At 44.3% G+C, this 69,581-nt stretch overlaps 1 protein-coding gene and 1 non-coding gene across 2 annotated transcripts; one reads left to right on the forward strand and one right to left on the reverse strand.

Moving 5' to 3' along the window:
- The first annotated feature begins 19,574 nt into the window (after nt 1–19,574).
- On the forward strand, nt 19,575–60,730 carry TSPAN6 (tetraspanin 6). Its single transcript, XM_077484818.1, is given in 9 exon segments — nt 19,575–19,631; nt 19,633–19,677; nt 34,391–34,579; nt 42,478–42,552; nt 45,382–45,480; nt 48,639–48,794; nt 49,568–49,651; nt 51,457–51,547; nt 53,675–60,730. Coding segments are annotated over 8 exon segments (759 nt in total). The 5' UTR covers nt 19,575–19,589; the 3' UTR covers nt 51,526–51,547; nt 53,675–60,730.
- Nucleotides 60,731–62,613: 1,883 nt separating this feature from the next.
- TRNAV-UAC (transfer RNA valine (anticodon UAC)) lies at nt 62,614–62,686 on the reverse strand. The gene has a single exon. It is a non-coding gene; the product is annotated as a tRNA-Val (tRNA).
- Nucleotides 62,687–69,581: the final 6,895 nt, after the last annotated feature.

Genomic DNA, 69,581 nt, shown 5'->3' on the forward strand with positions numbered 1-69,581 from the left:
GCGCGACATGCACTCCGACTTTGAGAGCACATGTCGCATCCTGTTAAGTGCAATGGAACCTGAGTCGCACCGACTTATAAAAAGGCTCTTGGGCTAATTTTGGTGCGACTTTGCACGACTTGTGTTAAAGAATTCATGGCAAGATGTCAGCTTCAAAGTTACGTGACTTTGAGGTCTTAGCAGTGTGACCTGGGTCTTAAGAGCCTTGAACGATCTGCTCTGAAGTCAGGTATGTTATCTATTAGGCTGCATGGCCAATCGCAACCATAACTTCAAAGAAAATGTGCAATAAAAACACTAAAAAATGTACCATGTTACGTATATTTTATATAGTAAGTTGTTAACATAGAATATTAGGAAGTTTAATCTACTCCAGGGATGGTGAAGCTTGGCACCCCAGATGTTTTGGAACTACATTTCCCATGATGCTCAAGTACACTGCAGAGTGGATGAGCATCATGGGAAATGTAGTTCCAAAACATCTGGGGTGCCAAGGTTCGCCATCACTGATCTACTCTCTAATAGTGAAAACAGTGCACATTATACTGGCCCCAAAACATCTGATGCTTCGGGGCCATTATATTGCAACCCAATATGGGTCCTGACCCAACAAAGATCATGTGGTCAGGATGGCCGAGCGGTCTAAGGCGCCAGACTCAAGAGTTGGTCTCTTCCAAGCAGTTGGGTGTTCTGGTCTCCAATTGGAGGCGTGGGTTCAAATCCCACTTCTGACACAGTATTTTTCTTTTAGTGGTTCTATAGGCTCAAGTTTTTTTTACCTTCATGCATCTACACATGAAGGTACAAAACCTACTGTGTGAAGCAGACCCCCCGAATACCTACCTGAGCCCCATCGTTTACTGTACAAAATAAGGTCCATGGGCATGGACCATAGGGTGAGTACATGGATTGAAAACTGGCTACAAGGGCGAGTTCAGAGGGTGGTGATAAATGGGGAGTACTCGGAATGGTCAGGGGTGGGTAGTGGGGCCCCCCAGGATTCTGTGCTGGGACCAATCCTATATAATTTGTTCATAGACGACCTAGAGGATGGGGTAAACAGCTCAATCTCTGTATTTGTGGACAATACTAAGCTAAGCAGGGCAATAACTTCTCTGCAGGATGTGAAAAACTTGCAAAAAGATCTGAACAAATGAATGGGGTGGGCAACTACATGGCAAATGAGGATCAATGTAGAAAAATGTAAAATAATGTATTTGGGTGGCAAAAATATGAATGCAATCTATATACTTGGGGGGAGAACCTCTGGGGGAATCTAGGATGGAAAGGACCTGGGGGTCCTAGTAGATGATAGGCTCAGCAATGGCATGCAATGCTAAGCTACTAATAACAAAGAAAACAGAATATTGGCATTAAAAAGGGGATCAACTCCAGAGATAAAAACGATAATTCTCCCGCTCTACAAGACTCTGGTCCGGCCACACCTGGAGTATACTGTCCAGTTCTGGGCACCAGTCCTCAGGAAGGATGTACTGGAAATGAAACGAGTACAAAGAAGGTCAACAAAGCTAATAAAGGGTCTGGAGGATATTAGTTATGAGGAAAGGTTGTGAGCACTGAACTTATTCTCTCTGGAGAAGAGACGCTTGAGAGGGGATATGATTTCAATTTATAAATACCGTACTGGTGACCCCACAATAGGGAGAAAACTTTTTCGTGGAACAGAGTTTGATAAGACACAAGGCCACTCATTAAAATTAGAAGAAAAGAGGTTTAACCTTAAACTACGTAGAGGGTTCTTTACTGTAAGAGTAGCAAGGATGTAGAATTCCCTTCCACAGGCAGTGGTCTCAGAGGGGGGCATCGATAGTTTCAAAAAATTATTAGATAAGCACCTGAACGACCGCAACATACAGGGATATACAATGTAATACTGACATATAATCACACACATAGGATGGACTTGATGGACGTGTGTCTTTTTTCAACCTCACTTACTATGTAACTATGTAACTCAGTGATGTACATGAAGGCACGTACGCATGTTAAGAAGATTGGAAGAAAAAAATTGTTCGACAAACGATCGGCCAATTATCTGATGGTCAGTACAGTGCTTTTGACCGCCTATTCAGACTTGAAGATCTGAAGGTGCGGGATGGAAATTTTTTATCATAAGTAAACATAACGTCTGATTTTTGCTTAATTAGTACAGTTTTCATCTGGAAAAAAAACATAAAAGCAAGACTACGCATGCTCGGAAACAAAATAATACATTACAAAACAATTGAACACATGACATCACTTCCAAAGTTGTATTCTGTTGTAGAAGAATTTTTGTAAATTGAGTAACCTCTTCATTTTCGATATGAGTCTGGCATGCAAAAAAAATAAAAAATCAGATGATTATTCGTCCAATAATCTCATTGTGTGTACCAGGCTTCAGAGTCTGGGCTCTCTGGGGACTCTCCCTCCTCATTGGCCGAGACAGCCAGCGAGCCAGTGAGAAGAGAGTGGGGATGGGGCAGAGCAGCAGCTCAGGAGGGAGCCTGCTCAGGTGCCCTCACAGCAAGCCGTTTGCTCTGGGGGAACTTGGCAGGACGGTGAAGCCAGGAGTGCCAGCGGGGCACCTGAGAAGAGGAGGATTGGGGCTGCTCTGTGCAAAACCATTACACAGAGCAGGTGAGTAAAATTGTCCTTTTTTCAAACTATATCTTGCATTATATTAAAATGTGCAACAACTTTTCATGGAATTTATGCAGAAGTGCATTAAAAACGACCATGAAGGGACTTGAACCCTCAATCTTCTGATCCGAAGTCAGACGCCTTATCCATTAGGCCACACGGTCAACTGAAACCAGGCCCTGAAACAAGTTAATACAATTATAGGGGCAGATGTTAAAGACAATTTTAAACTTGCCCATCCATCCAGGTCTCCATGCTCTATTATGCTGAGAAACCACAGTGGAAAACACCCCCCTATCATTTCTAGCCCTGGCCATATAAGTAAGAGCCCTTATTCAAGATGGCCAGGGCCAGAAATGCAAGGGGGGTATTTTCCACTGTGGTTTTCAAGCAAAATAAAGCATGGAGACATGGATGGATGGACGAGCTTGCTTTGATTAGTAAAAATGAATTATATTCCTTAATCACTTCAGCCCCGGCGTATAGTCATATGACGCCCGCAGATGGGATCTCCCATCCTGGGTGGGCGTCATATGACGTCCTCTGATTCCCGGCTGTCTAGGGCGCACCCGCGGCATCGCTCGGGACCCGGTGCGCATGCCCGGCGGTCGCGATGTCCGCCGGGCACCCGCGATTGCCCAGGAACACAGCAGGACCGTGGATCTGTGTATGTAAACACACAGATCCACGTCCTGTCAGTGGAGAGGAGACCGATGGTGTGTTCCCATTACAGAGGAACGCCGATCGGTCTCCTCCCCTTCTGAGTCCCCTTCCCCCCCACAGTTAGAATCACTACCATAGGGAACATATTAACCCCTGCAGCGCCCCCTGGTGTTAACCCCTTCCATGCCAGTCACATTTACACAATAATCAGTGCAATTTTATAGCACCGATCGCTGTGTAAATGTGAATGGTCCCAAAAATTTGTCAAAAGTTTCCGATGTGTCCTCCTAATGTCGCAGTCACGAAAAAAAAAAAAAAAATCGCAGATCGCCGCCATTACTAGTAAAAAAAAAAAAAGGCCATAAATCTATCCCTTGTTTTGTAGATGCTATAACTTTTGCACAAACCAATCAATAATTGCTAATTGCTATTTTTTTTGTAACCAAAAATATGTAGAAGAATACGTATCGGCCTAAACTGAGGAAATTTTTTTTTTTATATATATATTTTTGGGGGATATTTATTATAGCAAAGAATAAAAAAATATTTAGTTTTTTTTCAAAATTGTCGCTCTTTTTTTGTTTATAGCGCAAAAAAATAAAAACCGCAGAGGTGATCAAATACCACCAAAAGAAAGCTCTATTTGTGGGAAAAAAAGGACGTCAATTTTGTTTGGGAGCCACGTCGCACGACCGCGCAATTTTCATTTAAAGCGACGCAGTGCCGAATCACAAAAAGTACTCTGGTCAGGGAGGGGGTAAAATCTTCCGGGGCTGAAGCGGTTAAGGGGTTGGGAGGCAACATGCAAAAGTGGGATTTGACAATCAAACCCTTCCCTCTGCTACTAAATAAAAGGGGTCGTTATTTCTATTCTGGCTTAGACCACAGTCTGAGCATCAACAAAGGCAATACTGACCTTTAGGGTTTGTGTATAAATGTTTTCTCCAAGGATTCCCAATTCAATCCTATTTGAAAATGTATCGTGGGTAAAAGAAGGGCTTAGCCAACAGGTAGGCAGAAGAGGATTCAGAAAGAGTAGGAGCTCCAATATATGCTGCTAAATTAGTTCATAGCACATGGGGGATGGGGCCTACTTTGTTTACCTGGATTGGGTATTTAAGGACCTTGTCCCTCCCCCACTGGGTGTAGGTGGTGTGAATCTTGGGGGAAGACATTGTAGCACCCCCCCCCCCCCCCCCCCCCCCCGACACCCCAATGGCACCTCTACAGGCAGGGGCAGGCGAGCATTTCCCCGGCCTGAGTCCATGGCTAAAATGAGGGGACTGAGAAAGAATATTGGGCGCCGGTCCCTTTTGACTTTGTAAAGTTTTAGTGCAGAACAGTTAAGGAGGTGAGGGTTACCGGTCCCAGATATCAAAGTAGATCATTTGCATACTCTCCAGATCAAAGTCCAGCTTCACAGTGTCAGAACCCTTTAACCACTTCAGTCCTGGAAAGGTTTACCCCCTTCATGACCAGGCCCTTTTTTGCAATACAGCCAGGGCCGTTTTTTGAGGCAGGGCAAAAGGGGCAGCTGCCCTGGGCCCTGTCATTGTTGTTGGGCCCAAAGCAGCTGCCTCATACTTGCCAACTATCCCAGTTTAAATTTCCTTGTCTCTTGCTGTGTCCTGATATCTCGGTGTGAAGTGCTGCTACTAATGCTGCCCAGCTCTGCCCTGTTGTTGTGTACAGATGACTCGCCTGCAGACCCTGTGTTTACATATAAATAACCAGCATTCATATGTAAATAGCAGCAGCTTTCATATGTAAATAGCTGCATAGATATGTAAATAAAGGTGGCATCCATATGTATAGCATGACCTCTGGAGTGAGGAGATGATGTGCTGTAACCTCTAGCAATGAATCAGTGAGCTGTAATGTGTGATGTAACCTCCAGCAACCAGTCAGTAAGCGGTAATGATACACTGTAACCTCTGGCAACCAATCGCAATCGCTGCCTGATCTGATTCAGTAAACTGATTTTGAGTCTAGCTGCTATTTATTGTATGTCTCAGAGCAGGTGGAGAGCAAAACTGCATGGGGGGGGGGGCGCAAGAAAAGTTTTTTGCTCAGTGTCCAATCAATATTAAAGACGGCCCTGAATACAGCACTGCGTTACTTTAACTAACAATGGCGCAGTCGTGCGACGGTGTACCCACATGAAATATATATCCTTTTTTTCCACAAATAGAGCTTTCTTTTGGTGCTACTTTATCACCTCAGTGGTTTTTATTGTTTGCACTAGAAACAAAAATGACCGAAAATGTTGAAAAAAAAAACTATATTTTTTACTTTCTGCTATAAAACACATCCAATCAAAAAAAATGTAATTTGTTTATCAATTTAGGCCAATCTGTATTCTGTTACATAATTTTGTTAAAAAAAAAAAATTCCAATAATATTGATTGCTTTGCGCAAAAAAGTTATAGCATCAACAAACTATGGGATTTTTTAAAAAATTTTTTACTAGTAATGGTGGTGATCAGCGACTTATTACTGGATTGGCTGAAGGAAATATAAATATTCATAACTCAGTCTTACTTTATACATGTACAGAAATAAATAAATGAGAGGATATGACTCCTTCTCTGTTTTTACCAAAAAAACTCATAACTAAACCACCAGGGTGTTTCCACTTAAAAAAAACACTGATCAAAGCGAATCATTGAAAGGAAAACCATTAGCAATTAACAAAGGAAACTTCCTAATCGCACGTCATTGAGATTTTGGTTAAAGAACCACAAACAATGGCTTTCTCCAACACTTACACTTCTAAAAGGTTTTTGTTTTCAACACTAAAGAAAAATAAACAGTGGTGTGAACTTAAAAACGACAATGTAGTGCTAAAAAAGTAATAAAAATGTGAAGTGTATGAGCACTAAAAAAAAGGAAGTCCAAATCTCAAATTAATAAATGAGTCTTTGAAGTTCGTGAAGTACAAATGCGATGTGATAATTCACACTGAGGTGTCCGTTTATGAAGCAGTGATCAGTGGAGATCCAGAGGATCGCCGCTGATCACAGCCCATAAACAGTTTATAAACCAGAGATAATCGGGGGAGAAGTGTTTGAACTTGTTCTCCCGCCGATTATCTCCACACACTGAGAATCCTCATAGAATGACCCAGTAACGGCCAGTTTATGAAGCTGGGATCTCAGCGCTTCACTGGTGATCTGTGTCAGAATTCACACTCCCGATTGACCAGCTCAGAGGTGGAGAACCGGGGAGTGAAGAGAGAATGTGGGGGGATCTGAGGAGGAAAGAGGAAGATAATTAACTTCCTTATGCCTCGTTCAGACCCCCCCAACACTGTAACCATGTCCCCCTGTCATATTTATGTGTATACACACATATATATATATATATATATATATATATATATATATATATATATATATATATAATGTGCGTGTATATACATGTATGTATAATGTCTGTGTATGTATACATGTATATATTATGTAGGGGGACTCTTTATTTCACTAACATTAAAGAGGAAGTAAACCCTGATGAGTTTACTTCCTCTTTTTTTCCCTGCAAAGGTAAAGCATAATGGACTACTATGCATCGCATAGTAGCCCATTATTTGTCACTTACCTGACACAGGAGCCAGCGAAGTCGCCGCTGTCCCCTGTAGTCCACCGCATCCATCTTGCTGGTGGCGTCTGACGCATGCGCACGGGAGTCGACAAATGCGGCAGCTCCATTCTTGGAACTGCCGCGCTCAGTGCGCCTGCGCGCCGCTGTCTACGGCGCATGCGCCGTAGACAGCGGTGCCCGTTTTCGGGCAAATATCTCCTAAACCATATAGGTTTAGGAGATATTGCTTGGACCTACAGGTAAGCCTTAATCTAGGCTTACCTGTAGGTCAAAGTGGTTTGTAAGGGTTTACAACCACTTTAATCACACCGTGTGTCAGTGTATTGAGCTGTGATAAATTATCACTGCTTAATAAATTGACATCTCTGTGTATCGGTGAATTTCTAGTACTGTAATCTCGTAAAGTCTCACGAGATTCCAGTATTAGGGGCCGTTCTCCAGTGTTAGAAGCGTTTGTAGATCCCTTCACTCCTCCAAGGGTGAAGCGATCTACTCCGCTTTATAAACTGGCATACAGAGGAGAAAGATCTCCTCTGTGAATGCCGGAGAATGAAGCAGTGAATAGATTTCACTGCTTCATAAAAGGACACCTGAGTGTGAACCAGAAAGTTAATATGTGATGTGTCACACAATGTGTAAACCAAGAAAGAGTCCCGGACCCGCTTCACTTCAGTGACATCAAAGTAGATAAAAAAGGTACTCTTACCGGAACAACTGGACCAGTGCGTGAACACTAGGTGATGCAAGCATATGTAGATGGAACTTCGCTGAGACCACACCGATCTATCCGCCACTGGAAGGACTGTAGATCCTCAGGCCAGCAAGGGAACGGTCCACATCACCACGGATGCTCTGATCTTCCTTGGACCCACTAGACCAGTGCATGGACACTAGGTCATACAGGCATATAAAGATGGAACCTTGATAAGACCACACCGGTAGGGATCCTCACGCCAACAAGAAAATCTGCATCACGATCTGCGGCTCCGCGAAAGCTCTGATCCTCCTCTCCAAAAATCAAAAGATGAAAAGAGGACAATTCTGGCCAATAGTTGGGCGGTGTATGGAACCAAACTCGTGATAGGGATCATCTGGTCCTTAAAATAATTAACAACCACACGCGCCTCTGATTGCTCCACCACATCACAGGTGGCGCAGATAACCACACCCAGTTCCCACTAGGACGTCAGATCCCAGACGGGCTGCCAGAGGGGAGATTGGATCGTGCCTGTCCGTCAAAATGTAAACAGCAACAGTAATCTGAGAACAAAGCGACCAGATTAATCAGAATAGCAAGATGATGGACTGGCAGTTGTGATGTGAGCTGATGGTGCGCCGCATCTCGGGCAGCAAGACACATGTGACATGGTGTGAACTTCATCGAGAATGTAACGTAACGATTTTGTAAGGCAACACAAAATGATGAAAATGTTACATTGAAATCTTTCTTCTGAACCTAACTACAAATAGCAATGACTCGATGAGCAATTTACGAGTTGTCAAATTTGTTATTTTTGAATGATTTTTACTTTATTAACAGAGTTGAGTAAAATATTGTGCAAAAAATGAAAATCTGCCAATAGCCCTTCTTCTGTCCTTTGACCTGGGAGCAAAGTTTTTTTTACAGGCATGGAGACATTACAACATTGTCTGAAAGCCTTAGTATTTAGAAACATAGAAAAGTGACGTCAGAAAAAGACAGAGTAGTCCATCTGCCCATCTTATTTTTTTATTTTTATTTCGTTAACTTTGTTGTCTGACTATAGATCTTTGTTTATCCCAAGCATGTTTGAAGTCATTTACTGTTGACTGTCTCACTACCTCTGCTGGAATTATATTCCAATCATCCACCACCCTTTCAGTAAAATAATACTTTCTAAGATTCATTTTGAACTTCCCTCCACTTAGACCCCTTTCACACTGGGGCGTTTTTCTGGCATTTTTCAGGCGCTTTAGCTTTAAAAAAAAAGCGTCTGTAAAGCGCTTGAAAGAAGCCGCAACTGCAATCCCAATGTAAAAGCCCGAGTGCTTTCACACTGAGGTGCTGCGCTGGCAGGGCGTAAAAAAAAAAGTCCTGCAAGCAGCTTCTGTGCAGCGCTTTTGGAGCGGTGAATACACGGCTCCTAAAGCGCTCCTTCCCATTGAAATCAATGGGAAGCGCCTGTAAAATGCCTGAAATGCACCTGAAAAGCGCTATTGGCAGCAGAGTTTTGTGGGCGCTTTTAACCCTTTATTTGGCCACGAGCAGCTCCCCAATAACGCTCAAAAAACGCTGGTAAAGCGCTGCTAGTTTAAGCAGCGCTTTACGAGCGTTTTTCGGGCGCTGACATTGTGAACGGGCTCTTAAAGCACTTGGGCTTTCACATTGGGATTGCAGATGAGGCTTCTTTCAAGCGCTTTTTTTAACGCTAAAGCGCCTGAAAAACGCCCCAGTGTGAAAAGGGTCTTAGTTTGAGGTCATGTCCCCGTGTTCTTGATTTTGGTTTCATATTGAAAAAACTGCCCCCTCTGAACCTTACTCACGCCCCTTGATGCATTTAAAGAGGAAGTAAACACTGATGGGTTTTAGTTCTTCTTTGTTTCCCTGCAAAGGCAAAGCATAATGGGCTACTATTCATCGCATAGTAGCCCATTATGTGTCACTTACCTGATGTCCCCGATTTCCTCGCTCGTCCATCTTCCTTCCGGGATCACGGACTACGGCTCTGTGACTGGCCGGAGTCACGTGCGAGTGGGAGCTGCCAGTCACGGCATGTCGTTTAATGAAAACGGCACGCCGTGACCCTTCTAAAGTGCGCATGCGCCGAAGCAATCCTCGTACGGGGAATCTTAAATATCTCCTAAACCATGTAGGTTTAGGAGATATTTGCAGCACTTAGGCCGCGTACACACGCGCGGACTGTTCGCCCAACTTTGTCCGCTGAACAGTGTTTGGGCGGACAGTCCGCCCGTGTGTGGGCTTTCAGCGGACAGTTTCAGCGGACAGTTGGACGGACAAGGTTTTTCAGAAATTCCGTAAAACTGTCCGCTGAAACCTTGTTTCAGCGAACAGTCCGCTCGTGTGTAGGCTTGTTCGTCAAACAAAGTTGCGCGCATGCTCAGAAAGGATTTTCACGCCGAAAGCTATAATGCAGTGTATAGGACGTCGTATTTTTCGTCCCGTCGTACGTGCCGTTCACGTCATCGCGCACGGTTTCAGCAAACTGTTCGTCCGTCGTGTGTGGCCATGTCCGTCCATGCTAAGTTTGAGCGGACTGTTTGCCGAAACTGTTGGACGGACAAAGTTGGGCGAACAGTCCGCGCGTGTGTACGCGGCCTTACAGGTAAGCCTTAATCTAGGCTTATCTGTAGGTTAAAGTGTGTTGTAAGGGTTTACAACCAATTTAAAGGTTTCAACCATGTCTCCCCTTTCCCTTCTTTCCTATAGACCAGGGGTCTCCAAACTTTCTAAACAAAGGGCCAGTTTACTGTCCTCCAAACTTCAGGCGGGCCGGACAATGTGGATGATGGGAGTAGAAAATGTCTTGGCGTCAGTGGGGATAAACAACTCCCCATGATTGGTATTAGGGGGAGTAATAGTGCCCCCTCATTGGTATCAGTGGGAGGGATAGTGCTCCATCATTAGTATCAATTGGAGAAATAGTGCCCTATCATTGGTGTCATTAGTACCCCATTGGTGGTATCAATGAGAGGAATAGTGCCCTATCATTGGTGTCATTAGTACCCCATCGGTGGTATCAATGGGAGGAATAGTGCCCTATCATTGGTGTCAGTGGTAATAATAGTGCCCCATCTTTTGTGTCAGTGGGAGGAATAGTGCCCCATCATTGGTATCAATGGGAGGAATAGTGCCCCATCGTTGGTTGCTGACAGTGGGGGGGAATAATTCCCCATGGGCCAGGTAAAAGCAAGCAAAGGGCAGCATTTTGGAGACCACTGCTATAGACTGTACATATTAAGTTCCTGAAGTCAATATGTTTTATTCCCCCAGACCTTTCACCATTTTTGTTACCTGTCTCTGGACTTGTTCTATCTCATCAAGATCTTTCTGTAAGTGAGGTCACCAGAACTGGACACGTCTAAGTGGGGTCTCACTAAAGATCTATATAGAGGAATCAGGACCTCCTTCCTCCTGCTGGTGATCTCTCTAGTGATATAAAGATCTACTGTATATAGAGGAATCAGGACCTCCTTCCACCCACTGGTGACCCCTTTTAATGATATAAAGATATATATAGAGGGATCAGGACCTCCTTCCTCCTGCTGGTGACCCCTCTAGTGATATACACAGTGGCGGTGCATCCATAAAGGGTGCAGGAGCGATCTGACACCCCCTATTCACCCCCTATTCAGGTGCCCGGCCCATTTTCGGGTGCCGGGGATCTGAATTACAGCGGTGGGGGTGGGTTTTTTGAAGCACCTGATTAGAGCCATATGCTCTAATATGCGCCCAAAAAGGTAAAAAGCGGGCGCAATGCTGTGCATTCGCTGTTCATTCAGCTGTGTGTTAGCAAAGCAAAGGACTTTGCTTTGCTAACACTGAATCTGCCTCTCAGCCAATCAGATTGCTGGGTCTGTTACCAGTCACCTGATTTGCTCAAATGTCAGGCGCTGTAATTGGACACCTAAAAGAGGATGGAAGAAGACATGGAGGACGTGCAGGAGACCGCCGCTGACCCGCTCCGAGACAGGTAAGTGCCGGGCAGCATCTGATGGGGCACGCTGGAGGCATCTGATGGGGCACACTGGCAGCATTTGATGGTGCACACTGACGGCATCTGATGGGGCACACTGGCAGCATTTGATGGTGCACACTGACGGCATCTGATGGGGCACACTGACGGCATCTGATGGGGCACACTGGCAAAATCTGATTGGGCACACTGGCAAAATCTGATGGGGTTTGGGGCACACTGGCAAAATCTGATGGGGCACATACTGGGCGGCATCTGATGGGGCACACTGGCGGCATCTGATGGGGCACACTGGCGGCATCTGATGGGGCACAGTAGTGGCAATTGATGGGCACACTGACAGAAATTGATAGGCCCAGTGTCAGAAATTGATGAGTACAGTGGCTGCGTTTGATGGCACAATGGCTGCGTTTGATGGGCACAGTGGCTGCGTTTGATGGGCACAGTGGCTGCGTTTGATGGCACAGTGGCTGCGTTTGATGGGCACAGTGGCTGCGTTTGATGGGCACAGTGGCTGCGTTTGATGGGCACAGTGGCTGCGTTTGATGGGCACAGTGGCTGCGTTTGATGGGCACAGTGACTGCAATAGATTTTTTTTTTCAGTTTGTCTGCACCCCCCCAAAAAAAAAATTTACGCACCAGCCGCCACTGGATATAAAGATCTATATAGAGGAACCAGGAACTCCTTCCTCCTACTGGTGACCCCTCTAGTGATATAAAAGATCTATATAGAGGAACACAGGTTTTTTTTTCACACAAATGGAGATTTCTTTTGGTGGCATTTGATCACCACTGGGATTTTTCTTTATTGTATAAATGAAAAAAAAGACCAAAAATTTTGGAAAAAAAAAAGTTATATAAAAATATATATTTTTTACTTTCTGCTAAAAAAAAAATCCAATTTCTGCATACATTTAGGCCAAAATGTATTCTGCTACATGTCTTTGGCGGCGGTGCGAGTAAGGGGGGTGGGAAGAGGTCTGTTTTTCCACCCCCAAGATATTGAGCACCAACTTCCACTGGTTAGGGTAGCATTCTAAATGAATGGTACCTCAATGCATGTTACATGCATTACTACGCATTGCCGTAGTAGTGCAAGGATTGGTGTTGGACTTTATAGGCACCGAGACACATAAAAATTATAAACAAAATACATTTTATTAACAATTTGATTAAAACAAGCACAACCAGACAAAGACTATTTAAAAACTTTGCAAAGTAAGACTTGCCTATGTATTTTTTTTAACGATACATAACCCAAACACCAAGAGGTAAAATCCTGAATAGTTAGGATGATGTCCTTGTTGAAGCAACAAACTGTTCTATCAGGCTTGGTGTGAGTTGATGAAAGTTGATGAGTTGATGAAAGTGTACAGTAGCTACTCATTGCAGTAATCCAAGTGTTATCATGATGTGGAAGTGTGTGAATGGGCCCTCAAGAGATAGGAGTAAAAGCTGATCATTTTGAAAAAAAATGTAGATCTGCAAGAGGACCAAACCGCATCTAATGCTCATAGATACTAGCATATCATATGAGACTATCATAGATACTAGCATATCATATGAGACTATCATAGATACTAGCATATCATATGAGACTATCATAGATACTAGCATATCATATGGTAATATCATATGGCAGGGCCCTCCTGTACCTTTTGTATTGTACTGTAATTGTGTTGTCCCCCCCTATACATTGTAAAGCGCTGCGTAAACTGTAGGCGCTATATAAACTGTGAATATTAATAATAATAATAATAATAATAATATGATACTATCATAGATACTACCACATCATATGATACCATCATAGATACTACCACATCATATGATACTATCATAGATACTACCAAACCAGAAAATGTACATTCTTCATAGGGTTCAATTAAAGTGGAGGGCCACCCTGAAAAAAAAAAAAAAAAATATTAAAAATTACAAAAAAAAAATCTAAAAAAAAAAATAAAAATTTTTTTTTTTTTTTTTTTACTCACCAGAAGTGCCTGTTGCTAGGCACATAATCCTAATCTTCCTCTTCCTCCTCCGCGGAGATCTTCTTTCTTCTCTCCTCCGCACGGCGTCTTCTGGGTAATGGGGCGCGCTGTGTTCTGGGAACTGTGTATTCCGGGAACTGTGTGTTCCAGAACACAGCGCGTCCCATTCACAAAGCGCTACGTGACTTGTGCATGCGCAGTAGGAAATGGGCAGTGAAGCCGTAAGGCTCCACTGCCTGTTTCCCTTACAAGGAATGGCGGCGCCGGGACCCGAGAGCCGAGGGACGGGTCGGCCGCGGGTGGCCGACATCGCGGGCGCCCTGGACAGGTAAGTGGGCTGATTAAGTCAGTAGCTACAGTGTTTGCAGCTGCTGACTTTTTTTTTTTTTTTTTTTAAACGGCCCTCTTTAACTACAGTGTGATGGATTAAATCTTCCCTGGAGGCTTTGCAATGTTTAAATAGTGTCTGGGATTGTCCTGACATGAGACTCTATCAGCTACATCTGATGTTTCTAAAGTCCATCAGGAGGACACATATCTCCGCCCCGAAGCATTGGATGCTTGTTCCAGAGCCAGGCAAGTCTCAAAACTTGTAATCAGAGATATAATTATCGGTGGGTGGCAAAGCAGCACCCCCCGGGGTATAGAAATAATAGAGGAACGAGGGTACAAAATGACACTAAGGAAAGACAGGTCAACAAGGGGGCAGAGTTACGAAAAGATAAGGAATAAATGCAGAAATTAAATTAAATTTGATATTGGTTGAATTATTAGGCTCCATGCACACTGAAGCTCTAAAAAGCGTTTTCTGGACGCCAGATTGCTGGCAGAAAAACTTGCTTTTAACAGCGTTTTGTACTAGCGTCTATGAGCGTTTATTAGCGTTAGCTTTTATGGGCGTTTTCAATAAAAATACACAGAGGACACTCCAAACTCCCACAATGCATTGAAAAAAAATAGAATGCCGAACACTAATTAACGCGCGTTTATAAGCGTTTATCAGCGCTTGTCGTTTTTTGGCGGTGAAAAACGGCACTTTGAACGCGAATTTCTGGCGTTCAGAAAAAAAAGTCCATAAACTCCACTGCTCATTAAAGCTGAAAAACATCTATGTGTGCATGGACACATAGGCTAACATAGAGAGGAGTTTATGGGCTTTTAAAAAAAAAAAAAAAAAAAGTCCAAACTCCAATAAACTGCAGTTTATGAGCTCCAGTGTGTATGGAGCCTTAGAGGACACCCACAGCGATTTTAGCACCACATCCCAGAATGAAAAAAATCGAGTGTAAATAAAGGAAGGGCTTGAGATTTAAACGGTGCTTACATAGACACAAAGAGTAAATATGTATCTATATTAAAATTAATTTTTATTTATTGAAATTACAGTATTGAAAAGGCAACACTTAAAATTACTGAGGTAGTTACAAGGAAGTTTTTTAGCGATTGAGGTCCGAGAAATTCATATCAGAGAAGTTCATTGCATATTATTATTATTGGGATAATGTGCAATGAACTTCTCTGATATGAATTTCGCAGACCTTAAAAACGCTAAAAAACTTCCTTGTAACTACCTCAGTAATTTTTAAGTGTTGCCTTTTCAATACTGTAATTTCAATAAATAAAAATTAATTTTATTATGGATATATATTTACTCTTTGTGTCTATGTAAGCACCGTTAAAATCCCAAGCCCTTCCTTTATTTACACTTGATTATATGCAGAAATTAAGTTTATGTCTGTGGATGACCATAGAGTTGGGTTGCACTGATAACATTTTTTTTTTATGAGTACTGTTACATTTTTTTTTTAGTACTCGCTGATATCAATTACTAATACCTACTGTAACCGTTTTGTTTTCACTTCAGCTGTCAGCAGTGGTACAAAGCATTGAAGTTATTTACAAAATATATACATCTTTTGTGCTTTTTTTTCAATGAGAAACATGTAAATATATGTTAAAGGTGTAAAAATATTAACAAACAAAGCAAACAGAAAAAAACTTTTTAATTACTAACAGTAATAAAATAAAATAGAAGTGAAAAAAAAGTCAGCAGGAAAATAATAATTAAATAGAGGAGAATAAGGAGTTAGATAAGGCTGATTAGACTAAATTAAGGGTCAATAATGGCATTAAACAGAGGAACATTAAATAAAAAAAAAAAAAGAAAATATCAAAAATGTTTTTACTTGCCAGGTTGCTTTAAACTGACTTCATCTGCAGATTGAAATTCATCCCTTTGATCTGCAGATGAATGAACAGAAAAATACAAAAATAAACAATGTTTCTTTGTATCTCTTTCTGTTTCAGTGGCTGAGCAATGTTGTTGATAATCATTGCCCAGTTTTTTGATTTTTTTTGACAGTTCCAATTGGCAGGACTTTGTTTACCTTTCAGCTGTCAGCAGTGGTACAAAGAATTGAAAAGTTATTTACAAATTAAATACTTTTTTTGTGCTTTTTTCAATGAGAAACGTGTAAAGGTGTAAAAATATTAACAAACAACGCAAACAGAAAAAAACGTTTTAATTAAAGCGGGGTTCCACCCTAAAGTGGAACCTCCGCTGATCGGAACCCTCCCCCCCCCCCCCTCTGGTGTCACAATTGGCACCTTTCAGGGGGGAGGGGGGTGGAGATACCTGTCAAAGACAGGTATTTACACCCACTTCCGGGCATAGACTCCCGTGGGAGTCTACGCCATTTCCTGCCCTGCCGCTCTGTCTGCTGGGACACACACGGGTCTCAGACAGCGCAGAGAATTCCTATTGCGCTGCGCGACTCGTGCATGCGCAGTAGGGAACCGGGAAGTGAAGCCGATTCGCTTCACTTCCTGATTCCCTCACCTAGAATGGTGGCGGCAGCAGCCGAGGGCTGAGCGATCGATTGGCCTCGGTATCGCTGGAACCCGGGACAGGTGAGTGTTCATTTATTAAAAGTCAGCAGCTGTAGTATTTATAGCTGCTGGCTTTAAATATTTTTTTTTTTTTTTGGTGGAATCCCTCTTTAATAATAGTTTATAAAATAGAAGTGAACAAAAAAAAAAAAAAAAAAAGTCAGCAGGAAAATAATAATTAAATAGAGGAAAATAAGGAGTTAGATAAGGCTGATTAGAGTAAATTAAGGGTTAATAATGGCATTAAACAGAGGAACATTAAATAATAAAAAAAAATATATATCAAAAATGTTTTTACTTGCCAGGTTGCTTTAAACTGACTTCATCTGCAGATTGAAATTCATCCCTTTGATCTGCAGATGAATGATCAGAAAAATACAAAAATAAACAACGTTTCTTTTTATCTTTCTGTTTCAGTGCTGAGCAATGTTGTTGATAAGCATTGCCCAGTAGTTTTTTTTTTTTTGACAGTTCCAATTGCCAGGACTTTGTTTACACTTCAGCTGTCAGAGGAACCCCAATTAGATGTTGCAGAAACGTGCATTAATGCTTGATTTTTTTCCTTGATTCCAAGGGGGATTTTACATTGAAATTCCATGTTGCAACTACAGTAAATGCCAAGCTTTTGGCACACAGTTGTGGCATGGTTCCATTGACCTAAATGGGCATGTTCGGCAAGCAGCACTGCCTGGTAAACACGACATGTGAAGCATCATATCCACAGCAATGGGAACGGGCCTGAGTGACCATCATGTTCATTTGTAGGTAGGTGGTTGGTTAAAACATGGATCAGCTGCATGCTTTTACTGCCTGTGTGAACATAGACTTAGGGCAAACTGTGTGGAGGAAAGTTGCGGCTTCTCTGCTCCCTAGCCACTGCAAGAACTCAACCACCACATGAGTCAAACTCACAATATGTGGAGCAAGCACTTGACTCATAACCTATTATGCTTTAAATATGGGCACTGCTACAGCTGACTGGCACTTTCCAATGCACTTTGGCTGCCTCTTATGCCGAGACATTGGCTGTAGGGTACATTCAGACTTGTCCCATCTAAGGTGTTGTTTTAAAATTGGAAAGTGTTAGACCCCTTTCACACTGAGGCACTTTCACGCTACAAAAAGTGCCTGAAAAGCACACGAAAACCTATTTTCATTTAAAATCAATGAATCTTTTCACACTGGGGCAGTGCGCTGGCAGGGGGTGAAAAAATGCCCCTCTCTGTTGAAATTAATAGGAAAACACTTCAAAAGCTCCTGAAAAGCTCTTCAAAAGTGGTCCAGTGTTTTACTGTTTGCAACGCCTCAGTGTGAAAAGGGCCTTAAGGCAGCCAATTCAAATGTATGGGCTGCCAACACAACAAAACATACAAAAAAAATTATAAATAAATGAGACATGGCCCACTTTTACCAAAGCAGCACACCACAGCATACAGTAAATAGGGAGGAATAGTTGCCCCATCATTGGTGTCAGTGGGACTCCATGCCTTACGCCCCCCCCCCCCCCCCCAACTCCATGTCTCACCTTACACCCCCCCCAGACTCCATGTCTCACCTTACACCCCCTCCAGACTCCATGCCTCACCTTACACCCCCCCCCCCAGACTCCATGCCTCACCTTACACCCCCCCCCAGACTCCATGCCTTATGCCCCCCCCGACTCCATGTCTCAATTTACACCCCCCCAGACTCCATGCCTCGCCTTACCCCCCCCAGGCTCCATGCCTCACCTTACCCCCCCCCCCAGACTCCATGCCTCACCTTACCCCCCCCCCAGACTCCATGCCTCACACCTTGTCCCCCCCCCCCCAGACTCCATGTCTCTCCTCACCCCCCCCGGACTCCATGCCTCACCTTACCCCCCCCAGACTCCATGCCTCTCCTTACCCCCCCCCCAGACTCCATGCCTCTCCTTACCCCCCCCCCAGACTCCATGTCTCACCTTACACCCCTCCAGACTCCATGCCTCACGCCCACCCCCCTCCAGACTCCATGCCTCACCTTACACCCCCCCCAGACTCCATGCCTTATGCCCCCCCTGACTCCATGTCTCAATTTACACCCCCCCAGACTCCATGCCTCGCCTTACGCCCCCCCCCCCCAGACTCCATGCCTCGCCTTAACGCCCCCCCAGACTCCATGCCTCGCCTTACGCGCCCCCCAGACTCCATGCCTCACCTTACGCGCCCCCCCGACTCCATATCTCGCCTTACCCCCCCCCAGACTCCATACTCACCTTGTCCCCCCCTCCCCCAGACTCCATGTCTATCCTCACCCCCCCCCCCCCCAGACTCCATGTCTCCCTTACCCCCCCCCCCCCAAACTCCATATCTCACCTTACCCCCCCTCCCCCAGACTCCATGTCTCTCCTTACCCCCCCTCCCCCCAGACTCCATGTCTCTCCTTACCCCCCCCTCCCAGACTCCATATCTCACCTTACCCCCCCCCTCCCCTCCCCCAGACTCCATATCTCACCTTACCCCCCCTCCCCCAGACTCCATATCTCACCTTACCCCCCTCCCCCAGACTCCATATCTCACCTTACTCCCCCCCACAGACTCCATATCTCACCTTACCCCCCCTCCCCCAGACTCCATATCTCACCTTAGCCCCCCTCCCCCAGACTCCATATCTCACCTTACCCCCCCCCCCCCCCCCCAGACTCCATATCTCACCTTACCCCCCTTCACTCAAACTTCATGCCTCACACTCTGCCCAGAACTCCCCCCTCCCCCACATCTCTCCCTGCCCCCCTTTCTGCCTCCCACAAACCAGCAGAGCGCTCGGCTATTTCCGTGAACGGACTCGGAAGGCGTGTTGGACTCGGAAGCGTCCGCCACCATTCGGCAATTTCCGCCTCCTCATCCCATCCATTGACCACTTCCCGATCCTGCAGAATAACATTCCGCACTCGGTGAAGTCGGAGGTCGGCCATGTTTCATCGTCCCGCGGGATTATCAGAATTCCCTGAAGTTGACATCAACGGCTGTATAGCGGTGAGGACGCCCGAATAACCTCCGATCCCATTCGGCACTTTCCGGAGACCGCTCGGCTCTTCCGCCCGGAGATCGCGGGACAGGCGCTCGGCTGGCAGAAGATCGGTGCGATCATGGCGTCCCCGTCCCGGAGACTGCAGACTAAACCCGTTATAAACTTGTCTGAAGAGCGTCCTCCTCATCTACACCTTCATCTTCTGGGTGAGGGGGCCTAATATACACAGATATGGGGGGAGGGGGAACTTTATATAGAGATATACGGGGGAGGGGGACTAATATAGAGATATATGGGGGAGGGGGGACTTTATATAGAGATATACGGGGGAGGGGGACTAATATACACAGATATGGGGGGAGGGGGGAACTTTATATAGAGATATATGGGGGAGGGGGACTAATATACACAGATATGGGGGGAGGGGGACTTTATATAGAGATATATGGGAGGGGGGGACTAATATACAGAGATATGGGGGAGGGGGACTTTATATAGAGATATATGGGGAGGGGGGAACTTTATCTAGAGATATATGGGGGAGGGGGACTTTATATAGAGATATATGGGGGAGGGGGGACTTTATATAGAGTATATGGGGAGGGGGGGACTTATATAGAGATATATGGGGGAGGGGGGAACTTTATATAAGATATATTGGGGTGGGGGGCTTTATAAGAGAGAGATGGTGATGGGGTAACTTTATATAGAGATGTATGGGGGAGGGGGGGGCATTATATAGAGATGTATGGGGGAGGGGGGGCATTATATAGGATGTATGGGGGAGGGGGGGACTTGTGCCAGTTCAACAGGAGCGACTTGTCAGGCGACTTACCCTCCTGACAAGTCGCGCTCCGTTCTGTACTACGGAACCCTTCTAAATAGGAGCGACTCAAGACTCTCCGACTTAGAAAAAGGTCCTGTACTATTTTTGGGGCGACTTCGGGCGACTTGCATTGACTTCTATACAGAGTTCTAGTGGGGAGAAAATCTGGAAGATTTTGTTACTTTGTCTACTGGAGAGGAGAGCCGAGATACAATGACTCATTATATAGAATATAGAGGAGTCGGCATTGTAATATGGAGGAATCCTGTATTGTTGGAGATGTGGCCCCAGCAGACAAGTCCCATTTTTTTGTCTCTGGATCATTTCTTCTATGGGGGGTTGGGTAGGGGATGGGGGGGAGATGGGGTGGTGGGATGGGGGGGGCTGTCTGTAGGAAGTTCCTATCTTTCCCTCTGCAATAATAAAAAGGAAGGATCGGCCTTTATGGTTGGTGTTTCCCCAGTGCTGTAATATGAAGGCTCTCGTTAAGAAGGGACTCTTGTTTCCTATGGACTTGTGCAGAAGACAATTTTCTAAAGGAGAAAAGAGACAGGGGAAGTGTCACATTCCAGAGGTGGCCTCCATCTCCTCCTCGCCTCCATCTCCTCCTCGCCTCCATCTTCCTCCTCGCCTCCATCTCCCTCCTCGCCCACGGGGGTGTCCGAGAGCTCAGGAGAAAATCTTTTGTTTAGTGAAATCTTCAGAGCCGCAAACACAGAGAAGCACAAAGTTTACAAATAGATTCCTGATATTTAAAACTTTTGACTTTTAGGCCTCAGACACGCGGGACGGTTTTGGACGTTTTTATAGCTGCTGTTTTTGGCTTCAAACATTTTTTTTTTTTTTCCACAGTCAGATAAACTCTCCAGCATGTGGTATGTGTCTGTGCACACGTAGGCTGTTATCATCTGTTTTTTTTTTTTGCTTGGGGCATTTTTTGGTTGTAAAAAAATTCCAAGACTAGTGGGTTCTGAGAGGAGTTTTTTTAGCAGTAAAGACATCTAACGTTAAAAAAAAAAAAATAAAAAAAAAAAAAAAAACACAGATAAGGCTCAAAAAAAATGTATTAATTTTTTTATCCCATTGGGGAAAAAAAAAAAGCTACTGGTGTTTTTTTTTTATAACGTCCTGTGTGCATGAGGCCTAAGCCCCCGTACACGCGGTCGGACATTCCGACGGAAAATGTCCGATTGGACCGTGTTGTCGGATAATCCGACAGTGTGTGGGCTCCATCGGACTGGTTTCTGGCGGAATATCTGGCCGACAACGTTTTTTAGAGATGGCTCTAAAACTTTCTGACAACATGATCCAATCGGACTTTGTCCGATCGTTTGTAGAGAATTCCAATCGGACAAAGTGCCACGCATGCTCAGATCAAATTCCTAGACCAAAGCTATTGGCTACTAGCCTGAACGTAGTCCCGTCGTAACAAAATAACGTCATCACGTTACGAACCATTGGATTTTCTGACCACTTTGTCCGACCGCGTGTGTATGCAACACCAGTTTCGGACAAAATCCGTCAGACAAAATCCGACAGATTTTGTTGTCGGAATGTCCGACCCGTGTGTACAAGGCCTAAGAGAAAGCTGTAGTAGGGATACCTAAATCCAACCATGATTGGATTGGGAGGTAACAAATTCACACGGTGACCTCTACAGACTGTTAATGGCAAAGAGATTGCCGTGTGTTTGGCAAGGATTGTAGATCCATCGAGTATTTTACCTTCCGGTGATATGGCTGGGAGTATTGTCTACTCAATGTATTATATGCACATTAGACCCGAACAATCATGGATGTTCCTTCAACCTCCCCAGCCTTCCACAACAAGGTGTCTATCTGGCTCAGAGCTTGTGGACACCTGACCATCCCCTACCTATATGGCTGTGTAGTGCTACCTCCGAAGGAGCCGCTGGTAACAGCTGGTGTTTCACCAATAGCACAAAGGCTTCCAACCACCAAAAAGCGCCGGTCCACACACACACAGCCCTCCGGTAACTCTATCTAGGTCAGTGGTTCTCAACCTCAGTCCCTCAATGGACAGGACACCTAACAGGCCATGTTTTGGGAATTTCTCTAAAACGGGGGTCTCAAACTGGTGCAACAGCTGGAGGGCCGCCAGTTTGAGACCCCTGCTCTAAAATATAAAACAATGTCCAAAATACCAAGCCATGGACTCTAATTTAAAGCACCTGTGCAAGATGAAGGAAAACCTGCAAACACGACCCGCTGGGGGGTACTTGAGGACTGAGGTTGAGAACCACTGATCTAGTCGATGTCTTTCTTTGAAATGCAACACTTCCAGCCCAGCAACACACCAGTACGTCGCTGGACTTCGGGGTGGTTATACTGGGATGAAGCCTGCGCCTGCAGTCATCATCCGTGTACCTTTTTTTTTTTTTTTTTTTCCATTTTAAATTTTTTTTTTTTTTTAAATCCAGTGGTCAGCTCTCTTGTAAAGCAATCCTAGCGATGAAATAGCCGCTGGATTGCTTTTACAAGCAGCAGGAGGGGACGTCCCCCCGGCCATCTTCCATGCCTTTCTGGGGCTATCCCGTCCCACCAGGTACACGGATGATGACTGCAGGCGCAGGCTTCATCCCAGTATAACCACCCGAAGTCCATCGACGTACCAGTGTGTTGCTGGGCTGGAAGTGTTGCATGTTGGAGAGCTGAACAAAAACTCGGATCGGCCCTTGGCTATGGTAGCCTAATGACCTAACATCGCTTCCGGTTTATCCAGATGTCAACTGCGCCATTCTTATAAAAAAAATAAATTCAATGCATTTGAAAGCACAGATCTTGGTGTTTTCAATGCTTTTAAGGGCAGAGGAGGAATATGGGGGTCGAATAGACCCCAGATCTCACCATAAAGAGTACCTGTCACATGACCATTGCTGTCACAAGGATGTTTACGTTCCTTGTGACAACAATAAAAGTGATAACTTTTTTTTTTTTTTTTTTTAAAGCAACAGTATAAACAAACAAATAAAAAAAAAAAACAGTATAAACAAACAAATAAAAAAAAAAAAAAAAAGTACCCCATACTCATTCCCATATCGGAATCTGGAAGCCCTTTTTAAGAAGGACGGCTTCCAGATTCCGATAAGTCCCCTGCCCGCGGACCCCGACAACCAATGGCCGGGGTGTCGGGAAGATTTAAAAATGATTTAAAACAAGTAAACACAGTTGATTGATAATAAATGGCTTCAGCCAAACACTAACCATGAGGGAAAGAAAAGTGTTTGTGTTCTCATTCGTATTCTCTGAAAAATGGCCAAGAAATCATAAATTCTGCCAGGGTATGAAAACTTATAAGCACAACTGTAGCTGTAGCCAAACCCTGTGCTTGGTGGAAGTTATTTTATTTTATATTTATTATTAATTGTTTTTTTTTTTTTTGTTTGTTTTTTTCCCCTGGAGGAACAAGTTGTTATATAAACAATGTATTGCACTGGTGCCAAGCACAATGTTGACATGTGTTCTTTTTTTTTCGGAGAACAAGCAGCCAGATTCAGAAGTAGAGATTAGGTGCACTGTGTGCCCCCGGGGTAATCAGTGAGGTCAGCTGCCATGGTGGGAACGATCGACCCAGGCTCTTTTCGCTTGTATAGTATATACTCCCCCCCCCCCCCCTCATACACTGTACTGCATCTGTGCATGAAAATTGCAGTTGCAAATTTCTCTATGCAAACATTCTTCGGTCTCGTTGTCATACAGTAGGCTCTGGGTGCGTCCTTTTTATTGTGCTGTTAGGTAAACAGCAACTTCTTCTTCACCGTTTTGTTGGCGGACTCTATTCTAGTCGCTGTGAGTAATGCAGACACATAGAGCTGATGATGGAAGTTGTGGCTTGTGTCACTGTGACTGTGACATTAATTGGTGTTATGTAGATCAGATGTTAGGACTTCACCGACCACATGCTGAGTCATTGGCTTAAAGAGACCGCGTCACCAAAGTGCAGTTCTGCAGCTAAAAGCTCAGAAAAAAAAGCCCCAGTTATATGAAACGCTCACTTGCCAGAGATTGTGGTTTAGGATATTTAATCTCCTCTTTTCAATAACCGGGGTTAATGTACCCAAAAAACGTTATTTAACCACTTCAGCCCCAGGAAGGATTTACCCCCCTTAAAGCGGCGTTCCACCCGCAATTTTTTTTACAAACACTAGCTGCTGACTTTTTTTTTTTTTTATTAAATAAGGACACTTACCTGTCCAGGGAGCCCACGGTGACCCCACCTCCCCCCCCCCCCCCCCGAGGCCGACCCATCCATTGGATTGGATGCAGGCCCCAGGAAGGGTTTACTCCCCTACTATTAGAGGAGAGGTATACTGTATATACTATTAGAGGAGAGATACACCGTATATACTATTAGAGGAGAGATACACCGTATATACTATTAGAGGAGAGATACACCGTATATACTATTAGTGGAGAGGTACACCGTATATACTATTAGAGGAGAGATACACCGTATATACTATTAGAGGAGAGATACACCGTATATACTATTAGAGGAGAGATACACCGTATATACTATTTAGAGGAGAGATACACCGTATGTACTATTTAGAGGAGAGGTACACCGTATGTACTATTTAGAGGAGAGGTACACCGTATGTACTATTTAGAGGAGAGGTACACCGTATGTACTATTTAGAGGAGAGGTACACCGTATGTACTATTTAGAGGAGAGGTACACCGTATGTACTATTTAGAGGAGAGGTACACCGTATGTACTATTTAGAGGAGAGGTACACCGTATGTACTATTTAGAGGAGAGGTACACCGTATGTACTATTTAGAGGAGAGGTACACCGTATGTACTATTTAGAGGAGAGGTACACCGTATGTACTATTTAGAGGAGAGGTACACCCTATATACTATTTAGAGGAGAGATACTATTAGGAGATATACTGTATTTACTATAGAGGAGATATACTATGGAGGAGAAATATACTGTATATACTATAGAGGAGATATACTATGGAGGAGAAATATACTGTATATACTATTAGAGGGTGAATCTGGTAAATACTGTATATTATGATCCAAAGATCTTTTTTTTTTTTTTCTTTTAAATTAAAAAAAAAATAATAAAAAATTTGTCTTACAAATTTTCAAACAGACCTGTAATATATTATATGCTGGCCATACAAAAACAATGTCTTCCTTCAAAAGAAAATGTAATTTTAAGAACGTTCGTTATTGCGGTCAAATCGACGTTCATTTTCAACCTCAGTGACAGGAAAATTTGGAAATAATAGAAAACTTCTCAGTCAAAGGAAATTTCAGACAGTTTATGTGGTTTTCCTTCAGAAATGACATTCATTTTTAAACAGAATGTTAAAAGCAATAGAAAATTGCAAACAACATTCTTTCCTTCAGTGAATGTACAAAGATTTTTCGTCTGAATATTCTGGTCTGAAAATTGATCGGTGTGGCCACCATAAGGCTCGGTATACACTTATGCAGTTTGCATTTGATCTGTTTCTGCAGTGCTTTTTGCTGTGCGTGTTTTTTATTTTATTTTATTTTTTTTTTTTTTGTGAATGTGATTTTACTGCAATTTGCATTTTTTTTTTTTTTTTTTTTTTTATGCCTTTTTTTTTTGGCCAATTTTGTTGTTGGGCAGATCAAAAACAAAACCCCACAAATAACTGCAAAAACGCATTACACGCTTTCCTGCAGCTTCTCCATTGCAGCATATTGAACCAAAAAAGCACAGTTTTTGCATTTGAAAAAAGTCCTTGACTCTTTCCAAATAGATGTGAACGTTGAATGAACTGTAGTGCGTTTCTGCAAAAAGCACCAAAAAAACACACAGATATGAACCAAGATGTTTAGTAACATAATGGGGTTAAAAAATAAATAAAAAATTAGCTCTTTATAGTACAAAAAGAGCAAATGATCGCTACTGTTAGGGGTTCATTTTTTTTTACTGTGAAAGTAAAATTGACAGTAGCGATTATTTGCTCTTTTTGTACTTTAACCACTAGCCGCCCGCCCACTGTCGTATGACGGCGGGACGAGGCAGCTCTTGTTCTGGGCCGCTGCCATATGATGTGATCTCCTTCCCGGGCCACTAGGGGGCCCGCGCTCGCCACGTCACTGGGGACACGATGCGGGTGCCTGGCGGCTGCGACAACCGCCGGGCGCCCACGATTGCCTAGTAACTGAGCAGGACCATGGATCTGTGTGTGAGAGGAGAGGAGACCGATGGTATTCCCCTTGTACATAAGGACACCATTTGTTCACCTCCCCCTGCCCCCCCACAGTTAGAATCACTGCAAGGACGCACATTTAACCCCTCGATCACCCCCTAGTGTTAACCGCTTCCCTGCCAGTCACATTTACACAGTAATCAATGTTTTTTCATAGCACGGATCGCTGTGTAAATGTGAATGGTCCCAAAAATGTGTTAAAAGTGTCCGATATGTCCACCGCAATGTCACAGTCATAAAAATCGCACTAGTAAAAAAAAATAATAATAATAAAAAAAAATAATGCTATAAATCTATCCCCTATTTTGTAGATGCTATAACTTTTGCGCAAACGAATCAATACATGCTTATTGCGTTTTTTTTTTTTCTATTTTTTTTTATTTTTAACCAAGAATATGCAGAAGAATACGTATCGGCCTAAACTGAGGAAAAAAATTGTTTAAAAAAAATAAAAAAATAAATTGGGATATTTACGATAGCAAAAAGTAAAAAATATTCTGTTTTTCAAACTTGTCCCTCTTCTTTTGTTTATAGCGCAAGAAATAAAAACCGCAGAGGTGATCGAATGCCACCAAAAGAAAGCTCTATTTGTGGGGAAAAAAAATTATAAAAATTTCATTTGGGTGCAGCGATGCATGACCGCGCAATTGTCATTCAAAAGTTGCGAAAGAGCTGAAAAATGGCCCGGGCAGGAAGTGGGGTGTTCGTGCCTGGTAGGGTTAATCTAAATTTTTTTGAACCCCATTATGTTACTGGCCGATTAATCGATTATGAAAATAGTAATCGATTAATTTCATAATCGATTAGTTGTCAATCGATTAGTTGTTTTAGCCCTACATTTCATACATTATTTTTCATTCATTTGAATTGTGCTTTGTACATGCACTGCTCTGTTAGATTGGGACGTCTCTGTGCTGATTTATTGATTATTGGCAGGACTTATCGTATCGATTGTTCCTGGCTGATAGATGAAGTTCAATCAGTTAACTCTTCTCTGTATTCTTTTTGTTTCTGCCATTCCTTGGCTGGGATTGTATCGGATGGGTAAGTAATGTGTGTGATTATTTTATTTTATTTATTTTACATTGCAAAGTGTAACATTGTAACATTCACCTAAACAAAACGTTTTGACTTCTTGTACATTTTTTACTCTGTTGCTGCTTTTATATTTTGGTTATAGTATTACATAGGAGTTTGATGGGTCATTTGCATATCGGGCAATGTGCTTGTCTGAAAGCGATTTGTAAGCTCCGCTTCACACCAATGCGACTTGACAGCTCAAAGCCGCACCCAATTTGCGGCAATGGAACCGTTCAGATCGTTCACCGACTGTGCTGTTGGGGGAATCTGTTCATCTATTCTTTGTCAGCGGTAAAGCGGCTCTTATTTTAGCGCCGCTTTACCGTAGTTTTAGCAGTGCTATTTGGGCACTAGCAGGGCAGGTTTAACCCCCCCCCCCCCCCCCCCGCTATCAGCCGGAAAGGGGTTAAATCCGCCTGCAAAATGCTGCCGGAGCAGGGTTTTGCCGGCGGTATTGCAGCGCTGCCACATTGATTTCAATGGGGAGCAGCGGTGAGTTCACCGCTACAAAAGCTGCTGGCAGAACTTTTTGTGACGCCCGGCCAGCGCACCGCTCCAGTGTGAAAGCGAGGGCTATCACACTGGAGTGAGAGGAGTCGCTTTTTTCAGGCGCTATTTCTGTAGCGCCTGAAAAGCGCGGGCACTGTGAAAGGGGTCTAAAGCAACCACGTGCACTGACATACCTTGTATGGTCAAAAGTATTGGGACACCTGCCTTTACACGCACATGAACTTTAATGGCACCCCCAGTCGTAAAAAAAAAAAAAAAGTGTTGTATCGCAAAAAATGGCCTGGTCATGAAGGGGGGTAAACCTTCCAGAGCTGAAGTGGTTAACGGCATCCCAGTCTTGGTCTGTAGCATTCAATATTGAGTTGGCCCACCCTTTGCAGCTATAACAGCTTCAACCCTTCTGGGAAGGCCGTCCACAAGGTTTAGGAGATGTGTCTAGGGTAGTGATGGCGAACCTTGGCACCCCAGATGTTTTGGAACTACATTTCCCATGATGCTCTGGCACTCTACAGTGTAGTGGAGTATCATGGGAAATGTAGTTCCAAAACATCTGGGGTGCCAAGGTTTGCCATCACTGGTCTATGGGAATGTTTGACCATTCTTCCAGAAGCGCATTTGTGAGATCAGGCACTGATGGTGGAGGAGAAGGTCTGGCTCGCAATTTCCGCTCTAATTCATCCCAAAGGTGTTCTATCAAGTTGAGGTCAGGACTCTGTGCAGGCCAGTCAAGTTCCTCCACCCCAAACTCACTCATTCATGTCTTGCTTTGTGCACTGGTGTGCAGTCATGTTGGAACAGGAAGGGGCCATCCCCAAACTGTTCCCACAAAGTTGGGAGCACCAAACTTTCCAAAATGTCTTGATATGCTGACGCCTTAAGAGTTCCCTTCACTGGAACTAAGGGGCCAACCCGACCCCTGAAAAACAATCCCACACCATAATCCCCCCTCCAGCAAATGATTTGCACCAGTGCACAAAGCAAGGTCCATGAGCAAGTTTGGGGTGGAGGAACTTGACTGGCCTGCACAGAGTCCTGACCTCAACCCCCATAGAACACCTTTGGGAGGCATTAGAGCGGAGACTGCGAGCCAGGCCTTCTCGTCCAACATCTATACTTGACCTCACAAATGCACTTCTGGAAGAATGGTCAAACATTCCCATAGATACACTCCTAGACCTTGTGACCAACTCAATATTGAACCCTACGGACTAAGACTGGGATGTCATTACAGTTTGTGTGCGCGTAAAAACATGTGTCCAAATACTTTTGACAATATAGTGTATGTCAGTGCACATGTGGTCGCTTTAGGCTACGGCTTTAGCTGTCCCTTCTAATGCATCTGATTGGGTGGCTCCCGGGGACGTCATAACAGGCTCTGCACACCTTTACCACCCCTGCATGGGCATAAAGTGTTAGCATTATTCAACCCAAAAGAAAACATTTTATTAAATTGCATTTATTCTTAGATGTGATGGCTGCATTCGTTTTCTTTTTTAGGCCTTCTTTCTTTCATATATAGAGGATGATATGCCAATTATTTACATGTTGATCTGGTTCACATCAGGGGCATCCCATAATATACACCCACAGGCCACTTTATTAGGTCCCCCTTGCTAGTAGCGGGTTGGACCCCCTTTTTTTCCCTTCATTCTTAGTGGAATAGATTCTACAAGGTGTTGGAAACATTCCTCAGAGATTTTGCTCCGAAGTGACACGATAACATCACACAGTTGCTGCAGATTTGTCGGCTGCACATCCATGATGCGAATCTCCCGTTCCACCACATCCCAAAGGTGCTCTATTGGATTGAAATCTGGTGACTCCTCTTTAATCTAACAAGCAGAAGCTGATTGGTTTCTTTGCAGAGCTGCACCAGATTCTGCACTCTCCAGTTGTAGACTTGGTTCACATTGCCTGCAGCTTTGAAATGTTGTGCCTCTTCATCTGAAATCGCAGAATTTCAAAGCCGAAGGTCAGTGCGACTTGGAAGACATCAGTGCGGCTTCATACACAGGTGTCTGTACAAGTCGCACCCGAAATCGCCAAAAGCAGTGCAAGATCTACTTTTGCAAATCGAACCGCAAAGTCGGCGTCGCATCGATTCGAACATGGCCATTGCCGACAATGGGGTGCGACTTTGTCATGCGATTTGACCTGTCAAGTTGCATGACAAGTCACCGGGGTGGATTTGATTTAAATCGCTAGTAAAAAGGCTTTATTTAAATCGAATCGATTGTAATCATAATTTTTAAAGCGCGTCTATCATTGCTGTTGGCTCTTTCTTTGCCCCTCTGTTGGCTCCTCCTCTGCCCCTCTGGCTCCTCCTCTGCCCCCTCTGTTGTTGGCTCCTCCTCTGCCCCCTCTGTTGTTGGCTCCTCCTCTGCCCCCTCTGTTGTTGGCTCCTCCTCTGCCCCCTCTGTTGTTGGCTCCTCCTCTGCCCCCTCTGTTGTTGGCTCCTCCTCTGCCCCCTCTGTTGTTGGCTCCTCCTCTGCCCCCTCTGTTGTTGGCTCCTCCTCTGCCCCCTCTGTTGTTGGCCCCTCCTCTGCCGCCCCTCCTCTGCCGCCCCTCCTCTGCCGCCCCTCCTCTGCCGCCCCTCCTCTGCCCGGCTGTTGGCCCCTCCTCTGCCCGGCTGTTGGCCCCTCCTCTGCCCGGCTGTTGGCCCCTCCTCTGCCCGGCTGTTGGCCCCTCCTCTGCCCGGCTGTTGGCCCCTCCTCTGCCCGGCTGTTGGCCCCTCCTCTGCCCGGCTGTTGGCCCCTCCTCTGCCCGGCTGTTGAATCACCGACAGTCCCATTCACTTTAATGTTACAGCTGGTAATGCAGTGGTGACACAACAAGGTGAGGGACGTGGCGGCAGCGGGTGAGTGGATGCCCGCTAACGGGCATTGCCATGATGGATCTGTAATGACAGGTGCTCTTTAAATGTAAGGACTCATTCTTGCTGGTAGTTGAAATCTTTAATATCTTCAAACAAAATGAAGGTTTCCTATGTAGAATAATGAGCTGTCAGGTTAGTAAATCGCCGATATGAGAACCGATTCTATCGTACAGTTTGTAGTGCACATAGTGTTGCAAAACAATGGGATAAAGGAATATTCCTGAACTTTGTTTTATCTCATGGTTACTGTGACATTGTGTGAATGTAACAATGCAGTGCATGTTATCTCAGCTTGGATTCATTGAATGGGTTTACCAAAAAATGGAAATATTGCAGAATATACAGCCTCCTGCTGAATAAACTAAATTATTAATGTATCTTAAATAGAAAACTATCATTGAATAGGTTTTTTTTTTTTTTTTTTTTTTACTCCTCCAAAAGCATTTTATTAACATTTGGTAACAATCCAAAAAATTGATTTTAAATCCAAAAAAGTCTTTTTTTTTATTTTTTTTTTATTTATTTATTTTTTAATCATTGATTTATATCCTCCCTGCAAGTTGCTCCAATGTGATCGAGGGCTAAAAACCTCTTATAGCAAACTGTTGCTACGAAGTAGCATTTCAATGCTGGCCTGCTGGGAAATGACCCATCTATGTGCTCTTTGCTTTATCAAGCGAGGAAGAAATTGATTGGCGTTTCTGTTATGCGGCGGCGTCCGATGGAAGATGGCGGAACGCACAGCAGATCTATTCCAGATAGGATATGAGAAGCGTGAGTTCCGGGTTCAGGAGTGAGGAGCAGATAAGAAAGGGGAGCGCTGGCATTCTATCACTTATATTATGGGAGCGGAGATAATGGCGGGATCGCAGTTCACATGTCACAGCTGTTGATCTGGCAGTTGGCAGGCGTCCCCGTGGCACAGATTCCAGCACTGGTGACACGCTGATAACGGGAGCCTTCTGGGATGAACCAGCCAGAGCGGGTCAGGAAAGGAGACGCAACGCTCCATGTCTGTAGGAGGCTGGAGATGGTGCGCCCAGGCAGATGCCCAGGCAGATCATCAGGGCAATGCTGAGCTGGGTGATCCCGAATCTCTCTTTATGTCCCAATCGGAGCAAGATCTACTTCCTAATTTGTTTCCTGATTTAAAGCGCCACTAAACCCAAAAGGAACCATTTATTATATTGCAGCTTACCAATTCTTAGATGTGACGGCTGCATTCGTTTTTTAATTTGTTTAGGCTTTTTTTTTTTTTTTTTTTTTGGGCAGGTTTTTTTTTTATTTATTTTTTTTTTTGTATTTTTTTTTTTTTTTTTTACTTTAGTGTCCAGTGTGTTTTTGGGTTAAATTTTTTTTTTCTCGTTCAAAATTTTTTATTTTTATGTTAAAATTTTTTATTTTTATGTTAAAATAAATTACATGTACAGAATATAAGACAAATTATGTGATACCAGAAATAAAAAGTAGACATATTAAAGTACGGATGATACAAAGCAAAGAAGAATTTCAAGATATTCTCGTGGGAATGACAATAAATGGCCTCTATATATTTTAGAATTTGAAAACATTCTTATAGCTGAGTTTTAAACGGGTTAAACATTTTATTTATTTTTTTAAAATGCGGGCTATTGATTTGGGCTGCACTACAGGTACAAACGACAACTAACATACACACATGTGGTATCGCTGCAATCGTCAGGAGCAGGAAAATTTGGGGTTTGTGTTTTTGATGTGATTCCATTGAAATCTAAGAAAAAAGAAACCAGTACATGTGCATAAAAAAACAAAAAAATACACAGTAAAAACGCATAAAAAAACAAAACAAAAAACACAGAAAAAACACAAAGTAAAAACGCATAAATCCCGCACAAATTGCATAAATCCAATCCCGCACCTGTGAAAGACGTGCGACTCAAAAAGTGCACCAAAAAAAGCATTCACATCTATGCAGTCTCCGCCGATGCATTTTTTTTGGGGAAGGGGCTTTGTGTAAAAAAAAAAAAAAAAATTAAAATTAAAAAAAATAAATCAATAAATAAAATAAAAAAAAGTTCCTGCACCTTTCCAAAAAAACGCATCGGTGGAGACTGCATAGATGTGAACACGACCCATAGGAACTAATGTTAAGTGGATTGTATTGCGTTTCTGCGAAGGCACTGGAAAGCGCATAGGTGTGAACATAGCCAAAATGAAAATGCATCAAAAAACACACCATGGTTGCTTTTTTTTCGGTGCACTTTTTGAGTCGCAGGTCTGTTTCACAGGTGCGTGATTTGAGTCGGGGAACAAGAAAACAAAAAGTGCCAAAAATGCATTTGCGTTTTTACTGTTATATTTTTCTTATTAAAAAAAAAAAAAAAAAAAAAATATATATATATATATATATATATATATATATATATATATATATATATATATAATTTTTATTATTATAAAAAAAAAATGTTTCCAATGGAGTAGAGTGAAAGGGCGCTTAAGGTGAATGTTCACTTTTAGGTTGGGAGTGTGTCTGGAAATACCTTCCAGCGGGGCTGGTGTGAATGGAGCCTTAAAGAGGAAGTAAACCCTTTCAGACCACTTTGACCTACAGGTAAGCCTAGATTAAGGCTTACCTGTAGGTCCAAGCAATATCTCCCAAACCTATATGGTTTAGGAGATATTTGCCCGAAAATGGGCACCGCTGTCTACGGCGCAGGCGCACTAAATGCGGCAAGTCCAAGAATGGATTTGCCTAAATTGTCGACTCCCGTGCGCATGCGCGGGAGTGACGTCATCGCGGCTTCGCCGCTGTCATTCGTCGGAGCTGCGAGACGCCACCAGCAAGATGGATGCGGCGGACTACAGGGGACAGCGGCGACTTCGCTGGCTCCTGTGTCAGGTAAGTGACACATAATGAGCTACTATGCGATGCATAGTAGTCCATTATGCTTTACCTTTGCAGGGAAAAAAAGAGGAAGTAAACTCATCAGGGTTTACTTCCTCTTTAAGTGCCAATGAAGCCTTAAAAGTAATCAGAAGGATGAACTGGCCCCCCTGTCAGGTTTTTGTTGCGGTCTGTGTCCCCACCAGGCAGATTTCCTATAACTTCCTGTGCCTGGTGTCCCCTCCCCCCAGCAAAGGCATAGCAATAAAACCCAACAGTGGGTCTAATCGCCCTGCACTCCACTTAAAACTGAGATAAAAAAAAAAAAAAAAAAAACCCTGTTGGGCTCTCGAATTTTAAATGCTAACCAACGGGGGATGGGTGTTTGGTGTTTAATCCCGGCAGTAGGTGGCTGGAGAGTGATTGGGGTTCTCCTCTCTCTCTTAGTAATCGGATTCCTTCTCTCTTTATTTTATTTTTATTTTTTATGGTCTCCTGAATTGCACGTGTTCTCAGTGTCGCCCTCTTGTGTCCGCAGATCACCGGCGTCATCCTGCTCACGGTGGGCGTTTGGGGGAAAGTCAGCCTGGAAGTCTACTTTTCCATCCTCAACGAAAATGCCACCAACGTGCCCTATGTCCTCATCGGCACCGGAGCCGTCATTATCCTCCTGGGCACCTTCGGCTGCTTTGCCACCTGTCGGGCCAGCACCTGGATGCTGAAACTGGTAAGATGTTGTTTTTTATTATTTTATTTTCACTTTTGCTTTCAAGAAATTTTTGAAACTCAGCGACATCATCACTGGGTCTGTCTGCTGGTCTTTGCTCCAAATTTTGGTGTGAGGGGTCCAGTAAACATCACAGAACTCTCTCTATCTCAGGTCTTCTTTGAAAAGCCTTATGTAAAAGAACACATCCATGGCATCCCTTTAGATGTGCATCTTCCTCCCTACCGGCCACTGGTGTGCTGTAGACTTCAGAGCTGTGCGATCTGCTGATCAGTTACTATATTCTACTCTAGTAAAGTAGAATCAAGCAACTGATGAGCAGAGTGCACAGATATACAAGCGCATGCTCCTTTTAAATGGGAACAGGTATGTGTTCTTTTATGCTCAGGAACGGCCCACTGCTTGCATCAGGATGGAGGGATCTTGAGAAGGAGTACTGAGGCAGGGAGCTGTTTTCAGGAAGCCATGTACAGCCGCCCCCTCCCACCTATCGTGTTCTGCCTGCATTGCATAGAGAAGCACAGAGACCCGGTGGGGATGTCACCGATTTTAGGTCCGTAAAGAAAACCGAGAGGTTTTATTTAAAAATGTCATTAGCGTTTTGATGGGGGGGGGGGGGGAAGAAGACAAATTTTAATTTCAGGTACTTATATAGCACCGTCAATTTTGCACATCGCTTTACATATACATTGATATCAGTCCCGGCCCTCATGGAGATTACAATCAGACATGTGCAATTCGTTTAAAATTTGTTAATTCAGAGATATCAGAATTAACAGAAACCTGTTTAACAAATTTTTCCTAATATTCAGAGAAAAATTAGTACTGTCCGTGATACTTTTTTTTTTTATATGCACTAACATGCAATTTTTCAGGACAAACTTTCGGGGTATATCCCCTTCCTCAAGGTCCAAGCAGTACTGATTCACAAATTTTTAAGCAGAATGTTAAAAAAAAAAAAAAAACACATCTTTAGGGAAAGGAGAGAGAAGGGGAGAAAAAAAAAAAAAAAAGAGAGGGGAAAAAAAAGGAGAGTAAAAAAACGTATACAAATCAGTGGTAATAAAGATAGCAGCAGAGTTAGTGGGATAAGACAGAGGGAGAGGAGGGGGGAGGGGATGCTGGTCGCAGAGGGGGTCGTTTATCTATAACTCCTAATATTCATAAATTCGAAAATCTGAAATAACTATTACTAACTGTTAAATGATAGGTATTGGAATTTCCTTTCAAATTTGACTGTTAGTGAACGTAACGAATGCAAAATTATCCGAAGTTATGAATTATGCGAAAATAACGAATGCCGCATCTAAACAAGTGGAGCGGAACAAATTAATAATAACAATAATAATAAACATTATTATATTTATTATTTGTTTCGTTCCACTTGTTTAGATGCGGCATTCGTTATTTTCACATAATTCATAACTTTGTTTATTTTATGAGCTGTAAACATAAAGAAAATGAGACTGACAATTGAAGAAGAAAAAAAAAATTTTTTTTTACTTTTCTACTATAAAACCTATCCAATACATAAAAAAATTATATATAACACACATTATTATAAACAATTTATATAGAGCCAACAGTTTACGAAGTGCTTTACAATGAATGGGGGGGGGGAAACACAATTACAGTACAGTTAAATACAGAAGGTACAGGAGGGCACGGCTCGTAGAGCTTACATTCTAAAGGGAGGGGGTGGTACAAAACGTAATAGCTGCAGAGAATGATTTAAGATTATACCAATCTAAAAAATATATATATATATTTTTTTTTTTAATTTATATTGAAAATTTATAATATATATATTAGGGATACACCGAATGGGTTTTTGGGTGCCGAAACCGATACCGAAAATGAAAAATACACTAGGCCGAAAACCGAAACAGCACCGATACCGAAAATGACTGTTTTTAAAAAATATTTTTATACAGGAGGTGGTCAGAGACTGGGGACATGGTACAGGAGGTGGTCAGAGACTGGGGACATGGTACAGGAGGTGGTCAGAGACTGCGGATGTGGTACAGGAGGTGGTCAGAGGCTGGGGACATGGTACAGGAGATGGTCAGAGACTGCGGATGTGGTACAGGAGATGGTCAGAGACTGCGGACGTGGTACAGGAGATGGTCAGAGACTGCGGACGTGGTACAGGAGATGGTCAGAGACTGGGGACGTGGTACAGGAGATGGTCAGAGACTGGGGACATGGTACAGGAGATGGTCAGAGACTGGGGACATGGTACAGGAGGTGGTCAGAGACTGGGGACATGGTACAGGAGGTGGTCAGAGACTGGGGACGTGGTACAGGAGGTGGTCAGAGGCTGGGGACGTGGTACAGGAGATGGTCAGAGACTGGGGACGTGGTACAGGAGATGGTCAGAGACTGGGGACGTGGTACAGGAGATGGTCAGAGACTGCGGACGTGGTACAGGAGATGGTCAGAGACTGCGGACGTGGTACAGGAGATGGTCAGAGACTGCGGACGTGGTACAGGAGATGGTCAGAGACTGCGGACGTGGTACAGGAGATGGTCAGAGACTGCGGACGTGGTACAGGAGATGGTCAGAGACTGCGGACGTGGTACAGGAGATGGTCAGAGACTGCGGACGTGGTACAGGAGATGGTCAGAGACTGCGGACATGGTACAGGAGATGGTCAGAGACTGGGGACGTGGTACAGGAGATGGTCAGAGACTGGGGACGTGGTACAGGAGATGGTCAGAGACTGGGGACGTGGTACAGGAGATGGTCAGAGACTGGGGACGTGGTACAGGAGATGGTCAGAGACTGGGGACGTGGTACAGGAGATGGTCAGAAATTGCACACATGATACATGACACATGATACAATGCAGCCAGCCAGTGTGTCCCCCGTTGCAGCCAGTGTGTCCCCCGTTGCAGCCAGTGTGTCCCCTCATAGCAGCCAGTGTGTCCCCTCATAGCAGCTAACCTGTAAAGAGAGGAGAGTCGCCTGTTTGATCACAGCAGGGGAACATCACAGCTTTCAGTTCAATAGCTGTGTGTTCCCGGCCGCGCGCCGTCACGTAAGCCCCTCCCCCTTGTCAGGGCACTTTGATAGACAGATCATGTGTCCAATCCTACGGGTGATCTGTCTATCAAAGTGCCCGGACAAGGGGGAGGGGCTGTACGTGACGGCGCACGGCCGGGAACACACAGCTATTGAAATAAAAGCTGTGATGTTCCCGCTCTGTGATCAAACAGGTGGTGGAGACGGCTCTCCTGCACTATTTGGAATGTTATAGCTTTTCATGATGGGCGCACCAGCGGTGGGGGGCGGAGCCCCGCCCCCTACCCTGGCCCCGCCCCATTTTCGGCTCCATTATCGGCCGTTTTTCTCTTTCAGCAAATTGCCGAAAAGGGCATTTTCGGCCGATATGTTTCGGCGGCCGAAATTTCGGTGCATCCCTAATAAATATATATATATATGCACATTATTATAAACTTTTAGTTGGAATTTTTATTTACTTTATACTAGTAATGGTGGTGATCAGCGACTTATAGACTGCCATATTGCGGCGAACAATCTGACACTAAATGACATTTTGTGGGGACCAGTGACACTAATACAGTGATGAGTGCTAAAAATATGCACTGTCACTGTACTAACGACACTGGCTGGGAAGGGATAAAACATCTAGGGTGATCAAAGGGTTAAATGTGTGCCTAGCTGGTGTTTTGGTGTACTGTGTGTGCTGCTTTCTATCACTAAAGGAAGATGTCGATTTTATTCCCCGCTTTGCAGGAACACAGAATCCATCCCCCCCCCCCCCCCCCCGTCAGAACGCAGCGTTTCCTTCTTTACATAGGCAGATCCCCGTTCTGTGTAGTTGAGGCTGGGTTCACACTAATGCAGTGTGGGACACTGCATGTAAATCCATGCGTCGTCTTTCCTCTCTAGTGCGATTTGAACCATTGATTTGTTTGGCTCAGATCGCACCGCATTCACACCAGACTCGTGCAGGACTCCTTTTTTTTTTGTTGCCCGCACCAAGATCGCATGGGTGTTCACAGCCATGCAATCCAATTCTACAAATCACACTCTGTTTGGTAAAACCGATTGCGGGGTGCCGTTAACTTAACATACATTCAGCAATCAGTTCTCATGAATAGGTTTCAATTTTGATGCTGTTCAAAGCTTGGGATATTTTTTTTTAATATAACCTAACCCTGCTTTAAACTTCTCCACAACTTTATCCCTGACCTGCCTGGTGTGTTCCTTGGCCTTCGTGATGCTGTTTGTTCATTAAGGTTCTCTAACAAACCTCTGAGGGCTTCACAGAACAGCTGTATTTATATTGATATTAAATTACACACAGATGGACTCTATTTAGTAATAAGGTGACTTCTGAAGGAAATTGGTTCCACTAGATTTTAGTTAGGGGTATCGGAGTAAAAGGGGCTGAACACAAATGTACCCCCCACACCTTTCACATATTTATTTATAAAAGAATTTGAAAACCATTTATCATTTTCCTTCCACTCCACAATCATGTGCCACTTTGTGTTGGTCTATCACAGTGATGGCGAACCTTGGCACCCCAGATGTTTTGGAACTACATTTCCCATGATGCTGATGCATTCTGCAGTGTAGTTGAGCATCATGGGAAATGTAGTTCCAAAACATCTGGGGTGCCGAGGTTCTCCATCACTGGTCTATCACATAAAATACATTTAAGTTTTTTGGTTGTAACGTGACGAAACGTGCAAAAAATTTGAAGGGGTATGAATACTTTTACCTCTTGTGTGTGCGCTGCCTTGCAGTACCAGTCATTGCTCGTGGCTGCCCCATGTGATGTACAATAGAGCACAATGCACATATTTTATTTTAAAATTGAAAACCATTTCAAAAGGAGCCGCACGATGAGGACGCCGCCTTGATGCCGAGAAGGAGCTGCGCGATGGAAGCCCGTCGCCCAGAGGAAAGCGCTGCCTGCGCTAAGGGTTGCGGCGGACCGACCATGGGGAGGGGCTGTGCACTGTGTGCTGCCGCCACCCCAGAAAGATATACCACTAGCCGCCACTGTTGGCAAATCCCCTTTTTCTTTATATCTAGTGTGAACCGAGCCTGACCGACGGGTGCCCGAGGACATTGAGTGCCTGGCACCCGCAGATCGGCTTCTGCTGTGAAAATTCCTGCCATTGGTACGTGCGCGCCCCCTGCAGGCGTTAGTGCAGGATCACATATATATACATGATCCTGCGCACAGCTGCCACCTTGTAGCAGTAAAACTGCTATAGGGCGGTCAGCAAGTGGTTAAAATGTAATTGGCACGTTGATTGGGGGGGGAGGGGAGAACCGGGGAAGACAAATATAAGCAGGTCAAACGTCGGCTTTAGGCGGCTGTAACTGGCTGGGACTTTAAAGCTGCACTCCAGGCAATAAATCCTGTATTTAATAAAGCTGGCCTTGTATTACCAGCGCCCTTCAGTGGAAACAGAAGTCCTTTGGAGGAAAGGGCCGTATAATATATACTGTATTATTATTATACAGGATTTATATAGTGACAACAGTTTGCACAGCGCTTTACAACATGAGGGCAGACAGTACAGTTACATTACAATTCAATACAGGAGGAATCGGAGGGCTCTGCTCCCAAGAGCTTACAATCTAGGAGATATGTAGTAGTAAATGCCGCCTCTGATGTGTGGAGACAAGAAGTGGAAACATTGATCTCTGTGACACGCCGGGCTTGAAATTCCACATTCCTGACATTTGTGCTTCATCTGATAAATGACCTGCATTGCCGCTTACTTGTTTTTTTTTCTTCTTCTATTTTTAAGACAACACCTTGTAAAAGTCGTTATTTATTAACGCTGGTCCCGTATGCCCGGCGTCTTATTGTATGATCTCTGTAACACCCGACCCTGAGCTTTACTGACACCTGTGTATTGAGATCTACAGTGTCTTGAAAAAGTATTCATACCCCTTGAAATGTTCCACATTTTTCCGTTTTTAGTTGTAACATGACAATGTATTTTATTGGGATTTTATGTGATGGACCAGAGATATGCAATTAGAGGACCTCCAGCTGTTGTAAAACTACAAGTCCCATCATGCCTCTGCCTCTGTGTGTCATGCTTGTGGCTGTCAGAGTCTTGCTATGCCTCATGGGACTTGTAGTTCTGCAACAGCTGGAGGTCCGCTAATTGCATATCCCTGTGATAGACCAACACAAAGTGGCACATAATTGTGAAGTGGAAGGAAAATGATAAACGGTTTTCAACATTTTTTACAAATATGTGAAAAGTGTGGGGGGTACATTTGTATGGCGCCCCCCCGAGTCAATACTTTGTAGAACCTCCTTTCGCTCCAATTACAGCTGCAAGTCTTTTTGGGGGTGTCTCTACCAGCTTTGCACATCTAGAGAGGACATTTCTGCCCATTCTTCTTTGCAAAATATCTCAGGCTCTGTCAGATTGGATGGAGAGCGTCTGTGATCAGCAATTTTCAAGTCTTGCCACAGATTCTCAATTGGATTTAGGTCTGGACTTTGACTGGGCCATTATAACACATGAATATGCTTTGATCTAAACCATTCCATTGTAGCTCTGGCTGGATGTTTAGGATCATTGTCCTGCTGGAAGGTGAACCTCCACCCCGGTCTCAAGTCTTTTGCAGACTCTAACAGGTTTTCTTCTAAGATTGTCCTGTATTTGTCTCCATCCATCTTCCCATCAACTCTGACCAGCTTCCCTGTCCCTGCTGAAGAAAACCATCCCCACCACACGATGCTGCCACCGCCATGTCTCACGGTGGGGATGAACACATGAGGAGAGGAGCGGCATGATTGCCATACTCTTATCCATTTTGTGAGCCGTTTTGAGGAGTCGCTATCAGGTTTTTCAGTGTGGTCATGTGGAGTCTGTAAGGGTTATCATTACTCACTTTTGGGGTGTCACTCATTTTGGATCTAATCACCGGCTGGGATTAAGGAGTCTGTTTCTCATTCATCTGAGATTGGATCGTGTTTTTTCAGCACTTTTATGTGGACTATCTGTTTCTGCACCATTCACTACCTCACTTTTTATTGGACTTCTAAATATATATATATATATATATATATATATATATATATATATATATATATTATATATATTATATATTTTCGTGATTATTTAATGTATTGTTTGCATAGATTACTAAGTATTTGTTATTAGAGCAACACATTTTTTACATTTATGAATTTTTTTACACTTATGAATTTTGGTTGGTGTCTGCCTTAGTTTTAATCCCTCAGGGATTTTTCACCATTACTTGGGTATTGTTTTTATTTAAGTTTTTTTTTTTTTTTTCATTTCTATTTATTTCACGTCACCTTGAAGGGTATTGTATATATTTTATGTGACTTTAGTGGGATTATTTTTAATTTTTTTTTTTTTTTATAATTTTATTTAATTATTCTTAAATTGACATTTTGATTCAGTTTGGTATTATTAGCACTTTAGTATTTTGAGTTATTGTATTCTGACTCCAGTGCCAGCTGCTTTTTCCATCGTATTTAATGATAATTTATCTTTAGCGCAGCGTGAATCCTTTTTTTTTTTTTTTTTGTACCATTTTCAGTGTGAAAGTAGCCCTAAAAAATTGGAACTACCACTATTTTATTCTCTAGGGTCTGCTTTCATATATAATATTTGGGGGTTTTGTGTAATCTTCAAGCCTAAAAGATTTTCTTTATTTTTTTTATTTTTTTTAAATGTGTGCAAAAAAAAAAAAAGTCTCTGGCCGCTAAAGGGTTAAAGAAGCTGACTGTAATAATCTGAGATTGGCTGCAGGGGTTATTGCATGTGGCGTAATCGAAATCGACATCTTATCTAGTTATGACATTTTATTATGTGTTTAATGTGTTTTTTTTTTTTTTTTTTTTTTTTTTTTTTAGTATGCCATGTTCTTGTCTATCATCTTCCTGATTGAGCTGATTGCTGCCATAGTAGGACTGGTGTTCAGACATGAGGTAAGAGCACATTTCCTTTTAGGAGTGGCCCCTTTATATCTGGCAACAATGGTTTCCTCTTACTGGTCCATAGAGATATACAAGGAGCATTGGGTTGATAGAGTTGTGCAGAAAATTTGTTAATATGTTAAAGTGGTGTTCCACATAAAAAAATTCCAAATATTTTTTTTTTTTTTTTTTTAAACTCTCCTCTAAATGCCTGTTGCTAGGGGGTCCCTCGTAGTCTGCCTCCTTAAATGCCTGGGCTGGTGACGTCACTTCCCCTCAGCACAGGAAGGGCTCAGCTCTGCCTCCTCCATCTTGTCAGACACGTGACAGGTCCCAGATGACTGTGCGGCCAATCGCGGCGGCGCTCGCGCATGCGCAGTGGGTGCCCGGCTATGAAGCCACAGCTGGGTGCCCACAGTTAGAATGCCGGCACCACTGAGCGGAGGGGGGAATGAGTGGGACTTCGTTCCCCCTCGCATCGCTGGACCCTGGGACAGGTAAGTGTCCGATTATTAAAAGTCAGCAGCTGCAGTATTTGTAGCTGCTGACTTTAATGTTTTTTTTTATTTTTATTTTTTTTTTAAGGGGAACTCCGCTTTAAGTTGTCCAGCTGCTCTGATAATGGCAGGACCTCCATAGAATGGCTGGGTCTTTGCCATCCACTTCTGTGTATATAACCCGTTGGGGACACTGCATGTGTTACCTACTGTAGTATTGCCTGTCCTTTTGCACCTTTCCCCCTCACAATTGCCGGCTGTTAAATTGATAGCTGGGAGTTGCTGTGTGAATACAGCAGTTTTAAGAGCAGCTACTATGAAAAAAAAAAAATGAATTGTCACACTGTGTTTATAAACCTTGTTCAGACATGAGATATACAAAGTAACAGTGTTTTTATAAACATGAGACAGGAGATGGATACAAATAACATTGTTTATAAATATTGATCAGACAAGAGATAGAGAGATGCAAAGTAACATTGTTTAGAAACATTGAACAGACATGAGACAGAGAGATATAAAGTAACATTACAATGGAACCTTGGATTACGAGCATAATCCGTTCCAGGAGAATGCTTGTAATCCAAAGCACCCGCATATCAAAGCGAGTTTCCCCATAGAAGTCAATGGAAACAAAGATAATTTGTTCTGTATTGACTTTTATTACATTCAATACCCAATGTGGGGAGGGGGGGGGGGGGGTGCCGGAGAGCCTCCTAAATACTCAGTGACAGCTTGGCTGACCTTGGAAACACTTGGGAGCAGAGTGTTTCCGAGTATTTCAAAGTGATTCTGGGTATTTCCGAACCGCTCCGAGTGTCACAGGCGCCCCCCGCACCTCTGGCCAAATGTGGTACTGCACACCCCATTGGCTTGAATTCTGCTCGTTTTGCAAGACGACACTCACAAACACATTTGGGGTTTTAAAAAAAAAAAAGAAAAAAAGTTGCTCATCTTTCAAAACACTCGTTAACTGCGTTACTTGTAAACTGAGGTTCCACTGTATTTATAAATATTGATCAGACAGGAGATGGTTGCAGAGTAATGTTGTTTATAAACCTTGTTGTGACAGGAGATACAGAGACACAAAGTAACGTTGTTTATAGACATTGATCAGACACGAAATTGGATACAAAGTAACAATGTTTATAAACCTTGCTCAGGCATGAGACAGAGAGGTACAAAGTAACATTGTTTATAAGCATTGATCAGACACGAGCTAGAGAAATGCAAAGTAACTTTTGTGTCTGTTTCATTTATCTGCAGATCATAGGGACGAGCTTCCCATCTGTATGTCAGTTATAGCAGAAATAAAAGCAAGCCTCTTTTCTTATTTTGGGTGTATTAAAGGGAGGAATACAATCCCTGACAAATCTATCCAGAGGGAGGATCACCAGAACCAGTGTCCCCATTGGAAGATTTTCCTTCTGTTCCTGTTCAGGTGACAACCCAAAATGCAGGAGTTTGCTTCGCTCTCAATGATAACTGTACACAGGACATGTAGAGAGGGAGAATCTCCCTAATGGGGGCGCAGACAGAAGGAAGACCCTCACAGGTGTTCTGATCCCTATTCCTTTAGTTATTCTTTTACAGCAACCTGACCAATTTAAAAAAGAAAATCCTGCATATATATATATATATATATATATATATATATATATATATATATATATATATATATATATAATGTGTGTGTATATATATATATATATACACACACAATCCAAAGAAATGTAATAAAGCTCAAAAGCATTTTTTTCCACTTAGAATGTTGTTTAAATAAATAAGAATGTGAACATAGATGAAATATATAATTTGTTTTCCAATTTGTCCTGTTTAAAAGGACACTAAAATTAGGATTAAAAAATTATTTACATACAAGATTTTTTTTTTCAATGCAACACAAAAAATTAAAAATTAAAAAAAAAAAAAAGTATAAATATTAAGGATTAGAAAGATAGAAATAGAAAACCCTGCCTTTTTTTTTGTCTTTCTAACCCTTAATATATACTTTTTTTTTTTTTTTTTCTTTTCATTTTACATTATTTGTTTCATTTAAAAAAAATCCTGTATGTAAATCATTTTTTAATCCTAATTTTAGAGACCTTTTAAACAGGACAAATTGGAAAACAAATGCTATATTTCATCTATGTTCACATTCTTTTTTTTTTTTATTCTTTTTTTTTTTTTTTAAACAACAATCTAAGCGAAGGAAAAAATATGCTTTTGAGTTTTATTACATTTTATTTTTTATTTTTTGGAAAAAAAAGTTTGTTTTGCGGATTTGTTTTTTCCTATAAAAATAAGTATAAAAAACAACAAAAAATCTGTTTTATCTTCTCAGATTAGGAGCAGCTTTGAAAACGGATACATGGAGGCTCTGAAGCAGTACAACTCCACGGGAGATGAGCAGAGCCGGGCTGTGGACACCATTCAGAGGACGGTGAGTAGCTTCCTCCAATCACGGGGGGGGGGGGGGGAAACCCTAACAGAAGGTGGCGGCAGCGAAATCACCGCACCATGTGCTGGAAAATCCAGTTCTAGATCTGATCTAATGAGCTGCATAGGCTAAGTGAAAATGTCCAAATTGGGCCCAATTAGCCATTTTCCCTCCCCGGTGTCATGTGACTCATTGGCGTTACAAGGTCTCAGGTGAGAATGGGGAGCAGCTGTGTTAAATTTGGTGTTATCACTCTCACTCGCTCATACTGGTCACTGGAAGTGCAACATTGCACATTATTTCCAAGAACTCTCTGGGGATCTGAAAAAAAAGAATTGTTGCTCTACATAAAGATGGCCTAGGCTATAGGAAAATTGCCAAGACCCTGAAACTGAGCTGCAGCACGGTGGCCAAGACCATACAGCGGTATAACAGGACATGTTCCACTCAGAACAGGCCCCGCCACGGGCGACCAAAGTTGAGGTCACGTGCTCAGTGTTATATCAAGAGTTTGTCTTTGGGAAATAGATGTATGAGTGCTGCCAGCATTACTGCAGAGGTTATAGGGGTGGGGGGGGGGGGGGGGTCAGCCTGTCAGTGCTCAGACCATACGCCACACACTGCATCAAATTGGTCTGCATGGCTGTCCTCCCAGAAGGAAGCCTCTTCTAAAGATGATGCACAAGAAATCCTTCAGTTTACTAAAGGCAAGCAGACTAACATGAATTACTAAGGTTATCAGACCCAATGCATGCGCAGTACGGGGCGGACGCTATATGATGGCAGGACACTATCTGCCAGAACACTGGCCCTGGCTGTGTGTTGAGTTATTTTGAGGGGACGGCAAATGTACACTGTTATACAAGCTGTACACTCACTACTTTACATTGTAGACAAGTGTCATTTCTTCAGTGTTGTCACATGAAAAGATAGACTATAATATTTACAAAAATGTGAGGGGTGTACTTACTTATGTGAGTGACTGTATAAAGAAGTATCTATTAAAATGTATTGAAACAAATAGTTACAATGTACTTCCGTCATTCGGAGTCACAGCGCCACCTTGTGGTTAGCCTCTGCTAATGTTCATTTCTATACAGCATGTTCATGACAATAGCATTTATAAATGGTTTAGTACAACTAAAGGCAATGAAACAAAAATGATTTGGCTAGAATGGAAAGGAATTATAACCCCCTGTCAGGTTTTTATTGCTGCCTGTACCCCCGTTTGGTGATTCACCCTTCCCATTTGTCCTGGTGACCGTTCTCACTGAGTGTGAAGGAAAATTCCAAATTTTGGGTTGTCACCAGAAGAGGAGCAGAGGGGGAAATCTTCCCAATGGGAACGCTGGTTCTGGTGAAAACCGAGGGATTCCCTCTTCCTTTTTGTATTTTGGCTATGGGGCTGGTAGGGAAGGGAAATCTTCTTAATTGGGAAACAAATTGGGGGGGGGGGGGGGGGGGGACTGACCAGGGGTTCAGTCCCTTTCGCTATCCAAAATAAAAAATAAAGTTTTTTTGACTTCAGATGTGCTTTAAGGTTTACCTGCTTGGTAATGACACGAGCTCACCACTTAGTTTCTTTAAATTTTTCTTTAATTTTTTATATGGGACACTTGCGACGGACAAATCTGACACTAAATGACACTTTTTGGGGACCAGTGATACTAATACAGTGATCAGTGCTAAAAAAACAAAACACTGTCACTGTATAAATAACACTGGCGGGGGAGGGGTTAACATCAGGGATGATCAAAAGGGTTAAGGTGTGCTCCTAGGGAGTGATTTCTAACTGTGTGGGGGATGGACTGACCGGAGGAAGGGAGACATTCCTGTTCTGATTAGCAGGAACACAAGATCTCTCTCTTCCTCTCTGAAAGATCGTCGTTCTGCCTCTCCTATCGATGATAGCGGTGACCATCGCACCCGACAGACCTGCTGATTGGCTCTTGCTGTGTCCATTCGCAGTGGGAGCGCGGTGGCGCATGTGCCCCAGAGCCGGTCTGAGGAATGTCGCGTGATTTTTGCGCTTAGGGGCCGCCCTGCCGCAGTATATGTACGTGGGGCGGCCCTTAAAGGGGTTGTAAAGGCTTGTGATTTTTCACCTTAATGCATCCTATTGCCACCCCCCACCCCCTTTACTTACCCGAGCCCCTAATTTCCGTTGGCGAGTCCCTGCCATCCATCTCTCCACGGGTTCCCGGCTCTTGATTGGATAGATTGATAGCAGTGCAGCTATTGGCTCCCACTGCTGTCAATCAAATCCAGTGACGGGGGGGCCGAGTCCTGCATTTGGCGTCTATGGATGCCGAATGCTGGACTCGGGAGCGTGCCTGCGCGTGTGCCCGCAAGAGAGCGCCTCTCCTAGGGGGTTATCTGATGTGGGGAGGGGTCGCAAGAGCACCTAGAAATGGATGTTCAGGGCCACTCCACGCAAAACGAGCTGCACAGTGGAGGTAAGTGTGTTTGTTTGTTTGTGTTTAAAAAATAAAAATAAAAAAACAATCCTTTTACACTTTAAGTGGTTAAATGTATAAGAAGTCGGGGATTGGCTTCGCCCGCTGTGCCCCGCTTATACCTAAAATATAGCTATTGAGTACCCAGACCCTATTAGACCTCATGCCCACTGGACGTTTTTGCCATCTCTCCTAACGCCTTTCCTCCTGGCATCGCTGCTTGGCAGAAAAAATACCCGATGCTCGTGAACGTGTGTAACACATTGAGGGGCAACAAACGCTTGGGTCTGAATTAATTTTAGATGGCCAGAATAATTATTTTCGGCCTTTGGAATGAATTAACGCTGAAGCACTGAACTCACCTAGGGCTAACGCGTTTAGGCGTGTTTACGCACATCAAACTTTTTTTTATTCTGCCAAAGCACCGCTGCTCCTGGACGCACTGGCAGTGGGTTCTTTTTTTCTGCCTCTAAATGCCTATGTGTGTATGGACACATAAGCTAACATGCAGGGGCATTTAGAGGCAGGAAAAAAAATGCCATCTGCCCCTAGGGGTGTGCATGAGATCTTCTAGACTGAATGGGGGCCATCGGTGGTCTTCCATCTTCACCCCCCCAGTCTTTGGCTCCTGCTGAGTTTCTAGGAATTGCAGATCCTTTATTACCCAATGATCCGCCAGCCTAACGTCTCACCTTTCTCACACAGCTCATGTGTTGCGGATCGAAGACTTACCTCGACTGGGGCCAGACCGCGTATTTCAAGGCTAGCGGCATCCCGCACAGCTGCTGTAAGGTGCAAGTCAACTGCACAGAGGATGTGCTGAAGAGCATAGACAAGGCGAAGGATGTTGTCTACAATGATGTAAGTTACCCACAGAGAACATCCAGAGATCTGCAGCAGTCTGTGTCTCTACTGTCTTATCTCTCTCTCTCTCTCTCTCTCTATATCTATATATCTATATATCTATATCTATATATTCTATCTCTAATACACACACCCTCTGTATTACCAAAAGTATTGGGACGCCTGCCTTTACACACATGAACTTTAATGGCTACAATTGATGTTCTTTTTTAAGTTTGTTTGGGCATCAGCCACCACTGCCCGACGTTTGACCATTCTTCCAGAAGAGCATTTGTGAGGCCAGGCCTTTTCATCCAACATCAGTGCCTGACCTCACAAATGCTCTTCTGGAAGAATGGTCAAACGTTCCCATAGACCAGTGTTTCTCAATTCCAGTCCTCATAGCCCACTAACAGGTCATGTTTTCAGGCTTTCCATTATTTTGCACTGGTGATTTGATCAGTTTCACTGCCATGGTGAGGACTCCAATAAGTGGGGACCGGTGCCTGGCAAAAACAGGTAAGGTGTCCCCCAAAAGGTGCCAAATATGACAGCGGAGGGGGGAGGAAGCAAACGAGCAGAGCTTCCCCTTTTTGGGTGGATTGCAAACACCAAGCAATTGCAATGAGGTGTGGGAAACGCGCTGGGTGGCAAATTTAAAATTTATACACTACTTTTTTTTTTTTTTCTTCGTATCACGGGTAATTATTTAAGGGATTATCACATATTTGGCCATGGACTCACTTATTCTTCTTCTTTCCCTTTTTTTTTTTTTTTTTTTTTATGTTCAGGGCTGTATGTCTTTTGTCACCACCATCATGGAGTCACGGATGGGTGTAGTAGCTGGCATTTCATTTGGCATAGCCTGCTTCCAGGTAAGCGTAACTCCTGTGTGAAATGATGGACTGAAGTCCAAGACTAGGGGTCACCTGACCAGTTCACTGTCCCTTTAGGGGGTCAGATTATAGCGGTTGTAGAAAATAACCTGGTGGGGGTAGAAATACACAATCCCCCTGGGTTGGTAGTCAGTGGGTGTAGGTGACCAGTGGGAGCAAAAAATATGTCCTAGTGCCTGTTGTCAGTGAGGGCAGGAATAATGCTCCATTGTTGGTGTCAGTGGGAGGAATAGTACCCTATTGTTGGTATCAGTGGAACGTATAGTGCCCAATTGTTGGTCTTAGTGGAAGGAATATTGCCCCATCGCTGGCCTCCGTAAAAGGGAGGATACTCCAGTGTGGATGTCGGTAGCAGGAATAGTGCCCAATTGTCAGTAGAATGAATAGTGCCCTATTTTTGGTGTCCATGAGAGGAATAGTGCCCCATCCCTGATGTCAGTGGGAGTATTAGTGCCCCGTCACTGGTGCCAGTGGAAGGAATAGAGTCCCATCATTGATATCAATGAGAGGAATAGTACCCCATTGATGGTATCAGTGGGAGGATTAGTGCCCAGTTAGTGTGGGTAGAACACTGCCCGATCTCTGGTGTCAGAGAATAGCACCTTGTCAGTGTGAATGATAATGACCCATCCTTGGTGTCAGTAAAAGGAAGACTACCCAGTTGTGGAAATCATTGAGAGGACTAGTGCCCCATCGTTGGTGTCAGTGGGAGGAATAATGCCCCATTGTTGGTGTCAGTGGGAGGAATAGTGCCCCGTTGTTGGTGTCAGTGGGAGGTATTGTGCCCCATTGGTGTCAGTGAGATGAATAGTGCCCCATTTTGGTGTCAGTGAGAGGAATAGTACCTCATCCCAGTAAGAGAAATGGTGTACTATCACTGGTGTCAGTGAGAGGAATAGGGCTCTATCCCTTACTGTCAGTGGAAGTATTAGTGCCCCATCCCTGGTGTCAGTGGGAGGAATAGTGCCCCATCATTGACTTCAATGAGGGGAATAGTACCCCATTGATGATACCAGTGGGAGGATTAGTACCCAGTTGTTTGTGTTGGTATCCATGATGCCAGCGAGGGGAATAATAGTGGCACATCGTTGTCCGTGGGAAGGATAATGCCCCTTCCTTGGTGTCAGTGGGAGGAATAGTACCACATCCATTGTGGCAGTGATTATGTTCCATCATTGATGTCAGTGGGAGGAATTGTGATTCCATTAGGAAGAGTAGTGCCTTTGGGCCAATTAAAGGTAATCATAGGGCAGCAGTTTGGGGATCGCTGCCATAAGCTAGATTTATCCCTAATGATTGTGTTCCTAATTTCTAACATAAATGTGACTACTGGAGCTAGACAGTCCGGGCATGTGTCTTGGAAGGTACTTGTGATTCTAGGGGAGCCCAAATTCCTCTTGGATCACATCCCATAGCAGCCAGAAACCCACTTTAGCTGATGTTACTAAACTCCTACAATGATTGCCCCTGGATTCCTCCCCCCCTGGATTCCTCCCCCCTGTATTATTCATTGCCTCGCCGTATTGGGTAGTGATGTCTAATGAAAGGCGCTGTGCATTATAACAGATTTCCCACCTCATCATTGGACCAGAGCTTTTTTTTGGGGGTGGGGGGGGGTTGGGGGGGTAGCATTAGGTGCACTTTTAACACCCTGGATTCTCTTAAAGCCCAATTGAAGCTTCAGTCTAAATTTAAAATAGAATTGGGGGTACAAGAGATTTTTCTTGTTTCTGAGTGTATTATTAATCTGCTTCCCTTTTTTCTTTTTCTTTTTTACTTTGTAGCTTATTGGAATGTTCCTGGCTTGCTGTCTATCTCGTTACATTACGAACAACCAGTATGAGATGGTGTAAATCTCACCTATAGGATGTTAAGGTATAGTATGAACAGTTTATTTTTTTCCCCAGAAAGCTTTGTTTATTTTGTGCATGTTATATCTGCCCGGAGTCCAGCTTTAAATATTTTTTACACAATTTTAACCCCTCCCTGCCCCTCACATCCCTTTTGATTGGCTGTGATCAGTCAGTTGGCTATTGACAGTGGTCACATGATCAGGAGTCAGTCCTGCTCACTCCCCATCATTCGTATGGACCAAGAACTGTCGTTGATAGTTTTGTTACTGTGCTGCGAGTGTGCTTTTCCACCCATGGATGCATATGTGCAGTGTGTGGGTGTTAAAGCACACCCTCTGTTCCACTGCACAGATGCATTTTTTTGGATAGCAAGGGGTTAAAGTGGTGCTAAAACCAGGGGTGTACATACAGGGGTCGCAGGGGTCACCATTGCGACCCGGCCCCATGCTGCCAGGGCTGGGACGGTGGAATGTAGAGGAACCGATCCCTCTATGCAATTGCCTCTTCCTTCTTCTTCCTTCTTCTTCCTCTTCCTTCCTTCTTCTTCCTCCTTCATTTTCTTCTTCATTTTCTTCTTCATTCTTCTTCCTTCTTTCTTCTTCCTCTTCCTCTTCCTCCTACTACTGTCTTGCTGCCCAAGGCTCTTTTGTGCTCTGTCCCCTAGACCCCCCACCCCCCAAGCAGCGCCCCTAGATTTCTCCCTCCCGCTGCGGTGCATCTGTCAGGATGTGTCATTTACAGACCCCTTCCTTGTCATAACGAACAGAGTCAGTGATCAGTACCGATCAGCTGAGGCTGCAGAGAAAGGGACTGCTGAATCTGTCCTCCGTTCCCTTCTCTGTCTCAATAGTCAGACATCGGGGTCCTGATATTTTACCAAAGCCCCCCAATGTTTTAACCATATGTAAAAAATTAAATAATGAAATAAAAAAGTTAAACAAAATAACCAAAACTGAAAACGGGAAAAAAAAACGGACACCAGTGTCAGAACTCCCGGTGGTCCGCACCACCGTAGGGGGACCCAAAGAGAGCAGGAAGGTGTCCTGCTGCAGAACCATAATAAAGGGCTTCGGATCAGTGGGAAGGGCCCCCGGTCATGGGCAGGAGTGGCCCTTCATGGTTTCTTGCACCGGCGCCCTGAAGGTTCTAGTTGTGCCTCTGGCTAAAGCCTTAAAGGTTTTTTTTTTTTTTTTTTTTTATCTTTATCTTGAAGCGGAGTTCCACCCAAAAATGGAACTTCTGCTTTTCCGGTTACTCCCCTGGTGTCATATTTCACACCTTTCGTTGGGGGGGGTTTGGGGCAGATACTAATACAGGTATTTTGCTCCCACTTCTGGGCATAGATACCCGAGCCACCTGTGAGTATCTACGCCACTCATCCAACCCAACCCCCCCCCCCCCCCCCTGTATTCTCGGATACACACGGATCCCAGAAAACAGTAGGGACCATCCGGATAGCGCAGCGCAAGTTGCGCATGCGCAGTTTACTTCCTGATTCCCTTGCCGAGGATGACGGCGGCAGCACCCAACAGCTGAGGGATAGATTGGCCTCGGGGGCCAACATCGCGGGCGCCCTGGGACAGGTAAGTGTCCATATTTTAAAAGGCAGCAGCTGCAGTATTTAAAAAAAGTATAAAAAACAAAAAAGGCGGAACTCCGCTTTAATGCATTCTAGGCATAAAGGGTAAAAAAAAAAACTGTGCTGCAGGACCCTCCCCTCACCCCTCCAAGTATATTTACCTGAGCCCAATCTCAATCCAGCGATGTGCGTGAGAGCAGCGGCTTTCTCCACTCCCTCCATCCTCACAGGGTGGATTGGTAGCAACGAGGAGCCATCTGGCAATCAAATTCAATGATGAGGGATGAGGGGGGGGCAGGGGCAGGCAAAGCCCCAATGTCTGTGTCAATGGAGGCAGGCAGCAGAGCTCAGGAGCAAGCCCACACAAGTACCCCCCCCTTAGCAAGCGGCTTGCTAGTGGGGATACTCGGAAGGTGGAGGCAGACACTGGTGGGGACCCCAGAGGAGGAGGATCGGGGCTGCTTTGTGCAAATTCATTGACATGTTTGTTTATTTAAAAGAAAACAAAGGATGGATATCACTTTAATGTAATCTTATATTTTTATTAATTTTTAGCTTTTCTCATTTCAGGGAATTATTCTGTGAATCCTCAGATATTTATGATCATGCCGACCCACAGAGAAGAGTGTTTTCTCATCCATCAGCCCATGTTTTCCATCAGCCTCCATCTTCTTGCACTTGAAGGGGAATATACTGCGTTTTTTGTTTTTCTTTTACAGTCACTTTAAGGCATTGTCTGAAATCTGCAGCTCTCCTGATGTCCAACTACAAAGCTCAATGCACCTTTAATGGAAGTCCAAGAGAACCTGTCATGAGAACCATACCCGTGCTTCTGTTTTCTATTGGCTGCTTGGTGTCATGGCAGTCGTCCAAAAACTTAGCGAGTCACTGAGCCAAGGGTGCAGCTTTCCAAATTATTCCCGGTTGCATATTTCTGTTTTTTGTGAAGCCAAAGGATCAAAGGTGAAGGCCAGGCATCCAGCGTTTTTAGAAGGCAATTGGCTATGGCACTACTGGCTTTTCTCTCATTACAGTTCAGAAAGGACACGTCCTTTACACAGTGCCCAGCACTCCTTGTACTCGCATCATGGAGGGTCTCTCAGCCACTAAATGCTTGAAGGATAGATGAAGATGGAAGCAGCTGGGCTTTACCTTCGTGTTACGTCAAAGCCCAGAATCGGCTTAGACATGGCCAAAATTTTGCCAAAATTTTCAGATTTGCTCAAAGGGCCTGAGTTTTACTGAGCTCCTTCCTTCTCAATATGGGACATGCAGATCTCACATGCCATGCCCTGGTAACAAGCACACTGGGTATTGAGTAAAGGACATCATGGGTTGACATGGGTTGACTCCCTTTTAGACGCAAGACTCCATAACCCAACCATGGGGGGGTGATACACATGAGGTTGGTTTACTAAAACTGTACAGTGCGAAATCTGGTTCAGCTCTGCTTATAAACCAATCGGCTTCCAGGTTTCTTGTTCAAAGCTTAATTGAACAAGCCAAAATTAGAAGCTGATTGGCTAACATTTACAGCTGAAACATATTTCACCCATTGTCTGCTATGTAAGACATATATACAGGCCTATTTAAAGTAGAACTATAGGCAAAACTTTTCATTTTGGATAGAGCAAGGGAGGATTATAACCCCTGTCAGATATTTATTTTTATTTTTTAACCGCTTGCTGACCAGCCTCTGTCATTCTACTGCGGCAGGTCGGATCGATCCCGCGAGCCGTTGTAGCTATACGTCTGCTCACAGGATCAGGATAGCAGACTCGCATGTGCCCGCTGCACTGCGGGAGTGTCGATGCTCGTGGCCAGCGGTCGCAATGACCGCCAGCCACGAGCGATCGCGGGCACGAGAGGCAGAACAGGGACGTGTGTGTGTGTAAACGCACAAATCCTCGTTCTCAGAGGAGTGACAGACCGCGACTTCCTGTTAGCTAGGAACCACGATCTGTCACTTCCTCTAGGTCAGCCCCCTCCCCCTACAGTTATAAACACACACTAGGGAACACAGTTAACCCCTTGATCACCCCCTAGTGGTAACCCCTTCCCTGCCAGTGACATTTATACAGTAATCAGTGCATTTTTATAGCACTGATCGCTGTATAAATGCCAATGGTCCCAAAAATGTGTCAGAAGTGTCCAACATGTCCGTCATAATGTCCCAATAAAAATCGCAGATCGCCACAATTATGAGTAAAAAAAAAAAAATACTAAAAATGCTATACATCATTCCCCTATTGCTAGAACTTTTGCACAAACCAATCAATATACGCTTATTGCGTTTTTTTTTTTTTTTTACCAAAAATATGTAGAAGAATACATATCGGCCTAAACTAAGAAAAAAATTTGCTTTAAAAAAAAAAAAAAAGGGGGGGGATATTTATTATAGCAAAATATTGTGCTTTTTTTTTTTTTTTCAAAATTGGCGTTTTTTTTTTTTGTTTGTTTATAGCGCAAAAAATAAAAACCGCAGAGGTGATCAAATGCCATCAAAACATAGCTCTATTTGTGGGGAAAAAAGGACATCAATTTTGTTTGAGTGCAATGTCAAAGTTAAGTTAAATCGACGCAGTGCCGAATCACAAAAAAAAAAAATGGCCAGGTCAGTCGGCAGCCAAATCTTCTGGGGCTGAAGTGGTTAATCGGTGTCCCATTGCAGAGAGTTCCCTTCACTTCCTGTCCCATAGCCAAAACAGGAAGTGAGGGAAAATCCCTGCAAATTAAAGTGATTGGCTGAGGGTACTTTCTAAGCAAGCTGAGTAGAAAAGCCCGTCCCCTGCCATGATGCTGCAGAGAAAAGGATCTGAGAATGAAATGCCACAATATGGGATGGATTTACTAAAGGCAAATAGACTGTGCACTTTGTAGGTGCAGTTGTTTTTTTTGTTTGTTTTTTTTGTGAATGTAACGTGGTGAAGCTTCATTTTGTAAAAAAATACCAAATCAGATGCAAGGGAAAATAAAAAATGTTTTTGCTCGCACATGTTTGGATGATGGAAACCAGCAGAGCTTTACCACATTTACCAAGCTCTGGGGAAAAATAGGGCAACCGCACTTGCAGAGTGCACAGTCTATTTTCCTTAGTCCACCCCATCAGTTAAGTCCAGATACAAATTTTATTCCAATTCAAAATCGGTCAAAAGAAACCAACGCGTTTCAATGAGCCAAACTGGCTCCCTTTGTCAGAGAGCTTCTGCTGTTTCGAGGATGTTTTTTCTCGGCTTAACACTTTATAATCTCATTTTAGTTGGATGATTCTTGCTATGAACGCCAACGTGTAATTTTTTTGTTTTTTTGTATCAGGTTTTGGTAAAAAGGGGGCATAATTGCAAAAACGCTATATAGTGAAAAAGGGAATTTTGCTCCTTCAGAACTTTGAATCCATGCAAATGTCCTTAGTGCATCAATTTTTGTTCAGAGGAAGAATAACCTTATAATCTAGAACAAAACACTACAGATACTTCCACTGGTCAAAATCCTCCTCCATGTTGCTTACTTGAATCCACTGCAACACTAAGGGCCCACATACACCTTTGCATTGCCAAAATTCTCATGTTACTACAACATGAGGAAATCCATATCCCAAAGGAGTCGCAGACATAAAAAATAAATACAAATCTGTTGGCTCTTCCCCATTCCATCCAACACTTTCAAGAATTGATTGGGGTCATGCTTTTAGGTGCTGGCAAACCCAACATGTATTTTTTCGATAGAGGCCCCTCAATTAAAAATTTTTCCGTATACTCCTATTTTACTGCAAATCCATTTCATTGAATGGTAAATTTCCTGGTGATCCTGCCAGTATCTTGGAATTCCCAGTGTCAACTCTCCGCAGACTGATCTGCCCTCTGCGAAGGTTGCCACCTTCAAGCGAATTCTCAATTTTTGTGTCTTGAACAGCCATGGTTGGGCATGACGTTCCCTGTTCCCATCGGCTCCAGCATATCCACGTGATGAGTAACATCAACAGGAAATTGTTTTATGCGTTAGTCTTCCCAAGCAATATGGCGGCAGGGATGTAGATGGGTTTATTTGACACTACATAATGGGTTATGTACACTATATTGCCAAAAGTATTGGGAGGCCTGCCTTTACACATGAACTTTAATGGCACCCCAGTCTTATTCCGGAGGGTTCAATATTGAGTTGGCCCACCCTTTGCAGCTATAACAGCTTCAACTCTTCTGGGAGGGCCATCCACAAGGTTTAGGAGATGTGTCTATGGGAATGTCTGACCATTCTTCCAGAGCTTTTGTGAGGTCAGGCACTGATGTACGAGAAGGCCTGCCTCGCAGTCTCCACTCTTAATTCATCCCAAAGGTGTTCTTTCAGTTTGGGGTCAGGCCGGTCAAGTTCTTCCACCCCAAACTCACTCATCTACGTCTTTATGGACCTTGTTTTGTACACTGGTGGGCAGTCATGTTGGAACAGGAAGGGGCCATCCCCAAACTGTTCCCATAAAGTTGGGAGCATGAAATTGTCCAAAATGTCTTGGTATGCTGACACCTTAAGAGTTCCCTTCTTTGGCACTAAGGGGCCAAGCTCAACCCCATAAAAAAAAAAAACCCACACCATAATCAACCACATCAAAGTCCCTTCTCACATACCTTTACTATCTTTTTTGTTTAAACATTGGGATGATGCCAAAGAGAACATGTCTTGGTATGCTGACACCTTAAGGTGTTCCCTTCACTGGAACTAAGGGGCCGAACCCAACCCCTGAAAAACAACCCCACGCCATAATCGACCACATCAAAGTCCCTTCTCACATACCTTTTACTATCTTTTTCGTTTAAACATTGGGATGATGGCAATGAAAACATAAATTGTTACAATGGTTTCATTCTCAGCCCACACTTTCCACTTACTTTTGAAACTCACCATAATCCCCCCTCCACCAAATGATTTGGAGGGGTGACCCAATACCTTGTGCAAGCCAATCAAGTTCCTCCACACTATATTTCCAAGAGTCCTGACCTCAACCCGATAGAACACCTTTTGGATGAATTAGAGCGGAGACTGCGAAGCGGGCCTTCTCATCTACATCAGTGCCTGACCTCAGAAATGCGTTTCTGGAAGAATGGTCAAACGTTCCCATAGACACACTCCTAAACCTTGTGGACGGCCTTCCCAGAAGAGTTGAAGCTGTTATAGCTGCAAAGGCTGGGCCAACTCAATATTGAACCCTCCGGACTAAGACGCCATTAAAGTTCATGTGCGTGTAAAGGCTGGCGTCCCAATACTTTTGGCAATACAGTCTATATTGGCTTACTGACACTTTCATTCTATACTTTTGAATAAATCTCCTATTGTATTGATGTGTATAGCTGTAGACTTTATATTTTTAATGTTTTTTTATCTGGTCAATTTTAAAAGGCCAAAATTTGTGATATTTTGGGAGCCAATAGCTTTACGTTTTCTTATATACAAAGGAGGTGGATTTGCCTAAGCGCAATATTTTATAGCCAGTCCTGTGCCAAAGCTGTTCTACGATCAAAAAAAAAATCTTCTGGGTGGGTTTTGCCTTCTGTGGCCTCCCCACGGTAGTAAAAATCCAAGCATGCCTTGCAGTGTCTAGTTCCTCGGCAGCCAAAAGGCCACTGCTTGCCCATTGTACTTCCAGATGGTGCCTTGCAAGTGTTGGAGGGGGAACCCGTAGCCATTGAGGCAGGCACTTGAATTACATTTATTGGTAGATCTAAGACAACCCATACATTAGCGGGTTGAACTAAAATAAGGCAACCCATACATTAGCGGGTTGAACAAAGATAACTGACCCAATTCCCCCATCCACACACTCGAGCTGGATAAGGGAATCCTCCCCGTTTGATCTACTGTATTCTGAGACCACAGAGACATTCCCGCCGTCACAATACACTGATCGGCACCGCTGTCTATAGTCTGCAGCGCAGTTCGAGTGGGGGGGGAAAATCAGACAGGGTGGTTGCACAGAACTTGATCCGTAAATCGATGTCTATACATCGAGAGTGCCCATACATGGATCAAAATTTAGCCATTACTCTCCTTGCTGAACCAGCCGAATTTTGATCCATGTATGACTAACCAGCTTAAAGTTGAATGTAACAATCGGGATGTAACGTCTTTAATAAGATATGTGTTCTTAGAGTTGGGTCAGATCGGCTAAAATTGATATTTTTGGTTACTATGCTTAAGTTATGAATGAACACAGTGAGTGATCGGTACTGATCATTCATAGAGTTCATTCAGGAAAGGAAGGGGTAAATGTAACATAAAGGGGTAAGTGTGACAGAATTACTGGAACCTTCCTCCATTCTCCATCCTGAAGAATCCTATTAAGTACTTGCCAGCTGCCAATGGGAAGGAGAGGAGGAAAGCCAAGCAGCACTGCAGGGGTAGGGGTGGTGGGTGGCACACAGAGGATCCTGCCAAACCCCCCCCTCCCCCCCCACCACACCGATCACCCTCCTTGAGCACCATACGTTTCCCCCTGCTTCCCAGGCTCCTCTGTGTGCTTTCACCCTCCCTGCCCACATCTGTTTCAGCAGCTGCCTGGGCCCTTCTGCTTGCCTGCAGGAGGATTGGTGGTACCCCCTTACCTATGGCCCTGTATATGGGTGGTGTTGGTAGTCGGCTTTTTTAATTCAGTGAACTCCGCAGACAAGACTTCTGTTCTAAAGTTGTCTGCTTTGGCAGGGGGGAGAGACCACCCATAATGGAGGTTGGTGGAGCCGTGCGCATAGGGCGGCCATTGAAATGCATTAAGTTGGTAGCCTTGGGCAGGCTATAGATTCTGCAACTTTTTTCTTTCTTGTCTTTCTTTTTCCACTATGGGTGAAGGAAAGAAAATTGCTCGATTACCCCCCATTAGCACAGTTAGTGTTGATGGCGGACCTGCAGCACCGCTGTGTTCTGCCAGCAGGGGGGAGCCTTCCCTATCGGCAGAACACAATGATTATTGATGCCGGCACTAGCTGGTAGCACTAACCGTTCAGGGAGAAAAACACAGTTGCTTGGGTCTCCATGGCTTGTGAGCAGACACTCTTTCATTTAAGAAAAAATGTGCGACTCTTTACTTGAGTAATCCTTTCCATGGACAGAAAAAAATCAGGGAAACATTCTTTTTTTTTTTTTATCTGTTTTCTATTTTGAATGATCACTTTTTTGCATTTTTTAAGATTATTGAATAATCGCACACAATACAGGTGAATATACAAAAAAAAACATTTTTTTTTTTTTTTTAACCACCCAAAACTGAAATATATCTTTTTAGCCTGATCCTTTCATACTAGTAAAGCCCCTGTATCTGATTTTATAGGTTTTTAGCTACTATAGAAGACTTTGCGGGTGTTTTTTAAGCTTTATCTCTGTATAGGATTCCAGCGACTTTCTTTCTTTAGATCAACTTTTTTTTCATGGACCTCACATGTATTTTATATTAGTGATATTTCTGTATTACGAGACCGAAAGGGAATTTTTTTGTTTACCAAGATGTGTGATAATCCTCCTATGACCGGCACATCGAGTGGAATATCAGTATTATATGCTGCTTTTTAATGTGACTTTTTTTTTCTTATTGTATTTAGGATAACAGTGAAATGTTCTTGGACAATAAACTTTTTTTTTTCTTCTAAACTGTGAGAGTCTTTAATATAAATGATGACTTCTTAATGTATAGATTCTGTGACAAGTCGGCCGTTCCATTGCAAGGTGAGTTCTGGAATTGGGCTGCCCGTAGATGGATTGAAATCCATCTGGTTCAGCAGAGACTGGCCAAAATTCAATCCATCTTTGGATGTACCCGCTTGACAGAAGTTGATTGGGACTGTTGAAAAACTTTTGCTGATCAGCAGCTGCAGCCGGTCGGTATTTTGCAGGGCACTGCTTAGGAACAATTAACATGTGTAAATGTCTCCTACAATATAGCAATTTTCACTTTAAGTTCAGTTTCACTTTAACCAGTGGTGTTGCTATGGGGGGGGGGGGGGGGTGCAGATCGCACTTCGGTGACGCCCAGGACCAGCCTCCGTATTGCCTCCGCTGCTCACTAACACAGCAGAGTGGAGCAGGAGGCAGAACGGGAGAAAGACGGCAGTGCTGGATAGACAGTGGGAGCTGTCAGAGCAAACTTTCCAAGTTAACCAGCAGGTGATTGGTTGGTAGGTGGCCCTAGCAACTAATCACATGTTGGTTAATTTGGAACGTTCACTCCAGCAGCTCTCGATGTCGATTCAGCGCTGCTGTCTCTCTCCCACTCTGCAATAAGGTAGAAAAGGGGCAGAGGTGCAGGGGCCTGTGTAATTAAAAGGGGCCCAGAAGTGTAGGGGCCTGTGTAATGAAAAGGGGCCCAGAAGTGTAGGGGCCTATGTAATGTAAAGGGGCCCAGAGGGGCAGGGGGCTTTGCAATGTAAAATGTAATGGGGCCCAGAGGTGCAGGGGGACTGTGTGATGTAAAGGGGCCCAGAGGTGCAGGGGGACTGTGTGATGTAAAGGGGCCCAGAGGTGCAGGGGGACTGTGTGATGTAAAGGGGCCCAGAGGTGCAGGGGGACTGTGTGATGTAAAGGGGCCCAGAGGTGCAGGGGGACTGTGTGATGTAAAGGGGCCCAGAGGTGCAGGGGGACTGTGTGATGTAAAGGGGCCCAGAGGTGTAGGGGCCTGTGTAATGTAAAGGGGCCCAGAAGGGCAGGGGGCTGTGCAATGTAAAGGGGCCCAGAGGTGCAGGGGGACTGTGTAATGTAAAGGGGTCCAGATGGGCTGTGTAATGTAAAGGAGTCCAGAGGTGCAGGGGGACTGTAATGTAAAGGGGTCCAAAGGGGCTGTGTAATGTAAAGGAGTCCAGAGGTGCAGGGGGACTGTGTAATGTAAAGGGGTCCAAAGGGGCTGTGTAATGTAAAGGGATCCAGAGGTGCTGTGTAATGTAAAGGGGCCCAGAGGTGCAGGGGAGACTGTGTCATTCAAAATGTGACAGCGCTGAAAACTGAAAATGGGCCTGGGCAGAAAGGGGGTGAAAGTGTCCAGTAGGCACGTGTTTAAAGGGCAAGTTCACCTGCAAGGTGAACTTACACTGGACCCGCTCTCCATCCACCCTGGTCCTGTTGTACCAGTGTCCCACAATCTTCTGCTGACGGGCACCTGGACGCCCCTTCACCGGTCCAGGGATTTGAAATCCTCAGGGCTTTCTCTCCTCTTGTCCATGTCTGACAGGACGGACTAGACGGATTCGGATTTGTCAGCGCCGACCAATTAGACTGCCTCCTATCTGTAGAGGCTGAGAGGTACAGATAGCAGATTAAAATCCCGTGACCAGTAAAACGGCGTCCCAGAGTCTGACGGCAGGGAATCGCAGGACACTGGTACAGCCTGACCGGGGGGGGGGGGGGGGGCATGGGGAAAAGGGGTCCATTATAAGTTCACCTTACAGATTAACTTTGAAGGTGATCTTACACTATTGCATTGTGCGAGGCATGATCTAAACTCTGACTTTCAGAAAGTTAATAACTGATCTCATATTACAAAATGGTTCCACTGGGGGTTGAACCCAGGACCTTCTGCGTGTAAAGCAGACGTGATAACCGCTACACTATGGAACCTGTGAAAAGTGTGCCCAATTGTCAACTTTTCACAGAGGGTTAAACACCAAAGATTTATTAAAAAAAGGTGTGCATCAGTGCTAATTTGGTCATTGTAGATCTACAGAACACGGTCTTAAAAATATCAAGAAAAATGCAGCGCTTATAAAATTGTTATACCGCGTGATTATTACCTCTCAACCAAAATGCATCAAGTGTCCATCAAATAATGTATAAATAATAAAGCTCATATGTAGACAATAGTGATCAACAATGTAAAAATCCTCCAGCGTAGTGTCTTTGCCTCCACCGAATATGAAGAGTACAAACTCACCAGATCCAGTTGCTGTTTAAGATAAGATGGAAAAAGATTCATTGCATCCTACAGGTCAGCCTGAGGCCCTTTTGGCATTTATTGTGCAGTCTTTGGGTCGCACTTATCAGTAATGGGAGCAGGATTTGTAAAATGACTGTAATGGCAGCGATCTCTGGTCCTCTCATCCAACATTTTACCAGTCTCCTACACAAAGCACTGTAAAACACTTGCTGAATCAGAAGTTTTCTAAAACCCTTACGGTAACTCAAGTGGTGTTTCTGACCACTATGCATAAGGGCTGTGACCTGGTACCAGCACATAGAAAAGAGCTCCAGGGGTCACTATGGTTCCTGGCCTGTCTCCATCAGCAAGAGTTCTGGGAAAGATCCTAAGGGCCATGACCTGATACCAGCCCATAGCAATGAGCTCAGGTAGCCTCAAAGGTTCTTGGCCTGCTTCCACCATTGAGAGTTCTGGGAAAGATCCTAAGGGCTGTGACCTGGTACCAGCCCATAACAAAGAGCTCCAGGGGGTCACTATGGTTCCTGGCCTGGCTCCACCATCAAGAGTTCTGGGAAAGAGCCATGGCCTGATACCAGCCAATAGCAATTATCTCAGGTAGCCTCTAAAGTTCTTGGCCTGCCTCCACCATTGAGAGTTCTGGGAAAGATCCTAAGGGCTGGGCCTAGTACCAGCACATAGCAAAGAGCTCCAGGGGGTCACTATGGTTCCTGGCCTGTCTCCACCATCAAGAGTTCTGGGAAAGATCCAAAGGGCTGTGACCTGGTACCAGCCCATAGCAAAGAGCTCCAGGGAGTCACTATGGTTCCTGGCCTGTCTCCACCATCAAGAGTTCTGGGAAAGAGCCTAAGGGCCATGACCTGATACCAGCCCATAGCAATGAGCTCAGGTACTAAGGTTCTTGGCTTGCCTCCACCATTGAGAGTTCTGGGAAAGATCCAAAGGGCTGTGACCTGGTACCAGCCCATAGCAAAGAGCTCCAGGGAGTCACTATGGTTCCTGGCCTGTCTCCACCATCAAGAGTTCTGGGAAAGAGCCTAAGGGCCATGACCTGATACCAGCCCATAGCAATGAGCTCAGGTACTAAGGTTCTTGGCTTGCCTCCACCATTGAGAGTTCTGGGAAAGATCCTAAGGGCTGTGACCTGGTACCAGCCCATAGCAAAGAGCTCCAGGGGGTCACTATGGTTCCTGGCCTGTCTCCACCATCAAGAGTTCTGGGAAAGATCCAAAGGACCATGACCTGATACCAGCCCATAGCAATGAGCTCAGGTAGCCTCAAAGGTTCTTGGCCTGCTTCCACCATTGAGAGTTCTGGGAAAGATCCTAAGGGCTGTGACCTGGTACCAGCCCATAACAAAGAGCTCCAGGGGGTCACTATGGTTCCTGGCCTGGCTCCACCATCAAGAGTTCTGGGAAAGAGCCATGGCCTGATACCAGCCAATAGCAATCATCTCAGGTAGCCTCTAAAGTTCTTGGCCTGCCTCCACCATTGAGAGTTCTGGGAAAGATCCTAAGGGCTGGGCCTAGTACCAGCACATAGCAAAGAGCTCCAGGGGGTCACTATGGTTCCTGGCCTGTCTCCACCATCAAGAGTTCTGGGAAAGATCCAAAGGACCATGACCTGATACCAGCCCATAGCAATGAGCTCAGGTAGCCTCAAAGGTTCTTGGCCTGCTTCCACCATTGAGAGTTCTGGGAAAGATCCTAAGGGCTGTGACCTGGTACCAGCCCATAACAAAGAGCTCCAGGGGGTCACTATGGTTCCTGGCCTGGCTCCACCATCAAGAGTTCTGGGAAAGAGCCATGGCCTGATACCAGCCAATAGCAATTATCTCAGGTAGCCTCTAAAGTTCTTGGCCTGCCTCCACCATTGAGAGTTCTGGGAAAGATCCTAAGGGCTGGGCCTAGTACCAGCACATAGCAAAGAGCTCCAGGGGGTCACTATGGTTCCTGGCCTGTCTCCACCATCAAGAGTTCTGGGAAAGATCCAAAGGGCTGTGACCTGGTACCAGCCCATAGCAAAGAGCTCCAGGGAGTCACTATGGTTCCTGGCCTGTCTCCACCATCAAGAGTTCTGGGAAAGAGCCTAAGGGCCATGACCTGATACCAGCCCATAGCAATGAGCTCAGGTACTAAGGTTCTTGGCTTGCCTCCACCATTGAGAGTTCTGGGAAAGATCCAAAGGGCTGTGACCTGGTACCAGCCCATAGCAAAGAGCTCCAGGGAGTCACTATGGTTCCTGGCCTGTCTCCACCATCAAGAGTTCTGGGAAAGAGCCTAAGGGCCATGACCTGATACCAGCCCATAGCAATGAGCTCAGGTACTAAGGTTCTTGGCTTGCCTCCACCATTGAGAGTTCTGGGAAAGATCCTAAGGGCTGTGACCTGGTACCAGCCCATAGCAAAGAGCTCCAGGGGGTCACTATGGTTCCTGGCCTGTCTCCACCATCAAGAGTTCTGGGAAAGATCCAAAGGACCATGACCTGATACCAGCCCATAGCAATGAGCTCAGGTAGCCTCAAAGGTTCTTGGCCTGCTTCCACCATTGAGAGTTCTGGGAAAGATCCTAAGGGCTGTGACCTGGTACCAGCCCATAACAAAGAGCTCCAGGGGGTCACTATGGTTCCTGGCCTGGCTCCACCATCAAGAGTTCTGGGAAAGAGCCATGGCCTGATACCAGCCAATAGCAATCATCTCAGGTAGCCTCTAAAGTTCTTGGCCTGCCTCCACCATTGAGAGTTCTGGGAAAGATCCTAAGGGCTGGGCCTAGTACCAGCACATAGCAAAGAGCTCCAGGGGGTCACTATGGTTCCTGGCCTGTCTCCACCATCAAGAGTTCTGGGAAAGATCCAAAGGACCATGACCTGATACCAGCCCATAGCAATGAGCTCAGGTAGCCTCAAAGGTTCTTGGCCTGCATCCACCATTGAGAGTTCTGGGAAAGATCCTAAGGGCTGTGACCTGGTACCAGCCCATAACAAAGAGCTCCAGGGGGTCACTATGGTTCCTGGCCTGTCTCCACCATCAAGAGTTCTGGGAAAGAGCCATGGCCTGATACCAGCCAATAGCAATCATCTCAGGTAGCCTCTAAGGTTCTTGGCCTGCCTCCACCATTGAGAGTTCTGGTGAAGATCCTAAGAGCAGTGACCTGGTACTAACCACTCCAAATCTCTTGAAATTAGCAATCGGACCAGAGATCTCACACTACAGACAGTGGGCAGGTGGAGAAAACAAAAAAATACAAATTTGATCTATCTACACAAGGCCTTTGAAATTTACAAAATTTAGAAATTGGATGAAAGGTTTAGCACTGAGAAGCACTTTTTTGATAAGTAATGCATTATATATACAAATATATAGATCAGACCAAAATGAGGGACAGAGGGACTTTGTTCCAAATGAGGGACAGTCCCTTGAAATCAGGGACAGTTGGGAGCTATGCCTATGGCCAGCCTTAGGCTGATGGAGGGCTGGACTCCAAACTTGGTGGAGGTTTCTGAATAAATCAGATGATTGCTAATGTGTGGCAGCTCTCTAATGCCCAGTGGGACTCCAAAAAGGCCCATGAATTAAGAGTCAAGGTTTAGCGTGTCTATAGGAATGTTTGACCATTCTTGCAGAAGTGCATTTGTGAGGTCAGGCACTGATGATGGAAGAGAAGGTCTGGCTTGCAGTCTCCGCTCTAATTCATCCCAAAGGTGTTCTGTCAGGTTGAGGTCAGGACTCTGTGCAGGCCAGTCAAGTTCCTCCACCCCAAACTCCCTCCATCCATGTCTCTATGGACCTTGCTTTGTGCACTGGTGTGCAGTCATGTTGGAACAGGAAGGGGACATCCCCAAACAGTTCCCACAAAGTTGGGAGCATGAAATTGTCTAAAATGTCTTGGTATGCTGATGCCTTAAAAGTTCCCTTCACTGGAACTAAGGGGCCACACCCAACCCCTGAAAGACAACCCCACACCATAATCCTCCTCCACCAAATAATTTTGAGGGGTGGCCCAATACTTTTGGCAATATATTGTATAGTGGTTAATAGCATCCCAGTCTTAGTCCGTAGAGTTCAATATTGAGTTGGCCCACCCTTTGCAGTTATAAAAGCTTCAACTCTTTTGGGAAAGCCGTCCACAAGGTTTAGGAGTGTGTCTATGGGAATTGTTGACCATTCTTACAGACGCACATTTGGGGTGTCAGGTACTGATCTTGTATGAGAAGGCCTGGCTGGCAGTCTCCGCTCTAATTCATCCCAAAGGTGTTCTATCGGGTTGAGGTCAGGACTCTGTGCAGGCCAGTCAAGTTCCTCCACCCCAAACTCGCTCATCCATGTCTTTATGGACCACCCCAAACTCCTTGTTATGCCTAGCAACAAAGGACACTGATCTCTGCACCCTGTGATTGGAGCAGAGATCAGTGATCTGTAAAAACACAGCCACGCCCCCCACAGTTAGAAACATGCCCCTAGGGCACACTTAACCCCTACACTGCCACCTCCTGGTTAACCCCTTCACCGCCCTTATCATTTACAAAGGAATCACTGCATTTGTATAGCAGTGATTGCTGTATAAATGACAATGGTCCCAAAAATGTGTCAAAAATGTCCGATGTGTCCGCCATAATGTCACAGTCCCAATAAAAATCACTGATCGCCGCCATTACTAGTAAAAAAAAATATTAATAAAAATGCCATAAAACTATCCCCTATTTTGTAAACGCTATAACTTTTGCGCAAACCAATCAATATATGCTTATTGCAATTTTTTTACCAAAAATAAGTAGAAGAATACGTATCGGCCTAAACTGAGGAAAAAAAATGTTTTTTTTATTGATTTTTTTGGGGATATTTATTATAGCAAAATGTAAAAAATATTGCGTTTTTTTCAAAATTGTCGCTCTTTTTTTGTTTATAGCACAAAAAATAAAAACCGCAGAGGTGATCAAATACAACCAAAAGAAAGCTCTATTTGTGGGGGAAAAAATACGTAACTTTTGTTTGGGAGGCATGTCGCACGACCGCGCAATTGTCAGTTAAAGCAACGCAGTGCCGAATCGCAAAAAGTGCTCTGGTCTTAAGCCAACAAAATGGTCCGGGGCTGAAAGTGGTTAAACACACATGGATGTTTTTTGATGTTTGTCAGCAGAAGAGTATATGGGCTGTTGTCAAAACGCCCTAAAATCGCATTCCAGAGCAGTTCTTCTGCGCACAAAAACCGCCTAACATTGAAAAACGCGCGTTTATCAGCGTCATCGTTTTCTACACATTGCAGAGCTGAAAGTGTTCTTGTTGTAAAGAATTCCCAAAAAACGCTTTTTACAGCCAGCAGTCCAACGTCCAGAAAGATGTTTCAGAACATCCTGTGTGCATGGAGCCTAAAGTTCAAGTGCGTGTAAAGGCAGGTGTCCCAATACTTCTGACAATATAGTGTATATGAGACACTTCATATAAGAATGCAGTCAGTTTCATACCTACAGATCATAGGGTCTTCAGCAAAAAGGGGTACATCTCCTCGATAAAGACACATAGAACCATGAAAGGGGTTCTAACTAGGGTTGCACCGATACTAATATCGAGTCTTTGCACAAGTATCGGTACTCCTGCGAATGCAGCGATACTTTCAGGCTCGGTTCTTTGAGCTGTCAGCGGGTCTCCCCTGTTGACAGCTGAAGTGTAAAGCCCCGTACACACGAGAGGACTTATGTCCGACAGACTTCCGAAGGAGTTCTGCCGGAGTTCCGACAGAGTTCTGACGGACTTTTCGACTGAGCGGACTTGGCCACACACAATCACACTAAACTCCGACGGATTCGAACGTGATGACGTACGACTGGACTCGAATAAGGAAGTTCATAGCCAGTAGCCAATAGCTGTCCAAGCGTCGGTTTTAGTCCGTCGGAATAGCATACACACGAGCAAATTTTTCGAAGGGACCGGGTCCGGCGGAGTTCCGTCGGAAAAATTTGAAGCATGTTCCATATTCTAAAGTCAGTCAGACTTTGGTAAATCAAAAGTCCGTTGCAGCCCACACACGATCCAATAGTCTGCCGGAATCAGTCCGTCGGACTTTGGATGTTGAAAAGTCCGCTCATGTGTATGCGGCATTAAAGAAGTCAGGTAATTGGAGCTGTCAAAAAAAAAAGAAGCATCCGGCAATGCTGAAACACTAAAATAAAATGAAACATTGTTTCTTTTTTGAGTCTTTCTGTTTCTTCATCTGCAGATCAAAGGGATGAACAAATGTTCCTCTGTTTAACCCTTTATTAAAGCGGAACTCCACCCTAAAGTGGACCTTCCTCTCATTGGAACCCCCCCCCCCCTCCGGCGCCACAATTGGCACCTTTCAGGGGGGAGGGGGGTGCAGGTACCTGTACAGTACAGGTATCTGCACTCACTTCCGGCGTAGATTCTGCAGAAGGTACGCCCCTTTTCGCAGAATCCACGCCCCCTTCCGAAAGTCCTCCCACTGCCTGCTGGGAACTCACGGATCCCAGAGACAGCGGGGACCATCCTTATTGCGCAGCGCGACTCGCGCATGCGCAGTAGGGAACCGGGAAATGAAGCCGAAAGGCTCCACTTCCTGATTCCCA

This window comes from Lithobates pipiens, unplaced genomic scaffold, assembly GCF_037356315.1.
Source record: "Lithobates pipiens isolate NorthernLeopardFrog02 unplaced genomic scaffold, aLitPip1_a1.2 Scaffold_1, whole genome shotgun sequence".
Classification (NCBI taxonomy): Eukaryota; Metazoa; Chordata; class Amphibia; order Anura; family Ranidae; genus Lithobates; species Lithobates pipiens.